Source organism: Miscanthus floridulus, chromosome 1 (assembly GCF_019320115.1).
Source record: "Miscanthus floridulus cultivar M001 chromosome 1, ASM1932011v1, whole genome shotgun sequence".
Lineage (NCBI taxonomy): Eukaryota > Viridiplantae > Streptophyta > Magnoliopsida > Poales > Poaceae > Miscanthus > Miscanthus floridulus.
Window position 1 is genome coordinate 173,237,944 of NC_089580.1, and position 72,089 is coordinate 173,310,032.

Below are 72,089 nucleotides of genomic sequence, written 5' to 3' on the forward strand. Positions count from 1 at the left end.
AATATAATAACACATAATATTTCATAAGGATAAACAATAATAAGGTATAGGCTTTGGAATCGAATAAAAAACACTTTCGATCCAAAAAACATGGAAATAAGTACATGTATATATACATATAGAATGATACAATTTTCTCGCTCTCTCTCAACACATAGAATAAGTGCATATGTATATATCTCTAGATATGCATGTGATAACAGATAGAATGTCTCTCTAGATACAATTTAATTTCTCTCTCTCTCTCAACACATGGAAATAATTAAGTACATGTATATATACACATAGAAATAATTAAGTACATATATATATGTATACATATAGAATCTCTAGATAGAATTAATTACTAAATCTAATTAAACCTAACATATATACATAGATAGAATTTTACTAAATCAAAATTAAATCTAACACATATAGAGAGAGATAGAATAATAATTACTAAATATATCAAAAACTATAATAAAAACTATCTAAATAAAGTACTAATTAAATTTTAATACATTTAAATCTAATTAACATATATCAAAAACTATCTAAAAACTAAGAATAAACTAGTAATTAAATTTTAATACATTTAAATCTAACATATATATCAAACACTACCTAAAAACTATCTAAAAAACTATCTAAAAAGTATCTAAAAACTATCTAAAATAGGCTATGGATGCATGGCCATGCATGCATGGCGGCTGAGCGTGCTGGCCGGCCACACGGGGCCGAGCAGAGCCGCGCGAGGACGACGTACGGCGGAGACTCGATGGCCGCCGGGCGGGGCTCGACGACGACGGCGGCGCAGGCGCGGCAGAGACGACGATCGAGGCCGGGCGGGGGTAGACAATGACGGCGGCGCGCGCGGGTGCGGCAGAGACGACGAGATCGATTGTAGATCGAAAAGTAGAAGATGAACCGGTCGATATATATAGGCCGGGACCCTTTAGTCCCGGCTGGTAAGCCGAACCGGGACTAAAGGTCCAACCCTTCAGTCCTGGCTCGGCTTACCAGCCGGGACTAAAGGTATTTTTGGGCGGGCAACTCCGCCCACCCTTTAGTCCTGGTTCCTGGCCTGGGCCGGGACTAAAGGCCTGAAATTTTTGCAGCCCGCCAAAGTGTTGTTTTTTCATTAAGGATTGTAGATCTTGATGGGCTGCTCAAATGAGACACTAAATGACCTCAGATGAAAAATCTCTGAATACCAAGTTTGATCATCTCAGCAAGATCTACAATTGTTACATAGCTCATTTTTCCATTTGAGAAAGTTTTATCAAACACTAGTCACAAATTCTTGAATCTCATATAGACTTTCTAAAACTATGTCACACACTTGTGAAATTTGAACTACATTTTGTTTAAACTTTCTCAAATGGAAAAATGGTCTATATAAGGATTGTATATCTTGATGAGCTGAACAAACTTGGTATTCAAAACTTTTCAATTGGAGACAATCTAGGGTTCCGAAAACTAGTTTGTAGGTGTCGAAATTTAAAAATCACAAATTTGAACCGTCCAAACTATCTCAGATGGAAAGTTGACCAAAACAATAATTGTAGATCTTGATGATTTTAACAAACTTGGTACTCAAAACTTTTCAATTTGAAGTCATTGAGAGTTTAGAATACTAGAGTCAAAGTGTTGTTTTTTCATTTGACCAAATTTGACTTGGTCAAACTTGCTCAAATGAGACACTAAATGACCTCAGATGAAAAATCTCTGAATACCAAGTTTAATCATCTCAGCAAGATCTACAATTGTTACATAGCTCATTTTTCCATTTGAGAAAGTTTTATCAAACACTAGTCACAAATTCTTGATTCTCATATAGACTTTCTAAAATTATGTCACACACTTGTGAATTTTGAACTATATTTTGTTCAAACTTTCTCAAATGAAAAAATGGCCTATATAAGGATTGTATATCTTGATGAGCTGAACAAACTTGGTATTCAAAACTTTTCAATTGGAGACAATCTAGGGTTCTGAAAACTAGTTTGTAGGCGTCAAAATTTAAAAATCATAAATTTGAACCGTCCAAACTATCTCAGATGGAAAGTTGACCAAAACAACAATTGTAGATCTTGATGATTTTAACAAACTTGGTACTCAAAACTTTTCAATTTGAAGTCATTTAGAGTTCAGAATACTAGAGTCAAAGTGTTGTTTTTTCATTTGACCAAATTTGACTTGGTCAAACTTGCTCAAATGAGACACTAAATGACCTTAGATGAAAAATCTCTGAATACCAAGTTTGATCATCTCATTAAGATCTACAATTGTTACATAGCTCATTTTCCCATTTGAGAAAGTTTTATCAAACACTAGTCACAAATTCTTGATTCTCATATAGACTTTTTAAAACTACATCACACACTTGTGAAATTTGAACTACATTTTATTCAAACTTTCTCAAATGAAAAAATGGCCTATATAAGGATTGTATATCTTGATGAGCTAAACAAACTTGGTATTCAAAACTTTTCAATTGGAGACAATCTAGGGTTCCGAAAACTAGTTTGTAGGCGTCAAAATTTAAAAATCATAAATTTGAACCATCCAAACTATCTCAGATGGAAAGTTGACCAAAACAACAATTGTAGATCTTGATGATTTTAACAAACTTGGTACTCAAAACTTTTCAATTTGAAGTCATTTAGAGTTCAGAATACTAGAGTCAAAGTGTTGTTTTTTCATTTGACCAAATTTGACTTGGTCAAACTTGCTCAAATGAGACACTAAATGACCTCAGATGAAACATCTCTGAATACCAAGTTTGATCATCTCAGCAAGATCTACAATTGTTACATAGCTCATTTTTCCATTTGAGAAAGTTTTATCAAACACTAGTCACAAATTCTTGATTCTCATATAGACTTTCTAAAACTATGTCACACACTTGTGAAATTTAAACTACATTTTGTTCAAACTTTCTCAAATGAAAAAATGGCCTATATAAGGATTGTATATCTTGATGAGCTGAACAAACTTGGTATTCAAAACTTTTCAATTGGAGACAATCTAGGGTTCTGAAAACTAGTTTGTAGGCGTCAAAATTTAAAAATCACAAATTTGAACCGTCCAAACTATCTCAGATGGAAAGTTGACCAAAACAATAATTGTAGATCTTGATGATTTTAACAAACTTGGTACTCAAAACTTTTCAATTTGAAGTCATTTAGAGTTCAGAATACTAGAGTCAAAGTGTTGTTTTTTTATTTGACCAAATTTGACTTGGTCAAACTTACTCAAATGAGACACTAAATGACCTTAGATGAAAAATCTCTGAATACCAAGTTTGATCATCTCAGTAAGATCTACAATTGTTACATAGCTCATTTTCCCATTTGAGAAAGTTTTATCAAACACTAGTCACAAATTCTTGATTCTCATATATACTTTCTAAAACTGTCACACACTTGTGAAATTTGAACTATATTTTGTTCAAACTTTCTCAAATGAAAAAATGGCCTATATAAGGATTGTATATCTTGATGAGCTGAACAAACCTGATATTCAAAACTTTTCAATTGGAGACAATCTAGGGTTCCGAAAACTAGTTTGTAGGTGTCGAAATTTAAAAATCACAAATTTGAACCGTCCAAACTATCTCAGATGGAAAGTTGACCAAAACAACAATTGTAGATCTTGATGATTTTAACAAACTTGGTACTCAAAACTTTTCAATTTGAAGTCATTTAGAGTTTAGAATACTAGAGTCAAAGTGTTGTTTTTCATTTGACCAAATTTGACTTGGTCAAACTTGCTCAAATGAGACACTAAATGACCTCAGATGAAAAATCTCTGAATACCAAGTTTGATCATCTCAGTAAGATCTACAATTGTTACATAGCTCATTTTCTCATTTGAGAAAGTTTTATCAAACACTAGTCACAAATTCTTGATTCTCATATAGACTTTCTAAAACTATGTCACACACTTGTAAAATTTGAACTACATTTTGTTCAAACTTTCTCAAATGAAAAAATGGCCTATATAAGGATTGTATATCTTGATGAGTTGAACAAACTTGGTATTCAAAACTTTTCAATTGGAGACAATCTAGGGTTCCGAAAACTAGTTTGTAGGCGTCGAAATTTAAAAATCACAAATTTGAACCGTCCAAACTATCTCAGATGGAAAGTTGACCAAAACAACAATTGTAGATCTTGATGATTTTAACAAACTTGGTACTCAAAACTTTTCAATTTGAAGTCATTTAGAGTTCAGAATACTAGAGTCAAAGTGTTGTTTTTTCATTTGACCAAATTTGACTTGGTCAAACTTGCTCAAATGAGACACTAAATGACCTCAGATGAAAAATCTCTGAATATCAAGTTTGATCATCTCAGCAAGATCTACAATTGTTACATAGCTCATTTTCCCATTTGAGAAAGTTTTATCAAACACTAGTCACAAATTCTTGATTCTCATATAGACTTTCTAAAACTGTCACACACTTGTGAAATTTGAACTACATTTTGTTCAAACTTTCTCAAATGAAAAAATGGCAATAAGGATTGTATATCTTGATGAGCTGAACAAACTTGGTATTCAAAACTTTTCAATTGGAGACAATCTAGGATTTGCATCGTTGTATCATGCGGGCACAACAGTGAATTTTTTCTTGACGTATGACCCTTGGTTATGATCTTGTCGTAACCATGGAGTGTCTTCATCATTTAACATGATGCTTGGATCTTTCTTCACTATGAAGGGTGGAATTCGGACATTTCTTTTATAATCTTCTAACATGTCTGACTTGTCTTCAATTCCCACTATATTTATTTTCCCAGAAAGAACTATGTGGCGCTTTGGCTCATTGATCATTGAGTTGATGTCTTTGTTTTTTCCTCTCTTTGATTTTGTAGACATGTCTTTCACATAGAACATCTGACTCACATCAGCAGCAAGGACGAATGGTTCATCTTTGTACCCAATATTGTTGAGGTCCATCACGAATGGCGCTCGAACTTAACTTTCTCTTTCACTTTCGCATTCTTGTTGTGCATCACGAATGGCATCGCCAAGAGCATCACCGAGATCATCTTCTGCCGCTACCTCTTCTTCATCTCTCCCCATTGTAGTATCATCAAAGGCAGCATACTGAGCAATAATGTCATCAATGTCTAAATCTTCTCCTTCACCTTCTTCCATCATGACCCCGCTTTCTCCATACTTAGTCCAACATATATAGTTTGACATGAAACCTGACTTAAGCAAATGTGAATGAAGACTCATTGAGCTTGAATATTCCTTTAAATTATTACATATGGCACATGGACAGCACATGAAACTATCCCGCTTATTTGCCTCGGCCACACTTAAGAAATAGTGCACGCCCTCAATAAAGTCTTGGGAGCGGCGATCGGCATTATACATCCAATGGCGTGACATAATCTGCATTACACGACAAATTATAAAAACCTTGAACATAATTAAGTATTTTATTACACAACATAGATGACACACACACGATTGATTAATTAACTAAGCCTGGCTACAACGTAAGCAATCCCAATTATTACTAAACAAACTAAAACTACAATGCACTTCAGTAACATAATTATTTCGTGATCGTACGCAACTAAAGCAGACAAATCATTCTTCTGTTGAATATCAATAAGCTTCTCCTGCTGGCTCACTGCCTCATCATCAGCAGCCGCTACCTCAAGCGCACCCAAATTCTACATGTATATAGCATAATCTTCCTCCCAGTACCAACCATCGCATCCATTGCCCTCCCACTGAAATTAAAGCCAAAAAATATTTAGTCAAAAATATTCAAGAAAAGCAGGTCAATTAGCCATAATTATAAAATGCGTAAGAAACTCACATAGCGATCCGGGCACTTGTAGAAAACACGACCCTTGTTGGGTTCCTGTCTCTTGACTCGGTACTCCATCACAATCTTCTACTTACACTTGCCGTAGATAATGAGAGGGAGTTCTGGCCTCAGTCGTTTCGCAACTGAACGAGAGGCCGAGGATCTGGTACCAGTTGTCATCTACTTTCTATACTTATTTTTGCAAACTAGTGTAAATTTCATATTTTCTAAAATGATATATTTAAACAAAACTAGTACGGATTTCACATGTTTCAATAAATAACCATCCGTACTAGTTGACCTTGCTTACGTGATCATCTCGGCCAGCATTTCTCCACCGGACGCACCGTACTTGGCCAAGGAAGAGCTCTGATTCTACGAGAAAGGGAACACGGTCTTCCACGACCGTTGCCGCTCTCCCTCGTAGAATCAAAGCTCCTCCTTGACGTCCGTTACCGCTCGACAGAGAACATGTTGGCCGAGCTGAACACGGTCCGCAAGTTCAACTAGTACGGATTTTCTATAATTTTCTAACTATTTACTAATGAAGGACACATGGACGCCTAAGAGGGGGGGTGAATTAGGCAACTTAAAATTCTAACTTCAAACTATGGCCTCTTTTTTTCTACCTCTAGCAAAATCTATGCAAAAGATAATCTATCTAGATGTGCAACTACGGTTTTGCTAGTGTGTTGCTATCTCTACCACAAATGATAATAAAATGATCAATGTAAATGCGGAAGCTTAAAGAGCAAGGTAGAGATATGCAAACTCCCGTCGACGACTTCGGTATTTTTACCGAGGTATCGAGAAGCGCGCAAGCTTCCCCCTAGTCCTCGTTGGAGCCCCTCGCAAGGAATCCCTCGCAAGGGCCAAGCTCCCGGTCGGGTAACTCCGTGGATAGCCTCGGGCCTTCCCCACGCGCAAGTGGGTCTCTGATGTGCCTTCCGGCAAGCCTCTCCTGGATGCTCCCCGCCGTCTTCACTATCAAGCTTTCGGCCGAAACGCCGCGGGCCTTGTTCCCTTCGGTACACGATGGCGGCCGCACCACAAACACGGTTGGTGCGATCTCGCAAGACTTCAAGCCCCTCCGATGTACAACTCTTGTGCTCACAAGCACGGGGTGGCAAGAGGTATGCAAACCTCACTAAACACTAGGCATACACCTAGAGCAAGCGCATAAGCGGTGGTCTAATCAACCTAAGCACTTCGCAAAGCACCTACGCTAATCACCTGATGAAACACTAAGCACTATGCAAGTGGAGATCACTAAAATGATGTATCAACACCCTTGGTATGTTTCCTCAGCTCCACACATCTCAAATGGCCGGTTGGGGGTTGTATTTATAAGCCCCACTAAGAAAGTAGCCGTTGGGGTCGAACTCCTGCAATTCTGCTACTGACCGGACGCTGAGATCGTCCTGACCGAACGCGTCCGGTCATCCCGACCGTTGCAGCAGCAAACTACCGATCAGACGCTGACAGCGTTCGGTCGCCTGCCACCGGACGCGTCCGGTCGTAGTTTCACGCGCCTGGAACCTCTCTGTACTCGATCGGACGCCGCGTTCCTGCGTCCAGTCGGTTGCCGCCAGCGTCTGGTCCTTGCGTCCGGTCGCCTGTCTGCCGAGCCACCGGTCCAGCGTCCGGTCGCGCTTCTAGCGTCCGGTCGCCTCTGTGAGCTCGTTTCTTCGCGATCTTGCACACGGCTTGGTTCCTATCTTCATGCTTGGACTTTGCTTGACATCTTGGGTCTTTTCTTGTGCTTCTAAGGTCTTGCTTGAGGTGTTGATCATCATATCATCACGTCACCTTCGTCCAAGTCACGTCTTGCACCCTATTGGACTACAAAACAAACAATTGCAAATTCATTAGTCTAATTTGGTTGTGTTGGTCATCAAACACTAAAATCCAAAGTAAATGGGCTAAGGGTCCATTTTCCTTACAATCTCCCCCTTTTTGGTGATTGATGCCAACACGACCAAAGCAAGTAAATAATAAAAATTTTAAGTTTAACAACTACCTACTTGCTAGGATGCAATGCAAAGGGCAAGTTTATGATGCTAAGAGATACTACATGAAAGACTATGATACCAATTGAAGACCTAGCTTGCCCTTACAAATGTCCCCATGTGGCATTATGGATTAAAGTTTTGCTTCTTATAAATTCTCCCCATTACTTAAACTAATCCATAATCCACCATCCTCCCTTTCTTGGACCATTACCATTTGTAAACATTAACTTAATGCTTGCCTTTGGTCCTCCAAATTCTCCCCCTTTGGCATCAAACACCGAAAAGGAAGACATTAGTAGCACAAGGGAGGGTCAAACTTTGTGATCCTTTGTATATAGAATTGGATAGATCACAAAATTTGACTCTCACATTATATAGACTAAGCTCCCCCTACATAAATGCATACATATGATAGAAAGCAAAGCATATGCATAATTGGCAAATTATTGCACAAAAGAGTTTAATCTATATAATGCATGGAGAAAGCATATAAATATCAAAATGAAGTCAACATGATGATACTAAATGAAGAATGATGCTTAACTTTGGGGACTCCAATTTCCTTACAATGAGACTACTACACATGTGATAGGTTTGAGAAGTTGATACCATTTAAAAAGGGTTAGTCTCAAAGCATCCAAGTTGTAGAAATACTCCCCCTAAATATGTGCACACAAATATAGAATACATTGTAGAAATCATGCACATTGATTTTGGAATAAAAAATACCACTTGAAAGATGACATCTCATGAATGTGAGAATCATTTTCAAAAAAGATATTCGGGAGAGATTATCTACAATTTGGACTTTGGCACATATTAGATGAACAATAGTAAAACAAGCTATGTGCCGTGCTCTTAAACAATTGTGAACCATGTAGGTTTGCTCCAAGGGTTAAGAATGAAACTGAGCACGCCTACCATATGATATACCTAGCGTATGCATGACAAAAGATATAAGAATTCAAATGCAAACATAGGCATGAAGAGTAACTAGATGCTAAAAGATACCAATTGTTAGAAAATTTTAAATCTAATACCAATTGAAGTAAATTGAATCTAGTTATCTGACATGGAAAGGGGAATTTGGGTCCATAGTATTCACTAACCCACTTGGCAATAACTTTGTCCAACATGATGCACCCCATGAAATGCACCCATACTTTGCCAAGTCTCCAAATTCCCCGTAATCCATTGGACTTCTCACTTCCCTCTCGGGATCCAAACCTTCTTGGTGCTTTTCATGTTGGAAATGATTTCCTTTGGCACCCAAAAGCGTTTGACCCCATTGTTGGCTTGCTTGTTCACCTTGATGGCCACCACCTTATCATTTTTCTTCTTCTTCAAGAGATAAGGTGTGGAGGCTTTCTTGTCCACCTTGTTGGTGTAGGTGTTGGAGAGCTTGCTTGTTTGCTTTTTCTCTTTCTTCTTTTCTCCTCCCCCATTCTTCACCTTGCACTCATAGGACTTGTGACCTTCCTTGTGGCACACATAGCAAACCACGGTTTGTCCTTCATCAAGCTTCTTCACTCCCTTGATGGTGTTATCTTGATGAAGTTGGGTTTGCTTTGCCTTGCCTTTCACTTGAGTCAAGTCCTTGGTGAGGCGAACTACTTCTTGCTTGAGTTTCTCATTCTCCTTTACAACCTCTTGTGTGCATGTATCTATAATCACTTTCTCAACACAAGCTTGGTTGCACAAGGGTGAGTCTAAAAATAAATCATTACAAGAAGTAGAGGCATCCTTTTTAATTATGTCATTTCTTTCAGATGCCTTGGTGGGGGTATTTTTGATGGCCTCAAGATTAGCAACTTTATTTGTTAGCTCATCACAATACTTGCACATGATTTCCATTTTAGCCAGCAAACTTTGATAATCATTTTGTGAGCTAGCTAACTTTTCGTTTAATTTTTCATTTTTCTTTTCAAGTTGCTTATCATTGATTGTGCATGCACTCGTTGTTGCACTAGCCTCAAGTTGCTCAATTTTAGTAGATAGTTCAATATTGAGATTTGCAAAGTTTTCATATTGTTCAAGTAAATTCTTGTATGCTTCTTGTGAACTATCTAGCTCTTCTTTTAAAATTTTGAGCTTCTTTTGTTGACTAGTGCAAACTTTAGCAAATTTAAGATTTTGTTGCACAATTGTATTGTAAGAAGGCAAATCATCATCACTATCACTCTCACTAGAGGATGAGCTTTCGTTACCTCGTGCCATAAGGCACACACAAGAAGAGCTTGATGATGAGTGTTTGCGCCCTCGCCTCTTGTGATGGTCTTCTTCACTTGAAGAATCATCCCATGATTTTATTGATGTGAGGGCTTTATTCTTGCACGTCTTCTTCTTTGTCTTGGGTGTGGGCTTGTTTGGACAAACTTCCACAAAGTGCCCCACCTCGCCACATCCATAGCATCCTCTCTTTCTTTGCTCGTTTCTTTGATTGGTGAAAATAAGGTCTTGGATTTGGATGGGCACACCCTTGACATTGAGCTTTTGGATCATCTTCTCCACCTTGTTGATAAGTTTGATTGATTCTTCATCAAAGTCGGAGGTGGAGGAGGAAGATTGATCATCACTTGATTCTTCTTCATCATCATCATCCTCATCTTCATCTTCACTTGAGGAACTTGAGCTTGAGCTTGTCTCAACTTTCTTGCCCTTCATCTTCTTTTTCTCGCTACATGCGAGAGCTTTGCCTTTGCTCGATGAAGAGGCTTTCTCTTGACCCATCTTGTGTGACATTTCAAATGCCACTATCTTGCCAATGACAATGCCCGGGGTCATGGTGCTCAAGTCCTCCATATTGTGAAGGATGGTGATGATGCTTGAATATTTCTTGTGGTATCACGGAGATGATCTTCCTCACGATGTCCGCATCATCTAGCTTTAATAATCCTATAGAGTGGAGCTCATTGATAATTAGATTCAATCGAGAATACATATCACGAACAAGCTCATCTTCATTCATTGTAAAGGAATCATAATTTTGCTTAGCTAGACAATGTTTTTGCTCACGGACATTACTTGTGCCGTCATGGAGCTCTTGGAGTTTTAACCAAATTTCATGTGCCGTATTTAAAGTAAATACTTGTTTAAAAACATCCATGCTAAAGGATTCAAACAAGCAATTTTTGGCTCTAGCATTAAAATGCAATTCTTTTTCATCACTCTTCGTGGGTTTTTCGGGATTCTTAATGGATTTCATCCCATCGCGAGTGACTCTCCATACACCTAAATCAACCGCCTCAAGATGGCAAGCCATTCTAGCCTTATAATAGAGGAAGTTAGTGCCATCAAATTATGGAGGCCTAGCGATATCCATCCCAACCACTCTAATTAGCGTCGGCTCAACGGCGGTTAAGCCAAAAGGTCCAAATATGAGTCAACCGGCTCTGATACCACTTGAAGGACACGTGGACGCCTAAGAGGGGGGGTGAATTAGGCAACTTAAAATTCTAACTCCAAACTATGGCCTCTTTTTTTTACCTCTAGCAAAACCTATGCAAAAGATAATCTATCTAGATGTGTAACTACGGTTTTGCTAGTGTGTTGCTATCTCTACCACAAATGATAATAAAATAATCAATGTAAATGCGGAAGCTTAAAGAGCAAGGTAGAGATATGCAAACTCCCATTGACGACTCCGGTATTTTTACTGAGGTATCGAGAAGCGCGCAAGCTTCCCCCTAGTCCTTATTGGAGCCCCTCACAAGGAATCCCTCGCAAGGGCCAAGCTCCCGGTCGGGTAACTCCGTGGATAGCCTCGGGCCTTCCCCACGCGCAAGTGAGTCTCCGATGTGCCTTCCGGCAAGCCTCTCCTGGATGCTCCCCGCCGTCTTCACTATCAAGCTTTCGGTCGAAACGCCGCGGGCCTTGTTCCCTTCGGTACACGGTGGCGGCCGCACCACAAACACGGTTGGTGCGATCTCGCAAGACTTCAAGCCCCTCCGATGTACAACTCTTATGCTCGCAAGCATGGGGTGGCAAGAGGTATGCAAACCTCACTAAACACTAGGCATATACCTAGAGCAAGCGCATAAGCGGTGGTCTAATCAACCTAAGCACTTCGCAAAGCACCTACGCTAATCACCTGATGAAACACTAAGCACTATGCAAGTGGAGATCACTAAAATGGTGTATCAACACCCTTGGTATGTTTCCTCAGCTCCACACATCTCAAATGGCCGGTTGGGGGTTGTATTTATAAGCTCCACTGAGAAAGTAGCCGTTGGGGTCGAACTCCCGCAATTCTGCTACTGACCGGACGCTGAGATCGTCCTGACCGGACGCGTCTGGTCGTCCCGACTGTTGCAGCCGCAAACTACCGATCAGACGCTGACAGCGTCCGGTCGCCTGCCACCGGACGCGTCCGGTCGCAGTTTCGCACGCCTGGAACCTCTCTGTACTCGATCGGACGCTGCGTTCCTGCGTCCAGTCGGTTGCCGCCAGCGTCCGGTCCTTGCGTCCGGTCGCCTGTCTGCCGAGCCACCGGTCCAGCGTCCGGTCGCGCTTCCAGCGTCCGATCCAGCGTCCGGTCGCCTCTGCGAGCTTGTTTCTTCGCGATCTTGTGCACGGCTTGGTTCCTATCTTCATGCTTGGACTTTGCTTGACATCTTGGGTCTTTTCTTGTGCTTCTAAGGTCTTGCTTGAGGTGTTGATCATCATATCATCACGTCACCTTCGTCCAAGTCACGTCTTGCACCCTATTGGACTACAAAACAAACACTTGCAAATTCATTAGTCCAATTTGGTTGTGTTGGTCATCAAACACCAAAATCCAAAGTAAATGGGCTAAGGGTCCATTTTCCTTACAATCTCCCCCTTTTTGGTGATTGATGCCAACACGACCAAAGCAAGTAAATAATAAAAATTTTAAGTTTAACAACTACCTACTTGCTAGGATGCAATGCAAAGGGCAAGTTTATGATGCTAAGAGATACTACATGAAAGACTATGATACCAATTGAAGACCTAGCTTGCCCTTGCAAATGTCCCCATGTGGCATTATGGATTAAAGTTTTGCTTCTTATAAATTCTCCCCATTACTTAAACTAATCCATAATCCACTATCCTCCCTTTCTTGGACCATTACCATTTGTAAACATTAACTTAATGCTTGCCTTTGGTCCTCCAAATTCTCCCCCTTTGGCATCAAACACCGAAAAGGAAGACATTAGTAGCACAAGGGAGGGTCAAACTTTGTGATCCTTTGTATGTAGAATTGGATAGATCACAAAATTTGACTCTCACATTATATAGACTAAGCTCCCCCTACATAAATGCATACATATGATAGAAAGCAAAGCATATGCATAATTGGCAAATTATTGCACAAAGGAGTTTAGTCTATATAATGCATGGAGAAAGCATATAAATATCAAAATGAAGTCAACATGATGATACTAAATGAAGAATGATGCTTAACTTTGGGGACTCCAATTTCCTTACAATGAGACTACTACACATGTGATAGGTTTGAGAAGTTGATACCATTTAAAAAGGGTTAGTCTCAAAGCATCCAAGTTGTAGAAATACTCCCCCTAAATATGTGCACACAAATATAGAATACATTGTAGAAATCATGCACATTGATTTTGGAATAAAAAATACCACTTGAAAGATGACATCTCATGAATGTGAGAATCATTTTCAAAAAAGATATTCGGGAGAGATTATCTACAATTTGGACTTTGACACATATTAGATGAACAATTGTAAAATAAGCTATGTGCCGTGCTCAGAATCGAAGAGCAACACCAATAGAGGAGAGAGAGCAAGAACAACAGCAAGCTAAAGAACAGAGGCAGTGAGTTTGAATGAAATGGCTCGGGCTCGGGGAGAAAGAAATGAGCTGAATTATAGACCGGGATAATTAGTCCCGGTTAGGGGGCCAAACCGGGACTAAAGATTAATCTTTATTCCCGGGGCATCACCCAAACCAGGACTAAAAGCTTTAGTCCCGGCTGGTATTACTAACCGGGACTAAAGATCCCTGCCCTGCGGACGACCGTTGGGCAGGGACCTTTAGTCCCGGTTGGTATTACCAACCAGGACTAAAGGGTTCTTGAGTCCCGAGAGCAAAAAAAAAAAAAATACCGAAGCTAATGCCAAATTAGAACATCATTCCAAAGTCTGTTCTCTAGCAGTGATCTTCTAGAGGAGAGAGAGAGCAAAGTTGTCAGAACAGAGAAGTCGACTCAGCCAAAAGAAAGCACAGTGGGCGTACTTTCCTCTTTTGAAACTGTTCTTTATTCAACAAGAGTCGACATAATCTTGCACTGGTTCATTTTCTCTCTCCTTCATGAGTCGCCTGCTGCAGTGGTTGAATCGATTCATGAGGGCGCCACATCAGCCAATGAGTCGGTTTGCCAAGCCCCGTGGAGAAGCCCTAAGAGCACCCGCAGTGTGGAGGACCGGGTCGATCCTATACTGGGTCTCATCAATGACGTGACTTGTTCTGGTATCCGGCTCGTAACGTATCGAACCGGGAGCGTCAACGGCACGGTAGGAGAGAGAGAGAGCCAAGACGATTTCTTTTTTCCGTAGGAGCGGGTTCGATACGACAGACCCGGAGCTCCATCAAATCGGCCTCGCAATGTATCGACCCAGGTTTGATCGGTGCATTTATTGTATCGATCCACCTTTGAACTGCACACTGCTTCGAACTGCACACTGCTGATGCTCTAACTGTGCAGCAAGTAAAAGAGAAGCAATAAATGCTCTCTCTATTCTAAATTATGTCGTTCTAGCTTTTATTATGTATCTAAATATAAAATGTATTTAGATACATAACAAAATCTATATATGAAAAAAAAGCTAGAGCTATTTATAATTTAAAATGGAAAAAGTCTACTTAACCCCCCACCTTTCATACTTGGTCTACTTCACCCCCCAACTATGAAATCGTCTGTTTTACCTCCTGAACTTTCCAAAACCGTCTATTTTACCCTTCGGGCGGTTTTTAACAGCGGTTCTGCTACAGTAACAGCGGGTTTGCTACAGTGTCGGTGTTTCGAATTTTCTTCTTTTTTATTTATTTTCGGTGAATTTTTGAAAAATTATAGAAAAATCATAAAATGGAAAATCTAATTTTATTGGACTCCACATGAGTAGATCTACACAGTGAATATATAATACGGTATGTTTTAGTACAAATTTTTTTTGTAGCTTTAGATTAATTGAAAAATCCAATTTTGTCTGTAATTAATTAAAATTTATCTATAACTAAGTTATACATAGTCCAATGAGTACGGAATTTTTACTATAGTTTAAGCATACAATAATTAGCGTACCATAAAAATTTCACCACAATTGGACCATAGAAGCTGCAGCTATGAATTATTCCAATTAATTACAGACAAAATTGGATTTTCCAATTAATCCAAAGCTACAAAAAAAATTTGTACTAAAGCATACCGTATTATATATTCACTGTGTAGATCTACTCATGTGGAGTCCAATAAAATTAGATTTTTTATTTTATGATTTTTCTATGATTTATCAAAAATTCACCGAAAATAAATCTAAAAATTAAAATTAAAACAACCGGCACTGTAGCAACCCGCTGTTACTGTAGCAAAACCGCTGTCAAAAAACCGCCCGGGGGGTAACATAGACGGTTTTGAAAAGTTCAGGGGTAAAACAGAAGGTTTCATAGTTGGGGATGAAGTAGACAAAGTATGAAAGGTGGGGGGTTAAGTAAACTTTTTCCAATTTAAAATGGAAGGAGTAATATTTTTAATTCTTAGCCCCGGTGCCAGGCATTTCTAAGGTAACTCCGCAGCTCCAATGTATTGCAGCCGTTGTAGTTCCATTCATTCTATCTCTTCGTCGCACCTCGTTAGAACTAACGTTGGAGCTGCTCTTAATCATCGTTGGCGTAGATCGGACGAAAAGATCGGCCGGTTCATCGCCTGACGGCCTGAGGCCTGCCTCGACAGCACCACGAGACATGCCCTTCTGTCTACCGGCAACGGCTGCTCCGCGCGCGCGGCTGCCGTCGTCATTCAACACCCTCCGCTACAAGATTCACTCATAGACTATTGAAAACAATGTGTTTAAAATTCCAACACTGATGGGTACTATTGCAAACTTGTTTCTCCCAATATGCACTGCCCTTTTTAATCAACACATCCAGCGAAAACTATACAGTGTGTTTAAATGCTGATGGAAAGTTACCCGTTCCCTAAACTACCAATTGCAAAGTTGCCTCTTCCAGATATATTCTCCGTGTGTGCCTGTCGAAATTCGATGGCTATGCAAATGCACAAGGGGGGGGGGGGGGGGGGGGGGGGGGGCAGTCTACTTTTGAACACCTGTGATATTTCTAAACAACATTTCTAAGCAGCCAGTTTCCAAGAATTGTTGTCCTTTACAAGCATAGCTCCCAAGTCTTGGAGGGGTGAATATTCACCAGGCAGCAAACATTGTCTGAGTTTCCAGCGGCTTTCATGTCCCTACTCAATTTAGTGTACATGAGTCACGTCAAGGAGCTATCATTTTACATCTCCAATTCCCTGGACGAACACCATAATATGATCCACAACTTCAACATTTGCACTGTTTGTTTTGTAGACATTCATAAGAAGTTGATTTGGAAGAATAGTTATATGTACCTCAAGCAACAGGGCTGCCCATGTCATGAAAACTGACATTTACATGGCAACATCATCAGGTTGTTGGGGGTTGGCTGCTGCGACTTGACGCCTTTGACGCTCTCGCAAGTAGAGGACAGTTACAAGGCAAGCAAAGAGAGTCAAAATTGTTGCATTCCCTTCATCCATGAGAACATCTTCCACCCATTCCTTAACAACAGGGTATATTTCTGGAAGTGAATCGATAAAACGAACCTGAAATTTGGAATTTTTTTAATCAAAACAATTGCCGATATTGTAACAAGAACGAATGCAAGCACTTGCCATGAATTGACTAAAACTACAAAGCACATCAACATGCAACAGGACCCAGGCTCAATATCGCCTTGTTCATGCAGTGTAGCCTAAACAAGACAACATGTGGCACACCATACTCGAAACGAAAAGCAGCTCATGAATTGGGGCTTGTTGGGTCATTTTATTTTCCAAAGAACCTTTGAAGGGGAAAAATTCTTGCATTGTACTATACAAGAATAGAGTTGACCCAAACCTTAGAGCTACAAAGTTAATTAGAGGAAAAATAATCAAAACCCTGAACAGAAAAAGTAGTCCAAGTGGCCTGCAACGCTTGAAAATTTGCCCAAAACTTTCTTGGGTTGCTTTAGAAGTACTTTCCAATCTTAGTGCTAAAACTTTCACCAAAATTCCAAATTAATATATTTGTGCTGCGTCGTATCTTTGGAATCATAGACTCACATTTTGACTGTTTCAAATCTGGGATCAAAGTTCTTCCAGTCTGCACAAGACACCTTACTATCCATAGATCTTCTCCAACTTCATTACACAAGGGGTTATTTGTTTTTTTGAAACAAAACAAGGGGTTGTTTGTTTCACTTTTATTTCCACAAATCCATCAAAGTTCATCAATTGAAGACTATTAAAGGTATCTTATCACTGCCAAGGCATCAACACTACTGCTTGTCTCGATAGAAGGTTGAAATCCCTTGGATTATGCTAAAGAGTTAACTATCCAAACCAGAACATAAGGGTTACCAAATTCTTGAATACTCCCTCCATTCCAAATTATAAGCCGCTTTGACTTTTTTAGTACATAGGTTTTGCTATATATCTAGATATAGTATATGTCTAGATACATAGCAAAATCAATGTACCAAAAAAGTCAAAGCGGCTTATAATTTGGAACAGAGGGAGTAACTTTGAACTTTGAAGTACTGGAAACTGGATAATAAAGGCTAAAGAACATAAAATCAGAATAAAGTGCCAAAATATGGGGCAACAAAACGACAATATTCAAGTATGCATGTGTCAAGGACAGGAAATTCGTTGTAACCAGCTTATTGTTTTTGCTGAGTCCAGTCCAAGGCAATACTTTGTATACCAGTGTGTTTAACATCAGTATGTGGCAAGTTAGTCCCACTCGAAGTAACTTTAGATTAACAGTTTTAAACCTTTTTATTATAATCATGACACTTGACAACTCCAAATATAGGAATAACTTAGAAGGCTTTCCCAACATATCATTTAATGGACTGGAGACTAAAGTTCATTGAATACATTTGGTATAAGTTACTGGGAACTGGTCGATAACTACAAGGTATCAGTAGCAGCAACCCACTGGGAATTGGTACAGGAAAGAGTTTTGGCACAAACTATTAATAATTATACATGTTTCAAGTGAAGCCGTAAAGCACAAAACAAGGTATCCCATGTGAAAGTCACAGTAGCATATCACTTGTACTTACTACATACAGAAAATAATGTCTTACCAGAAAACTGTCTGCATAATTCTTCCTTAGCCACAAACTTGTTAGTGCAAGCATGACAGGGAGCTTAGCAGCTGAATCCACCTCAACAGCTTGATCATAATATCTTTTTGCCAAGTGCAAATCAAGGGGAAGTCCATGACCATGCTCATGCATGTACCCAAGGTTAAAAATAGCCTGAGCATTAGACTGTGACCGAGCATGCATATATGCCTCTGCTGCACGTTCGTAGTCCCTTGCTACGCCCTGTACAGAGAAATACAGGTAGGTGATGCCATATTGCCAGTTTCTCAGCAAATGCAGATTCTCCAAGTAATACCACATGGAGATATTTCACTTTCTTATCCAAATATTTTGCTTCTGAAATTTGCCTAAGAAAACTTGACATTTTTTTTTGAGAACTACACAGTACAACGCAGACGATCACAACACGCACGCACCCTCACCCCAATGAACACACGTACGTAAACCCTACCCCTAAAAGCACCTCCGAAGGACTGGTTTGTTCAAATGCATAAGTTGCCAGAAAAAAGGTATTTATATCGATGACATCAGTCATAAGTAACTGCAACATATATTCAAATAATTTCCAAAACTCATAATTTCAAATCAATATATTATTAACCGTATTTTAAATGATTGTACAAATAGTCAAATACACAATGGTCATGCTAACAGGTACACTAATAGTGTTTTCCACAACAACAAAAAAAACTTTAGCCCAAATACTTAAAAAACATATGTGAACCCGCTGAAGATACTAAACAAAAAAGCTACAGTCCAAAAGGAGTGCATACAGATTCAAAATTCTAGCACAAGCGGCCCTAACCAACTTATGTATTTTAAAAAGTCAGATGACTGTAGTACATACCCGACCATAGTAGTAGGCATCGCCAATCAACAAAGCAGCATGCTCATTACCCTGCTCGGATGCTTGCCACCACAAAGCATGTGCACGAAGATGTCTTTCCATATCTGTGCAATAACTAGATTCTCCCATGCAAATACTTTGATCACCATACCTATCCAGAATCCAGGCAGCATTGCTCTGTGCAACCTCATATCCAAGATCTGCCATTCTGGAATACAAGAGCAATGCTTTTCCAACATCGCCTTTCAAGTAAGACTCCAGAGCCCATCTGGACAGTGAACTCCAGGGTCCCCTCTCAGCAACAGACTTGTACAGCATTGTTGCCTGAAACAAGAAAATAGTAAGATGATTATATACTTGATCGAGGCATCAGAAGTTATTGCTTTAGTTGGTTCATGTTTCCCTATTTGTATTATTAACAGATTAGTATCAAAAAGATCAATCAAATTGGCATACTAGAGGATTTCTCCAAGTCTTATTAATTGAGATATGCATTTCAGCATGTATGCCTTCTTTTTTTTACAAATCTAATTCAACTATAACTATACAAATGAAAAAAAAATACAAATGGGAAAACACATGTGCAGTCTTAAAGGTAAAGGCATGTACCACTATCAAGATACAAAAATAGGAACAGGAACAGGGGCTTATTGCTGCCTGATGAAACAATCAAGACGGCATATCTGAAGAAGGAAGTCAGTGTGCATATGACCAATGGGTGTGCATGTGACAAAATTCCTCACACCATGGTACTTCAGCGATTAGCGTAATGTCTACAGGCCTGTTTGGCATGGCTCTGGCTCCTTCAGAAACAGCTTCGGCTCCTCTAAAGAAGCAGCTTCTTTAGTGGAGCTGAAACATGTGGATAAACGTTTGGCAAAACAGCTTCTCCTGTTTTTTTTTTTAAGAAATGGGTAGAAGGGGTCAAATGTCCATTGTACCCTTACCTATTTGACACATGAGTTATATATTTGACCTTAGTTTTCAAAGTGATGTTCATACGAAATAAGCAAATGTTCATGATAAGAAAATAATGAATAACCCATGATTGAGTTTGAGAGGCAACTACAAACTGGAGACAGTATGTGAAATGATTTTTTGGCACTGTAAACTCAATGACTGCTTTTAAAAGGCGACTGGACACTTAATGACTACTATTAAAAGACTCTCATTAGGATTGTTTTGGAGGCATGTAAGATGGGTCAAATAATCACAAAAATCCCGACCCACTATAATTCCTTCCCTTAATCCCATAAAGCAGCCCATTGGCACCACATGTCCAAATAAGCGCAGGAGCGAGTGTTCTGCTTACATTGGCCAGACACCCAGACTTCAAGTTACAGTCGCTGCTGATCCTTCAAACTGCACCAAAGCTCACCTCCAATGGGGAAATAATTGTGTGTGTGTGTGTGTGTGTGTGTGTGGAGGGGGGGGGGGGGGGGGGGGGCGTCAATAGAGGCTTGATAGCTGACAGGACCCCTCCCTGCAACTCCACATGTCTGTTGCTCGGCTCCACCTCATGCCAACTTTGCTGGCTGCTGCTACTTGTTCCCCCTCCATGGGCTGAGAGAGAAAAGAGGTGCGCTGAGAGAGAGACGAGGGCTGCACCCATCTTTTACCTGTGGGGGCGGAGCTGAGCAAAGCCAGAATTTTTCGCTCCCTCGTGCTAACACAAAAACGGATTTGGCTCCAGGCTGCTCCAACAGCAAAGCACTTCGTTTGACCCTTGTTCGGTACAGCTTCATCCAAAGCCAGAGCAGAAGCTCTTTGAGAATGAGGAGCCATACCAAAGGAGGGCGTAGTGGTACTATAAGAGATAGGTCGCAGCTGGCAACAATAGCATCACCAGAAAGTCACTAGGCTGCAGTGGGCTGCTGCTCCGGCAGGAAGCAGGCAATGATGCTTGCAGGCATATGTCAAGTTTTCATAGCCGTTTAAATTCTGAAATATTTACACAAGACTCTTGAGGCATATACATAAACAGTTCTGAACAAAACAACTTATGTTATTAAGAGGAGTGAATGCACTGCAAACTTTGGATTATCCTCGCGGGGGAGGAAGGACGAAAATAGAACTTCTGTTTGTCTTCAACCATTTATGCTTTTAATGATGATATTGCTACATATGTGATTTTCTATTCTCAATAAAGTATGTACATATACGGATATACCTATGGTTACATAACAATTTCTAAATTTTTTTGGGGTGTTTTACTTTGAGATTGCTTTATTAACTTCAATATTTTCTCTAGAGTACCCACTGAATACATTCTATGTTTTATGGAAGAATCTTGTCTCTACACACCAAAACATGAAAACACTACGCACAGAATCAATGTAAGCAAACAATTCCTACCCTCAGGGGATCAATCAAGAAAACAAAAAAGACCTATCAATATCAAACGTGATTAGCCAACGTTGCACACATTCTTCGGTCTATATAACTCATGAACCAAATTTCTACCTAAAGCCTTTTTACCAGGGATCAGGATAATCTGATCACACAAAGCTCATGGGGCATCCTAGTTACCAGTCGCAATTTAATTTAACCAACAATGCAACAAAAGAAGCTTAGTCATTTACCATATGGAGATTCCTCTTAAGACCAATGCCTTTCTGGAACAGCTTCGCCACCTGATAAATAGCTTTTGGTTGCCCAGCATTAACTGCATGAAGCAAGAGATTGCATGCTCTAATTACATCCCTCTTTACGCCAATACCCTTAAGGTACAACACACCAAGGTTATAATGTCCCCCGGATTCCTTATTCTCGGCTGCAAGTTCAAAAAGTTCCCTTGCCTGCAACAACAAAAAGGATGGCAAGTTCCTAAGTTCATGAGCATTTGGACTAGATATATTACGTGAATCATTTTTTACTTGCATTTTATGCCTCTGTTGCCAAACCTAGTGTACTAGTATACGGTTTAGCCCCCCACCCACACTCTTTTGTTTCCTTTATCTTCTTAATAATGAAATGATACACAGCTCTCCTGCATTTTTTAGAAAAAAAAGTACATGGTTTCTTTCTTTCTTTCTTTTGAAAGAGTGGTTCTATGTATTTATCTCAAAAATCCATAAGACTCACCCGCTTCTCCATTCCACTTTCAAAACTCGTTTTCACATGACATGCCATGCCATAGATTCAGTATGTGGTTGACCACATGTCCCATGTAATTGGTGTTTGCTTGTCAAGTTAGCATCAAATTTGGTCGATCTCATGGCAGAATGGTATACAATTAGTGCTGGTAGGACTATAACAGATAAAGGTAACACTAATATGACCGCCTGTGCAAATATACTTGTGTATTGAATGAATTCACAAACACTAGCAATTATTCAACAGCTAAGAGTGCATAACTGAAAGGTTTCTCACAAGAACGTGTCTCCATGGAGACCTAAAACAGGGGACACCCCAAACTCTAAGACATTATAAATATGACCCCTAAATATAATCTACTAGCAAGAGAATCCGGGGACATGATATATCTGTAACAATACATGTTTTAGCCTTAAACTACTAGGATAAAATGATGGAAGCTGGACACCATACATTAAATATGAAAAATAAACAATACCACTCAAGTTTTGCTCCATAACAATTATGCTTTGTGATGTTAACATGAAAAATCATGTCGACAAGATCAATGGTACTCTTGTGGCGGGTTCCATTGCTATTAACAGGTCACTCATTTAAGTACATCTCTACAGATAAGTTACGCATAGAAGTATATTTACCAAAATAAAGTACAGATAAAGTTAAAACTGAGTATATGAGATGTGACTTCGGCACTACTACTCGGGAGGAGGAAGATGTTAGTTTGGAAGGTCAAGTAGTGCCTAGGATGGATACCTTTCGATATTTAGGATCAATGCTACAGAGGGACGGAGATATTGATGAAGATGTTAGCCATAGAATCAAAGCAGGGTGGATGAAGTGGCGGCAAGCGTCTGGTGTCCTATGTGACAAAAGGGTACCACAGAAGCTAAAAGGCAAGTTTTATAGGACGGCGATTAGACCTGCTATGTTGTATGGTGCAGAATGTTGGCCTACGAAAAGACGACATATTCAACAGCTAAGTGTCGCGGAAATGCGTATGTTGCGTTGGATTTGCGGGCATACAAGAAGGGATCGAGTTCGGAACGATGATATACGTGAGAGATTAGGGGTAGAGCCAATTGAAGAAAAGCTTGTCCAACACCGGTTGAGATGGTTTGGACATGTGCAACGGAGACCTCCAGATGCACCGGTGCGTAGTGGAATCCTAAGTCAGGATAGTAACGTGAAGAGAGGCAGAGGAAGACCGAAGTTGACTTGGGTAGAGGCAATAAAAGGAGACTTGAAAGGATGGAATATACCCAAAGACTTAGCCTTAGATAGGAATGCTTGGAAGACAGCTATTCACGTGCCTGAACCTTGATTGTTTCTGTTGGGTTTCAACTCTAGCCTACCCCAACTTGTTTGGGACTTAAAGGCTTTGTTGTTGTTGTTGTTGTTGTTGTTAAGAAAGGACAGTATAGGCTAAAGAGAAGTGTAAATGGGAAACATTTAGTTCCAACAGTGTTTTAAGTTTTCTAATGCTCAGCTATAGATATGCAATTGTATCAGAAGTTCTTATACAGCATACTTACTTTTGTCAAGTTTTTCTTCTCCACCCCATAGCCTTTAACATATAGATAACCCAATCCATTGTAAGCTGAGTAATGTTGCTGCTTTGCAGCAAGTGCCAACCACTTGTATGCTTCGGTATAGTTCCTTTCAACTCCAGCACCTCTAGCATAGATCTCACCCAGAAGCTCCAATGCTCGTGTCTCGCCTTTCTCAACAGCCTTAGAAAACCAATGAAATGCTTTTCCATAATCACGACGGAGCCCACGTAGTCCATAGTAATACAGAAGCCCTAATTTGTACATGTTAGCAGCATTGCCTCGCTGTGCCTGGTACTCTGTGATTTGGAAATCTTCATCGTCCTCACCCCGGGACTTCCTCAAGGCCTCTTTATTTTCTTCAGTCCCACTGTGAAGACGGATTGGTTCAATCACTGGTGGCTCCTTTGATATCAAGGAGCTTGTTAGGGCAGCTTCTGCAAGCTCAGCGTATAGTATAACAGCTTCTTCATACATCTGAAAATTAAAATGATAGGATTTGACAGGTTGAGCCCAATTTAAACACCAATAGAGTGGACTGGAGTAGAACAAGCTACATGACAATAATTGGGTTAAAAATAACTAGTATAGCATATATATGACAATTAACAAGGGTAGAAACCGTCCCAAAATGATAAATCCAGAGGACTGCAAAGAAATTATACTGAATCAGATTGAGCAACCCCTATTTTTTTATATGAAGTAAAGCTTATTGCGATAACCACTGATTGTGCAATACATGCAAGCAACCAAAAAAAATTAAAAGCTAGAGCAAGAAGCTAAACTCAATATTTTTAAGGTAAAATACTATCCCTCATTCTGTTTCATCAAAAGAAACACAACAATTTACAAGAGAACACTGCATCCGACATCCAATGTCTGGATGCAAGATAAAAAGACTAAACGTGGTTAAAGCAGGCTGCTCACTGGTACTCATCAAGAAAAAAATCATCATGGTTAGTAGTCATAAATTTCGTCAGCTCGATTATTGCTTCTTAAATTACCTCCAACTTGTAAGATGACTTTGTGTCACGGAAAGCATTAGTTCTAGAGAAGAATTTGTAGACCTACCATTACATACAACCCTACAATGATGAAGAGGGAATTTGATTCTCTAAGGTGTAATGTTTGTGCACAAATTAAAAAAAATGATGTAGTAAAAATAAGAACCACGCTACAAATTGGCAAAGACACTGGCCTTGCAATTTCTACCAGCAAATAATATCGAAGTCTACACCCAATTTCAGCAAGTGTGACTACCAATTGATTAACTGAAACAACTTGCAATTCTGATGCCTGTTCACCCCAGGGAACTTGCACTGTTCGCTTGGCTAATAAGCCATGGTTGAAAGTACCGTTGGTTGATTCGTTGTAAGAGAAAAATACTGCTCATTGGCACGAAAGCTAACAGGGCGACCTTTAACAATTTTATCTACCCCAAGCACGAAAGCTAACATCTGACCCTAAAACCTCCTTAATTTGCAAGTTCGCCAACAAACTCAAACATTCAACCCCCAATTAGAGTACGCAGATTGTGCGAGTGATTAAAAGCAAACGGTCTTGACCACCTCACCTCCTGGCGGAAGTAGGAGTACGCGAGGGCCATCTTTGACTGGAGATCTCCCGCGTCGGCGGCAAACTTGTGCAGCAGGAACGCGAGCGATCGGGATGCTGGGCGCGTCATCCCGGCGCCGGTGAGGAACGCCAGCGCGGACTGCGCGCCCGGGTGCCCCGCCTCTGCCGCGGCCTCGATCTGCGCGGCGGCCGTGGCGAACGCCGCGTCGTCCCCGTCGGACGCTGCGGAGAGCATCGCGCGGGCGCCCGCGACGAAGAGCGCGTCGGCCGGCGAGTCCGTCTCATCGCCAGAGGGGGGAGGGCTGGTTAGGTCGAGGAGGGGGACCCAGGATGACGGGGAGAGGAGCGGGTCGGCGGCCGGCGAATCGTCGGCGAAGTCGTCCCACCCGTCGTCGTCGGCGGAGTCGGTAGAGGGGAGGGACGGGTGCGCGGCCGAATCCTTGAGGAAATCCTCACCGGAGAGAACCAAAACGAAGGGGCGCACTGCGGCAGCTGGGCGAAGGAGAGAAGCGGCCACGGCGAAGGTGACGGCGGCGACGAGGAGGAGACGGCGGTGGAGGCCGCGAGCCATCGGGGAAGGCGTGTGTTTACGAGAACACGAGATCCCACCCCCGTTGTACAGTGGGTTGGGACTTGGGAATTAGGAGCAGGGAACCGCGTCGCTGGCAGGTGGGGCAGTCGAGCGAGCAGCTTCAACCTTCAAGGATTGTGACGTGGAGATAGGACACGCAGTGGAGACGTGTCCGTGCTCCGTGATTGGCTGGACGTTTGGGCCTGGGGTGGATCCGAACTGGAGGGATTTTGCTTGGGCTGTGCGCTAGTGTCTTCGATATGGCCCATCGGCCGATGATTACTTCCATAGTTTTGCTTGGGGCTGGGCTGCGTATTTCGCAATGTATATATATTTTTGTCCTTTTATTTTTATCAATATATACAAAAAAAAGGTATCTGGGTCCTTTTTCATTTTTCATGATTTTTACGGTAATGCTCAGGGGCAAGGCGTCCGTGTGACCGGACACCGCCTTTCTAGGTCTGCGCGCTACTGTCTCCCGACTCGTTCGCCTATCACGTGCTTTTCTGCGTCGTGTGGCCATCTGCCCACCCCAATCTACATCGCCGCCGCAGCTATCTCCCCCACGCACACCCCATCCTGCGCCGCGCTGCTCCACTCCGCCTCGTCGCCGCGGCCATCCCTCGCCGCGTCGTCCCACTCCGGCTTGCCGTTGCGGCCATCCCTCGCCGTGCCCCACTCCACGCTCGCCCGTCGCGACCACGGCATGCACCACGCCACCAGGAGAAGGTCATCGCCGGCTGGGACAACGTCTCCCACGATCGGCCAAAGACACCACGACAAGAAGAAGCATATGTTGCAATCGTATATTTCAAGTGTTTCAGATGTATGTTGCAAGTGTTTCACATTGATGTTGCAAAAGTAGATCGGGATGTTGCACATGTTGTAATGGCTATACCGTATGTTGCAAATGTTTGTTCGAAATGTTTCATCTGTTTTAAACGTATGTTGCAAGTGTTTTCATGTTTCAAGTGTTGGATGGGACGGCCGGAGTCACGCGGCACACAACCGCTTGTGGGGGTGCGAGCGCAATACAGAGCAGGTGCGGGAAGCAGATGTAGACGCAGGCGGTCCCTGCCTGCGTGATATGAAGCAGGGCCCTGGTGGTCCCCGGTTGCACGCGGGAAACGGAGTGGAAGCGGGCGGCCCTGTGTGCGACTGGTGGCGCGGCGGGGCGAGGCGTCCGGGTGATGCAAGCACGAGAAATGGAGGAGGCGTGGGAAACAAAGAGGCACGTAACATAGGGGATAGGAGCGTTGTCTGGACGCTAGCATCCCCATTTTTCTCCTTTTTATTTCTTTTTTTGCGCATTCCAGCTTCAGCATTCAGCGAAGATTATAACACAAAACCAGTATCCCACTGTTCCATTCCATGCAAAGATGCCATTTAACAAACAACCTGTTCGCTTGCTGGCTTCAACTAGAGTTTATCAGCTATGGTATAGTGTTTTTCTTTTACAACAAACCAGCATCAGCCGAGCTTATCAACCCAGAAACCATCCAGCGAATGGGCTGAAACAGAAGAGGCACACTGCTTCGATCGAACAAACAACAAAGCTGTAGTACGCTTTACTAACATGCCCATTACCCACACGTACATCATGCCTGACCTACCAGTTGCATACATACAGAGCACATGAACCGTATATCCATCGAACACGCTGCGTGCGCTGCCACACGATTGAGTTCTTGCACGATCTATCGGACCACCGATGATACAGCACTTATTCATGCGTGGCCGGCCGGGCATGCACTTCTTCAGTGCTCAACTAGCGTTGACGGTCATCTTCATCCCCATCCCGCAGTGCCCGTTGAGGCTGCAGATGAAGTAGTTGGTGCCGGGGCCAAGCGTGACGCGGTCGCTCCCCGAGCTGTACGGCGTGCCGGAGGACCGGCAGCCGGAGTAGCCGCCGGCGTCCACGGCCACCACGTTGTGCACGGAGGGGTCGTAGTTGAACTCTGCATGCAGGAAGAAAAAAAAACCATAATAAGTGTTTGTTTGGACTTTGGAGTGGAGACCACCAAAGCTGCTGCCTGTGATGAAATGGTATTGGCTTGCTTGGCCACTGCTCACCGAGGACGTCCCCGGCGCGGAAGCTCTTGCCCTTGGACCAGTTGTCCGCGTTGAAGGACCAGTCGACCCTGTGGGTGGCCGCGTCGGCGACGCCGAGGAGGAGGCAAGCGGCGAGCAGGCCGCCGAGGGCAAGCCCCCGCGTCGCACTGCCGCTTCCCTGAGCCATAGCGATCGCTCCTGCGCTGTTTCTTCGGGCGCTTCTGTGCTTAGAGGCAGAGCAGAGGAGTGTGCTGCTGCTTTGTGTTTGAGCTGCTGTGATGGCTGGCCAGAAGGTGGGGGTGCTTCTATAGAGGCCAGAAAGGGGCCAACCGGGAACCTGGATCCATCACGACAGCCTCCAGTTATTATATACCAGAAATGCGATGGTGGTTGTACCGAATGCTACACGGCGCGCATGAAATGTCCTTCCACAAAAGCTGAGTGAGGACTGAGTTGAGCCTAAGCTCTCAGTCTCTCGCTAAAGAAGAGTCATTGCTACATGCAGCAGTCAAAATTTAGAACGCATTCCCTAGCCTGTTCTCATCGTTTACTTTGGCCTTTGGCCAAAACCAACAGCAACCTTTTCACGGGTTTTCTGCTAGGGTACCTCAGATTACCCGGCAATCTTTGTACTGCTCAAATTATACTGGATCTTTCACGTCACATCTAGCTAGACTGGTGAATCGGTGAGTCACAAGCGCCAAAAAAACTGCATGGGGAACCGGCGAACATGTGCATTGTATTGACGAGTGTTTCTGTGGTTGGTGAACAGATAACTGGTTTTCGGGAGACTGCACGGCAAGGGCCAAACACAAGTCTTTGTCACTCTCTTATGAAAATGCTTCGGTTTTCCACTTTCCAGTCGCTGTTGCGAAGAAATTGTCATACTTGCATTTCGCAAGGAAGATGTCATCGTTGTCGAGGTAACTCAGCTAGCATGATTATGTCATCGTAGCAACTAGCAAGTTGTGTTAAAAATAATAGCAATTTAGCGACACATAAATTGATTCCGAAATTGAGAAAAAGAACAACATGTTCATAGATGTGTGAAGTAACACTAGCACTGTGATCTGATATAAACTCAGACTCACTGGTGCTAGTAGCATAAGAAATATTAGAACGAACAAAAAAAAAAGTATAGACATTCTGTCGGCGCTAAAGATAGCGCAAATGTAGATGAAGCAGACCGTCGATGGAGATCCGCAAAACATCGGCATAGAGGGAAGAAGACGTTCAGCAAGCAGTCGCGGCGGCACTTCCCAAAAACCTGATACGCCCCTACCCGGTGTAGGGACACGGGGAGACTTAGGCTTCAGAGACCTACTCTCCCGGCGCCGATAACATGTCGCCGACGGGATGGGGAAGACGGCGGCGGCCCAGCACAGTGGTAAAAGATGGAGATGAATTGTTTATATCGAGGACGACGTCTCGTCCCAATATATACACGCGTCGCAACTAAGGAAAGTTAGTTGACTAGAACAGTTAAAGCAATCACCATTAATACGAGAATAATTGCTTGCCAAAATAGGTCAGCGTAATTTTAATTTCTCCATACATGCAAAAAAATCGAGTAGCAAAAGAAAGCTGCGCACCTGCAAGATCGAAGCGAGAACATTGCCCCGCCCCGCGAGACGTGTCAAGGCAAGCGTGTGTGTTTCTTCATTTTTCCCTCCCCAATGGTTTCAACTAATTGGAGACAATTCAACTATTTAAGTTAGCCTCACTCCTAGAGTAACAATGTGGACTAAAGTCCCCCACCATAGTACCATACCATGCATGTGTGAGTGGACATTTGAAATTTATTTAGAATTATTATTTGAGCCAGCCCAAGTCTTCTAACAACTTCAGTTCGTTGTGTCGAAGTACACAAGCATGTTTCAGCAAATGTCCTTCGATCAACAGTATATGTCGTGAGAAATGCACGTGGCTCTTTGTCCAATCTGCTTGTTGTTTTAGCTCACGGAAACTGGCTCACTCGAACAAAGTAGCTAATGCAATGACGGCTCAAGGCTACTTCACTCATTGGCTACCTTTTAAAAAAGGTTTTTTAAAATGGGATAAAAATTAGACGCTAACGCAGCTGGTTTCTCAGACTCAAGTCGCTTCAAGTTTTCCTCTTTTTTTTGCGACCCTTTTTTTTACCAAGCACTCTGTGCGTGATTGAGTGTCCAGGCGATAAAACACACTCAGTTTTCTGAAAATATAAATAACACCAAGTGGCTCAGTGTTACTTAGCTTGTTCAGATAGTCAGGTCCCAAGTTGACAAGTTCTCAAATTGGACTACCATTCTACCAAGCTATGGTTGATTCGTTGGAATGGATTTGATCAAGGGAGGTTGCCCCTGATGTAACCAAAATTGTCGTTTCGACGGCCGCGAGATCACAAGCGTCTGGACCAACGGGTACCATCGATCACAGGAGAGCATACACCAAAATCTCGCATCCTCGCGTACTAATCAGGATTTGGCCCAGTGCTAAGGTCGAGATTCGAGAAGGACCCTCCATAATTGTGTCGAAACAGGACGAGAAACCCGTGACATGCCTCGACGCCACAGGTGACACAGGGCAGAGCCGATCGGTGAATGTGAGTCCCCATCCTGTAGCTTCGTATTGCTGCCATTTCTGCCCTTGCACAGCTGCTTTTGCAGCCTTTGACATTGCTGTTCTTGTCCTGTGCGAAGGAAAACAAAGAGCTGAAGATTCTTCGGAATCGATCAAGTTCCTGCGATCATCGTGACGATGTTAGGACGACAGTACAGTGAAGTTTTTCAGGGAACCAGAGGCTGAGAAGCTGCCATGGTGGCTAGCTGGTGATCACTGTTCAGTTCAGAGAATTTGGCGCTGGCGAGGAACAGGAGCATCAGGTTAGGTGCGCCGCCCTGACGGCCGCTCCATGAGCTTTTAAGCTGTTCACGTGTCTGTGCTATTTCGGGGTGTACATGTGCCATCTTTTGGTAGGCTCGTAAGGCACTTTTTGGTGGTTATTAATCTTGTTTGTTCTCCCGTACAAACACTGTAGGATGTGTTTGGCGCGGCCTCTAGCTCCAGATTCCTTGGTTAGCTTGTGGCCTTGCGGGGCTGTGACAAGGTGGACCTGCTCCAGATTCCAGGTTTTCTAATTCTGGTGTTCTGATTTCTGAATCAACATGGAGAACCTTTTTGTTTTTGGGAAATGTTATCCCCAAAACGACTTGCAACATGTTGCTAAACTAAAATTTAGCCCTTGTTTAGTTCCACCCCAACTTCCAAAAAGTTGCTACAGTACCTGTCATATCGAATATTTGCGGCTCGTGCATGGAGCATTAAATGTAGACGAAAAGAAAAACTAATTGCACAGTTTGGTGGGAAATTGCGAGACGAACGTTTGAGCCTAATTAGTCCATGTTTGAACATTATTTACTAAATAAAAACGAACGTGCTACAGTAGCCCCAAAATCCAAATTCCTACAACTAAACAAGGGCTTAAGAGTTTAAATTAAAAACACAGATCGAGAATGACACCTACTCAGGCCACCAAAAGTAGAAGGCCCCAATTTCTCCTCTCAGGTTCTTATTCCTGGAGATTCTATATTCACATAGGAGGCCTCTACTTTTTAGTTTCGGACATTTATCTCTCGACGCCTGTCCAGGACCCATGCTTGCCCGAGCGCTCAAGCCACCGCCCTACACTCCACCCGCCCGACACCCCTCCCCACCCACCCGACGCTCCGCGCGGCTCCCATCATAGTGCGCCTCCACCGGGCTTGCCTGCTTCGAGCTGGCCTACCAGCCGTGCGCACGAGCACGTGGTCGCTCGCCGGTCCCGCGCCCTGGCTACGCTCGCCTGCTCCGCGCCCCTGCCGCGCTAGCTGACCTGCTGGCTCGGATGCCAGCGCGCCGAGCACACGCAGACACGCTCACGCTGCATGGAGGCAATGGCGCTGGTCACGCCCACACTCTGATTGACGAAATGCATTGGCAGAGCTGCTTCAAAGTTTCTAGTCATCACGCCACATCAGTATGAGAAGACAACGTGAAGAGATATAAACCTAAATGATACAACATAAAAAGTTTATAAACCTAAAAATCTACCTTCAAAATTGATGAATCTAGCTGAAACTTGCTCGTAAGTTAATAGGCCTCCAGCCCAGCCAGAATGTGAGCGCGCTACAAGTTAATGAAACTTTATAGAGGCCATCTATCCACACTTTTTTAACGAAGGATTTTTTGTGGACCTAACCTAACTGGAATCACGTCAATCAAAGATCTATAACTAGCTAGAGATATAAAATAAACTCGAGATATAAAATAAACGAGGGAAGGGAGGAGGCGCGTTGCGCCCGCCACCGTGGAGTTTTCGGTAGGCAAGCGGAGGCAGCAATTTGCTGGATGCAGAGCTGCTGACGTGTGGGGCCTCTACCGTAGAGCAGGAGGTGGGAGTGGGAGCAGGCCCGAAGCGCAGGATGCGGATGGATGTGCAGGGTAACAGTAGCAACGGTGCCGTACATCTACGCGTGTATATATCTTTATTTAATTTATAGACAAGCTCTCTTATACAGAAAGACAAGAATTGATTTAGCCCTAACTTTGTGACCAGGAGCGGACCCAGTACACAAGGAGCGGAGGCACCTGCCCCTACTTAATTCTAGGTTTCTAAAGAAAATATGTCTTCTTTTGTGTAGTTGTAGAGGTCCATGAGTAAAAGGTCGCCGCTCAAATTTTATGCTAATTTCGTCCCGGTTTGTAATTAAACAAAATTTATAAAAGATTAATCAATGAAACTTCTTAGATCACTAACTTAATGCCTTAGCACATTTTTTAGATAGATAAAAACAAGTTTGCGCTTGAGAATATAAAACCAATCTGTAAAACCAAAAGCTAGGCATGCAAATCAAAGAACAAACAAAGAAGCAAATGAACAAGATGACCAACCCCATCACAAAAAAAAACCATCAATTAGCAGATATTGATCTTTATATTGCATAGGTTTACAAAATTCATCTTACAAGCATTCTTTCTGTTTGGATCCTAAGACTAAAAGCTAGCCCACCTTGTGAAACTTAACATGAACTAATTATAGATTAATAAGAGTTAATGGACTCTAACCATCAATTATTCTTCACTTTTATTTTCCGTGACCGAACCAGGCCATATGGGCCTTCTCCTAATCGAATACCACTACCGGCACCTTGACCAAAGTCCAACTCGTAGACACTCCGCCTTGCTCGGCCTATGCAACCAGCCAGCAGGTCCCAAACTGCCAATGCAACCAGCACGTGTCCACTGTAACGCTAGACCGACGGCCACCATGCAGCTAGCACGGTCAACACATGCATTCCTAGACTGCAGTCTGCCGAGTCCCTTACAGAGCGTTGTAAAACATACGGACTCTATTCTAAAAGGAAAGAAGAGAAATATGGACTCTATTCTAAAAGGAAAGAAGAGAAAGAAATCCTAATCATAATCCATTTGTATGCGGTCTTTTACTAAACTCTTAGGCCTTGGCAGCACTATATATATATACGTGGGACCTCTATGTTGAAATTACCAATATTCAGATGAATAAAGAATAGTCCCTCTATCTCTTATGTCTATATGTTATACTTTCATTTACTATGTTGGTCATGAGATATGGAGAGGAAAGGTCCTAACCGCTGGCAACATGTTTTATAACACGTTATCAGCACGACAAGCTCTACGTCGGCATCGCCGTTGAAGCTGTTGTCGACCTCGACACGGATGCTCGTGTCAACGTCTACACCGCGACTTCTTCGACGACGTCGACATCCTCGACGTTGTTAGCGAAACGGATCTACTACCTCTACTTGCAACTAATATGCACTGCGCCGACATGTACCGTCATCGTCAAGTGGGTAGATCTACGACAATACCGAAACGCCCTACGCGGTATGTATCTGCCCTACGGTGGTAAGTGGAGTAGATCAATTCGGTATCCTCTATGAGGTATGAAACACAGCTCGTACATTGTTTTGTGCCGGCCATCAAGCTGGATTAATCTACTCGATGTTTGCACGGGTAGCTAGAAACCCTGTTTTCCCAATCGAGCTAGAGTACATGAATTGGATGGGAGATCACGACATCACCGTGAAACTGCATGTACGAGTGGTATTACATGGACATGCAAGTAGCACTTGAACTACAGACTAGAAGTCAATTATTCGTTGCATTAATTAGCAAGTAAAGAAAGCTAAATAGCATGCATCATTGATCACCTGTACAATTACATCGGACCGGTCATGTGTTTGACATGCAGTCAATACCGTCCGGATTCGGTGACCTTGCATTGGCGCCGGCTCGCCTTTCAGGTTTTAGCTACGTATATGAACACATAAGGCAAGATTTTTGCATAGAATCCGAGTCGCACTCGCATGTGCCATATCTGGAGTTCTGGACACCTTTGCTTGCTGGTACATGACATGTAGTCATCGAGGCGAGTACAGAAGATTGTATTCTCGCCGGCCTGAAGTCAGGGCGCCGCCGAGGTTTGCATGCGTACTAGGACTCGTACACCTTATTTCCATTACCAAATTGGTCGTCGCTGGCACGAAAGCTAACGACAGTGCGATCACACGACATGAACATCGTCGACGCTGTCATCCACGATTTATTTGGTGTGTGAAGTTGTCGGGGCCAAGACCAGTAGTTCTTGTCTAATTCCGACCTCTACACAGGCTCTTTAGAACGGCCGATGGCTTATTCGCATGCTTGCTATGCCTCGCCAGCAGACGAGCATTGAATCTAGAACAGACATCAGATTGAATCTGTGCTGCATCAGCTTGAAGTTGATGGGGATCCAACGAGATCTGTAATTCCATTTATAAACTCGAACTCCTTACGAGCTCCACTATTTTTCGAATTGTTGCATCTTTTGGACATACCTGTAGCTCCCTGCAACCTCCAACCACTATATGCTAGAAGCACTGGGACAGACTAAAAAATTTAAGAATCTGAGAAAGATAGGGCCCGTAGTCCCTCCCATCTTAAAAAGGTGCATCGGTCTTGGAATTTCTAGAAGAAAAATATGTTTATGTCTTACAGTAAATTATATACGTTTACAATATTTGTCTTTTGTTTATGTATAACGTATGTGTGCTGATATTTTTATGCTATCTTGAATGCATTTATTTATCACACATTATGAATTATATACCATGCAGTTGTAAGAATAAAATCTTGAATTATTACACTAGAAATATGGGATAATGTATATGTGCTCTCTAAATCTTGCGGACCTTGGACTTATCATCTTTGAGAGGCTAATATTTATTTTTCCTAGCATAATGAATTTTTGGGATGAACGAATACTTGGTATTAATTATGAAAATTTACATATACCATAATCCTAAAAAAATGCTAGGATGCTTCTAAAAATATTTTGAATAATCATCCACTACTTTTTTTGCACCTTGCTACTTGTTTATATGTAGTAAACATATATGCACATGGTCCAATTTATGTTGATATGCATGCCTTAAAAAAGGAAGAAATATCCTAGAATTATTCTGAACAATAGAATCATTTGTTATGGTTATTACTAAATCCATGTAGGATATTTTGCTACCATTGAAGTATAGTGAACTCAGGATTTCCTGCTTACTCTCTAAAATGAGTATATGGCCGAGATAAATAACAAATGCATTGTGGGACTCACTGCATGAGAAAAATCCAAACTTATGATTATTACAGAATATAATATTGCATTGAAAGTTGAATTTTCAAGCTTGTATGCCTATGGATTGAGGTATAGTGCTGCACTTTAAACAATAGCTTGAAGCTTTATATTAAATGTCTAGAATACAAGATGGTAAATAAGATTTTATCAATGAATGCTCTCGAAGAAATGTCTCTTGTGTATAGAATATTAAAGAGCAATGCAATACATGAAGTATTTGAATTTATCATCAGAAATTACTCAAATAAAAATTTGAGTTGAAATTTTTAGATAGCTTTATAAACCAGGATATTGTTAGCTTGCATATATTACACCCCTTGAAGGCTTGTGACCGTATATCATAACTATTGAATAAAGCATGAAGCTACCGTCTCTCATGTATAGAAGTAAAGACATGAGAGAATGGATATTATTTAGAATATTTAAGGGTTTTTCTTGACGAAGAACTTGAATCACGTGCTTACATATTTGTTTTGTCTTTAAAATTACTATCATGAAGTATGAATAGTAGTGGTAGTGCATTAAGTTTTAATTCCCGTTGAATTAAGTGGTTCTCATATACTCATAGAAGAGTTAATGGTTAATCTATTGGCTTGGAGACTAATGTGAAGCATTTAATATTCTTAGTTACAATTTTTACTTGCAGTAATATATGTTAATCTTGCATGGAATGAATTATAGATTTATATGTTTTGCATATAAACAATTGCCTAGTTTGCCTAAACAATTGGAGTATACTATCATATTAACTGATCTTAGAAGGATCAATTTAGCCAAGAAATTGTATAATCCTAAAACTAAGTATTTAATACTTTAGCCCAAGAACTAGAAGTTTATGTCCTACCTTGAATGTGTTGTTGTACACTAAATAGTACCTGGATATGTGGATTTCATGCCAATACCAATGAATACTAGAAGTATGATTGAATTCTATGGAACATTAGAAATGATTATTCATAGATGATGCATGTAGCATATTATTACTTGAAGTAATTATGGCATGAAAAATGGGAGGAATTTTGGGTGAAGGCATGAGAAAATATGGGTAATATATATTTAATAGACACAACCTTCCTAAATCTATCTTAAGTGCATGTATCAGGACTTGAAGTCCTAGCCACGTCCCTTCTGGCCGAGTTAACTTTCACTACATTGCACTAATTGCAAGTAAGCTTGTAGCTTTGCATTTTGTTGTTTTCTATTACGTTGGATTGAATATCAACATTCCACATTACACTCGAATGTGTATTATTATATTGTGCTCTCATCGAGCTGCAACTATCTCCACTTCTGCATGAATATTAGCATAGCAGCTATGTTTATAGCTAGTAGCTATCTTGCACTTCCCTCAGAATTAGATTGGCTAGCTAGTACACTATGTCTATAGTTCCCATTGAACTAAGAAATATCTTGCTTTCAATAGATCGCATGTATAAGCAATGAATTGGTCTAGGGCCAAGTAGCCTAAGATCAGGGGGAGTTGGTTAATCTGAAATTAGCTAAATAGAGAAGTAATCAAGTGATGGGATGAATAATTATGGAATTAAGATGGTAGATAACACACTTAGATGATTTGGGATTTTTGAAGAAAAGACATTTGGAGAATTATGTATTAACGGCAATTAGAAATTTCTAGAAGAAATTCCATGTGAATTTGAATGTTGTGTATTTTATACATTTGAAGTGTATGATCTATTTTTTTAAAGTATAAGTACTTGGATGAATTTTTTAGGCTAAAGAATAAAGAAGCTAGATAATGAAATAGTTTTATAAACTATGATATGTGCAAATCAGGGAAGAACATCCCTAAGTTTGTAGGAATGCTGAACATTATTAAGTGCACTTTATGTATTCTAGCTCACTGCATATAATGTATAATAACCTCCATATTTAAATATATACGTGAAGATTTCTCATAAAATTTCATCATAGCATACATGAATGGGCATCCGCTCGTAGTCGGAAATACATAAATTTGAATTATTTTAAGCTCATGATAGGGGATATCTTTTAAAGTATGCTATTAAAGATTTAATGTTGGCATTAGGGGGGAGAGAAAGCCTATTTTGAATGCCAAATATTATTTTCATAGAAGAAAAATGATCTTAAGAGAAAAATATTCCTTAAAGCTTGAAGCAGAAATAGTATCACACACTAAATCAAACAATAGTTTGACAAATGCTCTTGTCAAGCATGAAGCGGAGCATATGCCAGATATTTTTGAAAATGAGAGGAGTAACTTAAAGTTATAAAAAATTAGAAGTTGCGTTTACTAGTAGTAACTAAATGTTATATACTATCAAGCTAAAATCTATGGGACGCATGTGGGTTCTAGTTCAGTGTATACTTGTTAAATAACATAAGAACAAACTCCATTCTCATGAAAAGAACACCTCATGAAGAAGGTTAAGCACCTCATAGAAGATGATTATCATGAAGATGAAATCCAACACACTAAGTGCGCGCATCATAGTGTTGGGTACGCAGAACAATAAATTATCTCTTATTTGAAAAATAATAAAGAGATAGAATAATCTCATATTGTGAGAATATTGGAAGAAAATAATAATTATCGACAACGCTACCTCTATAATTGCAAATGTTTCTCTTATGAGAACCTAGATCCGGAAAACAAAGTCCATGGCAAAGTCACTTGTAGCGATTATATCGGGCCAATGAAGAAAGCAATTGAGGTTGAATCTCCTACTAAGAAGAAATAAATATTATGCTATATATCTGGCAAATAAAATGATTAAATTTAAAATATGTAGTTAATAAGTGGATTCTAAAAATCATAATTCTTGAAGAATAGAAATCGCAGCATATAGAAATTAAATATCATACTAAGTATTAAGAAGTCTAAGGTAGAATATATTCCTGTATAAATATTTAAGTCTCAAAAAGAGCATGTTCTAGAAGGAAGAGTCATCAAATGACTTTATAGTGAATAATACTATCTCATTGTGTATATCACATAACAATCTCTCATGAAGTAAAGAATATATCTCATAGATGAGAAATGTTATTCACTGAAAATGAGAACATCATTGAAGGAGTTAATCCATGAAGGATTTATCAGTCGATTTTAGAATAAACACTATTAATTCCTGAAGTGAATATAGACTCGAGAGAAAGAAAATGAGGAATCCTAAATACCATGAAGGTGTCATGCAAACACTCAGAAAGTGTATATTGGAAGCTAGCAACGAAGTGTTGATATCCTCTAAATACCATAGAAGGTACAAAAATAATAGTGACTTTGGCAATTGAATTATCCCCTAAATGCCAAATGCAAGACTGAATTTATTATTTAGTGGTACAATCAAAATCCCAAAAATTTTTAGAACACATATTTTGAAAATCCATTAAGGAAGAATTATAAATATTCAAACTCTATTATAAGTTTGATACACTATCTAGAAGATATTAAATATTACTTATTTACCCTCATAATCCTCAAAAAGGATTTATTATCCAGAAGAATAAATTTTATTTGTTTTGCACAACTAATAAGTGATCATTATACATGAAGCATATTGCTCTTGTTTATACTCATATAATTCATAGAAGAATATGAGCCAACTTTTAAAACATATAGTATTGTGGTACTGCATACCATTAATTAAGCACAAGTTTATGAAAAGTGTGGTTTGAACAATGAAGTTCAAAATTTGGCTTTACGAGGGGGAGCATATTTTATTGAATCTACCTTGAAGGTAAACCAATAGAATTACAAAGATCAAATATATTATATTTGCTAAAACATTGGAGTTTATGCCTAGATCATGAAGATCAATATCTATTTATGAAGAATACATGACCAAAAAGGTTAAATGTTGTACTCTTTTTTCTTATGTGAGTTTTTACTTGAAAGTTTCTTACACAAGATTTTTAATGAGACACATGTGCAATGCAATTAACGAATGTGATGTACTCTTTTCTTCGAGAACCATTTTTTTCGCTGGGTTTTCGGATGGAGTTTTTAACGAAGCATGTGCATATCATGGTAATCGTCCAAAGGGGAGTGTTGTAAAACATACAGACTCTCTCCTAGAAGGAAATGAGAGGGAAAAATCATAATCCTAGTCTGTTTGTATGTTGGCTCTTACTAAACTCTTAGGTCTTGGCAGGACTATATATACGTGGAAGCTATATGTTGTAATTATCAATATTCAGAGAAGTAAAGAATAGTCTCCCTATCTTTTATGTCTATATGTTATATTTTTATCTACTATGTTGATCATGAGAGACGAAGAGGAAAGACTCTAACCGTTGCCAACATATTTTATAACCCAAACAAGCCACGCTCACACATGCATAGCACAATACCGTTCTAGCTGCATGAAAGTCCTAGAAGCTTTATGACATGGCATGCAAGTGCGTAGTGATTGGGTTAGCAAAAACGCTCACGTCATTGGCATAAAGGGAGCAACACAAATGGGCCGCTTTGGCAATACAGCTCAAGAATGTTGAATTGCGCCGTCATCTCAAAAAATAAAACGAACGTGTCCTTATGATACGTGTTTCATTAGGCACAAGTAGAGTCACAGTTGGTTACAACAATCCAAAGTAAATTACCACGGAATGGAGCAGCTAACAAACACCCAAACACAGATAAAAGCTCGTCCCTGGCTAATTTACAAGAACGATTTGTGACGAGTTTGCTAGAACTAGCGGCTGCAAGGTTTGCAGGTGACGGAATCCTGCCGAAATTAGCCAGGTGACGGCTGCCGAAATTACAAGAGGCACAATGCGAGGTCTGCAATGAGGCCGATGAAACTGCGGACCACATCTTCTCAGGCTGCTCGTTTGTCAAAAGCTTCTGGGAGAGGATCGGCTGGCAACTGGAAGGGATCGCCAAAGTCACCGAGCTCTGGAAGACACAAGAAGGTAGCTCACCCCCTAATCCTACTCTGTTGCTGGGAGATATGGCAGCACAGGAACGATGTCGTGTTCAGAGGGCTAGAGCCAAGTGTTGATCGCCTGGTCGCCACTTGCAAGGAAGCCGTGGAGACTTGGAGCTGTCAGATCCCGCGGAAGGAGCTCGCAATTGCGAACAATTGGAGAAATCCGCTCACTATGTAATATTTCCCCTTGTAAATTACTGATCTTGTTGTAAACTTGACGGGCCATGCCCCTCCCCCCCCCCCCCCCCCCCCCCCCCGGATTACCGGCATCAGTGGAAATTAAATCACGTGGGGATTACTCTTGATCCCCCGAAGTTGACCTCAAAAAGGAATCCTGCCGAAATCCAAAGGCTGGCCTCTTCAACTACTGGTCGTAGTAATTCCGGTGGCGTTTTCGCAACAAGATACAACTTCAATTATTTTTCACATAGGGTCTATTTGCTGAGATGAATAAGGGGGTGTTTGGTTTCTGCAGGGGCGTCTAAAATTCCTATCACATCGAATATTTGGATACATGCATGGAGTATTAAATATAGATTAATTATAAAACTAATTACATAACTTGTGTCTAATTTACGAGACGAATCTTTTAAACCAAATTAGTCCATGATTTGACAACGTGGTGCTACAGTAAACATGTGCTAATGACATATTAATTAGACTTAAAAAATCGTCTCGCAAATTAGCCTCCATCTATGTAATTGGTTTTGTAATTAATCTATATTTAATGCTCTTTATTAGTATCTAAACATTCGATGTGACATAAATTTTAGGAGTGACTAAAGAACCAAACACCATCTAACATTGGTGACTATGGGTCTCCTTGTCTTAAACCACCAACACGATTAATGGTTCTACAGATATTTCCATTTACACAATCACATTGGAAGATGAGGTCTGTCAGGATTGCAGTCATCCAGTTTCTCCATTTTGCCAAAATCCAAAAGCTCCTAGGACTTCAGATAGGACCAATTTATGGAGTCAAAGGCCTTAGAATGTCTAGTTTTATGAATAGGGTTGATCGTTTTTTTGTTGTGTAGGCTTCGAATCATGTTCACATAAAGAAAATTATGGTGTATAAATCTTCCTTTTATGAATGCGTTTTGTGAACATGAGACTAGCTCGTTAAACCTAAACGACAATCACTACTGAAAAACTATACTTTGCCGAGTGCCTGAGACTTTGCCGAGTGCTTTTTATCGGGGCACTCGGCAAAATAAAGCACTCGGCAAAGGTGGCTTTGCCGAGTGCCAGCCTGGCTCTCGGCAAATCTAGGCTTTGCCGAGTGCCGCGGCACTCGGCAAAAGTCCCACTCGGCAAAAGGTGGCCGGCACGTGACGGCGGCCACCTGCCGTCAGATTTTGCCGAGTGCCTAACGGATGGCACTCGGCAAAAATTTTTTTTATTATTTTTAAAAACTTATTTTGCCGAGTGTAAGCGTTGGGCACTCGGCAAATTTTTTTTTAATTTTTTAAAACTTATTTTGCCGAGTGCCAGCGTCAGGCACTCAGCAATTTTTTTTTATTTTTGAAAATCAACTTTGCCGAGTGCCCCCTGGGCCGGCACTCGGCAAAGCCCACTTTGCCGAGTGCCCCCCATGGCACTCGGCAATTTTTTTTTTGATTTTGGGCCTAAATTTTTTTCTGTGGCCTTATGACAGTATTTCAAACTCTATTTTAAAATTTGGGGCAATTTTGACTTTTTTGATATATTTCATTAGTTTATTTCGTTTCGTCTATTTTTTTTTGGGATATTTCAAATTTGAACTGCAGGTACATGGAATAATGGACTTTGGTCATCCAAAAATTGATACTCATGATATTTAGGGTATGTTTAGGCCGTATCCAGGAAGTCACATGAAATCTCGAGCATCTCGTTGACGTAACATGTCGAGGTACTTCCCGGAAATGTGATTTGAAATTATATAAAATGCAAACGAAGTTCGAAAATCACAAAACTTGTCGAGGCGTCATGTTATCACATGTGGAGGCTGTGGTAAAAAATTATAAAGGTTTCGAGCAAGTTGTGACGTCGGATACCAAAAAAACAAACATCTCCACATGTGATCACGTTTGCATTTTATATAATTTAAAATCACATTTCCGGCAAGTACCTCGACATGTTACGTCAACGAGATGCTCGAGATTTCATGTGACTTCATGGATACGGCCTAAATATACCCTAAATATCATGAGTATCAATTTTTGGATGACCAAAGTCCATTATTCCATGTACCTGCAGTTCAAATTTGAAATATCCCAAAAAATTAGACGAAACAAAATAAACTAATGAAATATATCAAAAAAAGTCAAAATTGTCCCAAATTTTAAAATAGAGTTTGAAATACTGTCACAAGGCCACAGAAAAAAATTTGGGCCCAAAATCAAAAAAAAAATTACCGAGTGCCATGGGGGGCACTCAGCAAAGTCCTAGGGGGCACTCGGCAAAGTTGATTTTCAAAATAAATTTTTTTTGCCGAGTGCCTGGCGCTGGCACTCGGCAAAATAAGTTTTAAAAAATTAAAAAAATTTGCCGAGTGCTCAAGGCTTACACTCGGCAAAATATGTTTTTTTTAAAACCGCCGGCCCAAAATCCCCCCACCCCCAGAACCCTATCCGCCCGCTCTGCTCTCTCCCGACGCCCGCCGCGCATCCCCGGCCGGCCAGCGCCGCCACCGCCGCGCCGGCGCGCCCACGCCGGCGAGCCCCCGCCACCGCGCGCCCCCGCCCCCGAGCACCCCCCCTGCCCGGCCGCGTGGCTCCCCGGCGCGCCCACGCCGGTGAGACCCCGCCACCGCGCACCCCCGCCCCCGAGCACCCCTAGACCCGCCGCGCTGCCCGGACGCGCGGCTCCCCGGCGCGCCCACGCTGGCGAGCCCCTGCCACCGCGCGCCCCCGCCCCCGAGCACCCCCCAGCCCGGCCGCGCGGCTCCCCAGCGCGCCCACGCCGGCGAGACCCCCACCACCGCGCGCACCCGCCCCCGAGCACCCCCAGCCCCGCCGCACCGCCCGACCGCGCGGCTCCCCGACGCGCCCACGCCGATGAGCCCCCGCCACCGCGCGCCCCCACCCCCGAGCACCCCCAGCCCGGCCGCGCCGCCCAGCCACGCGCGCGCCGCCGCCGTCAGCACTGCCCGCCGCCGTCCGCACGTGCTACCCACCCATCGGCGCGCGCGGCCGTCCTCCCCTGCACGCGCCGGCCCCGTGCGCCCCTGTGCTCCCCTGCTCTTGCCGCCGGCTTGGAAGAAGGAGGAGGAAGCAACAGTAAGAAGAAGAAGAAGGGAGGAGAAGAAGGAAGAAAGAAAGAGGAGAAAGAAAGAGAAGGAAAAGGAAGAAGAAGGAGAAGGAAAAAAGAGAAGAAAAAGGAAGGAGGAGGAGGAGAGGAAGGAGAAGGAGAAGGGGAGAGGGGGAGGAAGCTGAGGTGGAGGGGAGGAGGAGGTGCCTCGGCCGTCTTCTCTGTGTGCCCGTCCCACCGATGCCCCTACCGTCACCAAACCGCCTACGAGCGTGGGCAAGGTATATCCACCCTTTCTCCGTTTGTCGGCCTTCATGCCATTGTGATGTTGGCCTTCGTGCCGCTGTTCTTATCGACCTTCATGCCGTTTGTGATTGTCGGCCTTCGTGCCGTTGTTTTTTGCAGGTTTTGGAAACCTCCCCGTGCAGGGGAGGTGCTGCCGAAATTTTGAACTTATAGTGTCGGCTTTCTTCTTTTGTAGAGCAGGACCTGTCGGAGGTGACCCAGAGGTCCCCGATCGTCTTCGTTGGCGTCGCGGGTCTACCTGCACTGTGTCGCCTCGCCATCGTGTTGACTCGCCACTGCCTCGCTAGCCTGACTTCACCGACACCCTAGGTATAAATCATCTCTTTTTCCGCTTGTCTGTCGTCATAGATCGGTGTAGCCTAGTTAGGCGTCTTCCGTCCAAAAGAGATATCTTTGGAGGTATGCAGATCTTTGCATATCTGCGAGCATTTCTGTTTCGGATTGTCCACGTTTTTTGGACAACCCACGGATGCGTAGATGGGTTAGTTTCCATGGTCCGCTCCGGTCCGAGATGGTGTTTCAGCATCACCCCCTGTTGTTCTCCGGATACACACTCTCCCTTGTAGGACGTGTATCGGGAGAACAGTAGGGAGGTGCTGCCGAAATTCCGTCTCGGATAGGAGCGGAGCATGGAAACTAACCTCATCTACGGATCCACGGGTGGGATTAGGACCTATCCTCACCTATTAGAGAGTAGGGACACCGCGTAGATGCAATTGATGGTGACTCATATGTGCTGATACGTATGTTAAAGGATGGAGGACCATGAGTGGATGTACACGCTTCGGAGAGACGAGCACGATTACAACTTGCTATTTATAGTCAAGGTCGAAGAATTCTTACGGCATGCATTTGGTGAGAGTGCTGGAGGCCATTCTCTAGTGGTTTGTCCGTGCAGCGGTTGTGACAACAGAAGAAGGAAAGATAGGTTAACCATGGGTAAACATATTGTGAAGTTTGGATTTACTCCGGGCTACCACCGGTGGATCCACTATGGTGAAGCCGATCGTATCAGGGAGGAGGTGGTGAGACCATGGCTCGAGGCTTTCGATGATGATGCCGGGGTAGCAGACATGCTGGATGACACGCACCAAGCTCAGTTCGCTGAAGGACATGACAAGGAGGAGATGGAGGCTGCCACAGATGCCTTCTACCTGATGTTGGACTCGGCACAGAGACCCCTTCATGATCATACTAATGTTTCTCAGCTAGATGCCATTGGTCGCGTAATGGGGTTGAAGGCCGAGTTAAACCTAAGTCGAGAAGGCTTCGACAAGATGGTGGCCGTGTGGAGCGATATGCTACCGAAGACACACATTATGCCAAAGAACTTGTACGAGTCAGAGAAGCTCCTTCTTGCACTTAAGATGCCGTATGACAAGATACATGTGTGTCCGAAGGGGTGCGTCCTATTTAGGAAAGAAGACTTGGATGCAAAGTACTGCCCGAAGTGTAAATCCTCTAGGTACGTGGAGGTAGACTCAGGCGATGGCCAGAAGAGGCAGCTTAAGATCCCCATGAGAGTCCTACAACATCTTCCGTTCCTACCGAGGCTCCAACGGCTATTCATGACCGAGGAATCCGCGAAATAGATGACATGGCACAAAAACGGCACACGATACAATCCTAAGAAGATGGTACATCCATCCGATGCTGATGCATGGAAGTACTTCAATTCGCGGCATCCTCTCAAAGCAGAGGAGGCTCGTAATGTACGTGTCACGCTGGCAATAGATGGGTTCAATCCATATGGCATGATGGCTGCACCATACACATGTTGGCCCGTGTTCGTCATCCCCCTGAATCTCCCCCCTGGCGTCTCCTTTCAACGGCATACCGTGTTCCTATCGTTGATAATCCCTAGACATCCGGGGAGTAATATGGGTGTCTTCATGGAGCCTGTGATAGATGAGTTGATCGATGCTTGGGTCAAAGGGGTGTGGACATACGCCCAAGCTATGAAGACTAGCTTCAAAATGCACGTCTAGTACCACTACTCCCTGCACGACTTCCTGGCGTACGGGTTAATGTGCGCCTGGTGTGTTTAGGGGAAGTTCCCATGCCCAATATGCAAGGAAGCTGTGAGGTTCATATGGTTGAAGAAGGGTGGCAAGTATTTGTCGTTCGACAAACATCATCAATTCCTCCCTCTTGACCATCCATTCAGAGAAGAGGTCAAGAGCTTTACGAAAGGTGTCAAAGCGATGGACCCTAGACCACACTTGAGGACTGGGGTGGAGGTTCGTGCTTAGATAGATGCTCTCATGCCCAACGAAGATGGTGGTTTCGTGGGATATGGTGAGCAACATATGTGGACTCATAAGTCTGGCTTGACGAGGCTCCCCTATTTCGATGACCTCCTACTGCCCCATAACATTGATGTCATGCACACTGAAAAGAATATCGCCGAGACACTTTGGGCAACGCTCATGGACACTGACAAGTCTAAGGACAACCCTAAGGCTAGAGTGGACCTGGCGACGTTGTGCGATAGGCCAAACCTAGAGATGTGGCCTCCTGCAACAGGAAAGCAGTGGAGAAGGCCTAGGGCCCCCTATGTCTTGAAAATCGATCAAAGGAGGGAAGTACTTCGATGGATCAAGAATTTAATGTACCCTGATGGGTATGCAGCGAATCTAAGCAGGGGAGTGAACTTAGAGACTCTGCGAGTCAACGAGATGAAGAGTCATGACTACCACATATGGATTGAGCGCATACTTCCGTCGATGGTTCGAGGCTATATCTCTGAGCATGTCTGGCTAGTGCTGGCAAAGTTGAGCTACTTCTTTCGCCAGCTTTGTGCCAAGGAGCTATCTTCGACCGTCATTACAGAATTGGAAACTATGGCACCTGAGTTGGTCTGTGAGCTTGACAAGATCTTTCCACCCGGCTTCTTCTTGCCGATGCAGCATCTGATTGTGCACCTCCCGACTGAGGCACGGTTGGGGGGCCCATGCAGGCCCGTTGGTGCTATCCAATCGAGCGATGTCTAAAGACTCTTCGCAAGAAATGTACAAATAAAGCCAGAATTGAGGCTTCCATTGTAGAGGCAAGCATTCGGGAGGAGGTTGCAAACTTCACGACATCCTACTACAAGTCGAACCTTCCTAGCAAGCATAATCCACCCCCTCGTTACAATGCTGGCGAAGTTGAATCGACCCTCAGCCTTTTCAAATGCCAACTAGGCAGCGCAAGTGGATCGACCCCCAAGAGATTGGATCTAGAAGAGTGGCATAGAATCACGCTATATGTGTTCACCAACCTTGTCGAGGTTGCGCCATTCATTAAGTAAGTTCTCAACGAACTTGTTTCAATACGACGTCACTATTCTGTATCGAACCCCATTGATTCTCTTTGGTACAGGGAATTTGTTCGTCAAGAGTGGCATCAATCAAGGGATCCTACCCCGCACGAACATGATACCCTTCTTTCAGAGGGTGCAGGAGCTGGGAGGCCTGATTTCATTTCTTGGTTCAAACAAAAGGTCGTACGTTCATCGATATTCCTTAGTAGCTTGTACATTCCAATAGTATAACGATGTATCATGCTTGAGCTTGCAGGCGCAAACCAATGCGTCCATGAGTGACGAGTTGAGACAGGTTGCAAACGGCTTCAAGTTAAGGGTGAAGTCATATACCGGTTATGACGTGAACGGATATCACTTCCACACGTCAAGACACGAGCAGACTCGGCCCGGTCGGAAAACCACAAACAACCAAGTTTTTACGTCGGGCACTAATGGCGTCGAATACTACAGAATAATTGAGGAGATCTATGAACTTGAATATGAGGGCCAGGTACCTCTTACTCCTGTCATATTCAAGTGCCACTGGTTTGATCCTGCACGAACGAGACGGACCCCTCATCTTGGGCTAGTCGAGATTAGGCATGATTCCGTCTATAAAGGAAAAGATGTCTATATTGTGGCTCAACAGGCCGTGCAGGTGTATCATATGCCATACGCGTGCCAAGACAAAGACCATCTTAAGGGTTGGTCTATTGTGCACCAGGTATCTTCGCACGGTAAACTACCTATTTCAAACGATGAAGATTACACCTTCGACACAAACACATATGATGGAGAGTTCTATCAAGCAGATGGGCTACAAGGGAGCTTTGAGATAGTCTTACCCGGTGTGACGACCGCCATGGAAGTAGACAATGAAACGGTTGATGACGAGGACCCTGGAGATGTAGTGCTAAATCCGAAGGACATTCAAATGCTTGAGCGATTCCATTTAGGCAAAGACAATGAAGAAGACACATAACCCTCGAATAGTGTTGCCCATTTGGACAATTTTGACAGTGATGATGAGACCTATGACCCCAATCATGAAGATTATTCCTAAACCATGTAATACTATGTTTTTTATTAAATTTTGTTATGTTTATTCATTTTGAACTATTTGACATGTATGTACTAACGCTTGTTGTTCATTCTTTGTACATTGCAGGTGACAGAACAAAGATGGTGGGCAACCGTTCACTGAGGCAGGTGCTCTCGGTGTACCAGAGGCTACGCCCTCCTGATGGAGGTGAGGGGACGTCTTCGCCCCCAGTGGCGAGAGCAGGCCCGGGTCACCCCAGCACGGGGAGGGGGAGGGGGAGGGGCTAGGGTCACCCTAGGAGGGACCCGCCTCCTCCCCCGGCTCTCGACCAGCCGGAGGACCCGTCTCCTACCCCGGAGGACCATGTGGCGGCCACGGGCACGACCACAGACACTCCGTCGGGGGACGAGGGGACTCAGCAGACGGAGGACAGTTCTGCTTTCTCGGCTCCCTACCTGCAAGGTCCCACAAGCCTTCCTCCGGTTCCGCTTCCTGACCGACGCCCACTGGTTTGTCCTGTGGGAAGAAGGTAAGTAACTATAGATGTTATCACTAGTACTTCATATGATACGTTGAAAATCAAAAGAGAAACTGATAATTTTTCGTAATCACTTATGCAGGGGCTGGCTAGTTCTGTCGGGTGCTCTTGACCCCCCACGCACCCCCGCTACCGTCCTGGGATGTCTATGCAGGAAACACTTCCCCAGCCTTGTGGACTTGAAAGAGGGGAGGTGGGAGCTGGCCTGGTCGTGGGACAGGTACAAGCTCGGCTTGGATGACGAGCAGGACAACAAGTAGGAGCGGGTTTTGGCGGACTTTTGGGTAAGTGTCTCACAACATAGCTCAATACATCTCCTCTGTTGCTTAAGTCTTTTATTAAAATAATGAACGGATACATCGTATTTGTATGCAGAGGTACTTCAAGGCCAAAGAAGGTACAGAGACCCTGGCGGATCAAACGGCACACAGAGCCTATAAGAAGTATGTCGGCGACATGATTCACGAGGCGCGACTCCAGGCCCACGTCGACTACTACAGGTCCATCAAGAAAGAGCCCCTCAACAAAACCGGTGCAAGAAATGTGGCGCTGACCAAGGAGCAGTACCTTCAGGTAGGTGAATAATATTAATTTGTTTTAAGATTTAGTAGGTTCAGAATTGATCTTCTTATATGTCAAACACTTGATGATGTGTAGGTGCTGGCCTCGTGGTGCATGTCGCATAGATCGGCATGGTCGAGGATCGTGGACAGGTACCTTGACTTGGCGTACATCGCAAAGCACGAGCAAGGCAAGCGGAAGCGGGCACTGAGGACCGCTCCAACTCACCACCAAGGCAGCCGCAACCTCCCCGCATTCAAGCGGGCACTTGTACGAGATGTCATTTATCTATTCTAACGCTCAATTTTGCCTGATTTCTAATCATCTTGCCATCTTTCTCGCATGAGGTGGCACACCCGGACGTGTCGGTGTCGGAGTTTGGGGCATGGGCTGTGTCCCACATGGGCCCGGTGAAATCCGGTGTCGTCTTCAACCCGGATGCCCCTGCCTAGGCTTACTCTGACCCGAGCGTCCACGCTAAGGTCAGAGACTACACGGAGGCGGTTAGGGCGCTCCGTGGCTCAGATCACAATCTGAGCACTGAGCCCCTTGAGACAGAGGTGATCGTGAGGCTGGGGCAAGGTAGGAAGCATGGACGGTTGTGGATTGCAGACGGCGCCGACTCCTCAAGCTCTGCACCCTCTCTCTCCGACGTGAGGGCACGGAGCACGGCCAGAAGCCTTCCCATACGTGCACGGCCTACTCCAACACTGTCGCGGGTTGACGAACTTCAGGTAATTTCGGTTTCACTCGTCGTACATTGAACGTTACACACATTGATCAGATTTGCAATACTGAAACATATGATTGAAAAACTGTAGGCCGAGCTGGCAGAGACAAGGGAGGCGCAAGCGCACCTGACCGCAAAGCTGGAGGCCACGAAGAAGCAGATGGCGGACATGTATCAGATCATGCAAACCATCGGGCAAGCATCGGGTGTCCAAGTGCAGTTGCCAGCTCCAGCTCCGGTTCGACACTTCACTCCTGTGAGTATGAAAGTTTAATGCGTTCGTGCCGTTGGGATTGTCGGCCTTCGTGCCGTTGTGATTTTCGGCCTTCGTGCCATTGGGATTGTCGGCCTTCGTGCCGTTGTGATTGTTGGCCTTCGTGCCGTTGTTTCTTGCAGGTTAGAAACCTCCCCGTGCAGGGGAGGTGCTGCTGAAATTTTCAATTTTGAGTCTAACACATGCAATCTCTTCTCTTTTGTGCAGCCTCCGTCGGCGGGTTCAAACAATCCCGCTAGCGTGTCACCGGCGGCTGATCATGTCAACCCTTCGTCGCAGTCCAGTCCTTCACCGCTGTCCAGGGGGTCACACCTGCAGTTTCCGTCGCCGCAGTAGAGATGTTGAACTTTGTGATATTGAACTTGTAATAATAAACTTGTGATGTTAAACTTTGGTGCATTTGTGATGGATTTTCGATGAATTTATTAAATATGCGCGTGCTTGTGATATATAATGCATGTTGGTGATATATATATATATATATATATATATATATTGTCTGTTACAATGGAATGTAAAAAAAATACAAATCTCGGGGTCTTTGCCGAGTGCCATGGGCAAGGCACTCGGCAAAGTTTTTCCAAAAAAAAAATCCAGAAATTCTTTGCCGAGTGCCTGGGCCCCACTCGGCAAAGTATTTAAAAAAAATAAAAAAACCTTTGCCGAGTGCCTGGGCAGGGGCACTCGGCAAAGTATTTTTTTAAAAAAATCCAGAAATTCTTTGCCCAGTGCCTAAACAGGGACACTCGCCAAAGAAATTATTTAAAAAAAATAAAAATTTTTTTGCCAAGTGTCTGGGCTGGAGCACTCGGCAAAGAATTTTTTTTAAAAAAATAAAAAAACTTTGCCGAGTGCCTGGGCAGGGGCACTTGGCAAAGTATTTTTTTTAAAAAAAAATCCAGAAATTCTTTGCCGAGTGCCTAAACAGGGACACTCGGCAAAGAAATTATTTAAAAAAAATAAAAAAAAATCTTTGCCGAGTGCCTGGACAGGGGCACTCGGCAAAGTAAATTTTTAAAAAAAATTAAAAAAAACTTTGCCGAGTGCCTGGACTTGGGCACTCGGCAAAGTAATTTTTAAAAAAAATAATTTTTTTTTTGCCGAGTGCTGGGTCAGGCCCTCGGCAAAATAACCGTTAACGGCCGACGCGCAACGGCCGAAAATATTTTGCCGAGTGCCGCCCCAAGCACTCGGCAAAATTATTTTTTATTTTGCCGAGTGCCCCGATAAAAAGCACTCGGCAAAGACCCTTTGCCGAGAAAAATTTTGCCGAGCGGACTTTGCCGAGTGCTACACTCGGCAAAGCCTTTGCCGAGTGCAAAGGGCTCTTTGCCGAGTGTAAAAACACTCGGCAAAGCCGCGGCCTCCAGTAGTGAATCTTTTGGCAAGAACCTTCATAATCATTTTCATGAAGCTGTTCATTAGGTTGATTAGCCCATAATCGCCCAGTGTCATTGCATTCACCTTCTTCAGTAGCATAACAATGTTAGCCTCATTAACCAGGTGCAACCTTGCGGTTCTAGATTGAAGAAGGCAAAAAGGGCATGCACTAAATCCTTTTCTATTATGTTCCAACATTCCTCTAAAAAAACAGATGAAACCATCCGGCTAACTGAAGGAGATCTCAAGGTCACGAAGATCTCTTCGATGATCAATCGAGTATGTACATCCCGTCCATTGTTGCCCCGTTCAACAATCTTGTTAATGTTTTGCCAAAAGATGAACGAGAACGATGAAACCATCCAGCTAAGTGAAGCATAGCTTACGTCCCATCCCGCCCGATGCATCGTGGCCGCGCCCATCCTGCTCCACATCCCGGCCGACACGGCATCCCATCCCCACCGCTCTCTTGTCCGCGACATCCATCTTCGCCACATCAGGGAGCCGCAACAGGTGGACCACCGAGGGCTTAGACTTTCTCCACACCTACATCCAGATCTACTTTTGCAACACTCGGAACAGATGAAACATTCGGAACATACACTTGCAACATATGCAACATCCAGATAAACACTTGCAACATATGTTTGAAAACAGATGAAACACTTGAAATATGCTCTTGAAACATGCGTGTATAGCCATAGCAACATATGCAACATCTAGATGAAACACTTGCAACATAAGTCTGACAACATCTGAAACATTTGAAACATACGCTTGAAACTACGTGTATAGCCATAGCAACATATGCAACATCTAGATGAAACACTTGAAACATACGTCTGAAACAACTAAAACATTTGAAACATAGGCTTGCAACATGTCCGAAAACACCTGAAACACTTGAAACACAGCGTCGTCGTTGGTCACGGCCTACCGATGAAGTTTTTCTTTTGACGGACGTTTGCATGTAATTGGAAGAAGCGAGAGTTCGTGTCCCCTTCCGGATCCAAGTTAATCTCTAGCATTGACGAGCACATGCCCTCTGGATGGAGGCAAGATCTAGGGCTCTTGACTAGATATATCTTTGGAATTGCAATTCTTCCTCTTCCGTCGTCAAAATCCGGGTTTCTTGTGCTCTTTGTAGCAGCAAAAAACAGGACTTGCACTAAGGCCAACTGTAAAGCAATATTCCCAATGTTTTGCCTTCTCCATATATTGATTGCCTTAGCCGTACAATGCATTTTGACGTGCATGCACAGAATTGCGTCTTGTTGAATATGTTAACTGGTTGTTGCCAGGTGTCTTGTACAGTATCCATGGAGCAAGACATGGCGGTCCAGAAGGCTTCAAAACGAAATTGATGATAGAAGTCATGCATATTCGGTTTTGCCTTGCATAAATAAGCTAGGGGGCGTTATCAGAGCTAGAGATGCAAACTCGTAAGCCATTGTTGGGGAAAAGCTTGTGCCACTCTGACTCTAGTGAACACCGGTTGGTACATCTACTCCTGCAAACACACACAAAGAACACTAGCGCATACAGTTAGCTGCAAAGAAACGTAGAATGGTAAGTAGCTCGACTAGGACGTCCGCTCCGCCAGGCGGCAGAGAGCACTAAACAATCACAGAAAGCATGTGCAAGCAAAAACAACGAACTGTATGAAATTAGCAACTGAATGATCATGCACGGGAAGTGTTTTCTGCCAAGTGCCAACGATCAGAATGGCCGTTTTAAATGTTTTGTACTTGACATTTGGACTTGGGTCGCCATTTTTTTTTTTTTTTTTTTTTTTTTTTTTTTTGCGACGACTTGGGCCGCCAATTGGATCGGTCATCGGTAGCAGGACTAGACAGTACACGGCATCTTTCAAGAAGATAGTGTATATACCGATCGATAGTTGAGAAAACAGCCGGTGGCGCAAATTGGTGTTCTGCAGTTAAACTCTCATTGTGCCGGATTCTTTAAAATCCAAATGGGAAAGATCTTCAAATAGATCGACATGCATGCGGAAAAAAAACGGACAGTCTGGTGGAGAGAAAGGGATCGAGTTGGCTTGATTTTCGTTGGAATGTACTAATAACCGCGTGAGAAAATCAGAAAATGAGTTGGCTTATTTTCGTTGGAATGGAACCACGTGAGAAAAACAGAAAATGATCGAGCTTCTGATATCTTGTTGGGTGGGTGCGGGCCGTGCGTACCTTGCTTCTGGTGCTGTCCAACTGAATCCGCAACCCAGCCCAGAGACCCATATCCGCCACAGCCATCCTCCGTGACGACCACCGTCCTCCCAAAGTCCCACGTCTCGTCAGCCGCGAGCACACGAGTTGCGCCCGCGCCCACCGGCTGGCCAGCGCTCACACGAACGGCGCACGTACTCGGTTCAGAATTCGGAATGAACTAGCCGCGCCACCCTTTTTTTTTTTTGGCTCGTGTCGACACTGAAACCTGTATTTTTTTCACTGTTTATGTTAGAAAATATTGTTCGTGCTGAAATATTGTGAGAGAAAAACACTGCTCCAGCTGAAAAAAAGCCGAACAAGCCGACTTGTTGCTCTGCCGAACAAGCTACATGTTCTTATGCTCTTAGTTAATCTACCTTTCAAGTGTCTAATTTAAATTCTAATTGTAATTAATTAGTATTGTTATGTTGGCAATAGATTGATAAAGGAGAAATAGTCCTCTCGGTTACTTCTTTTGCTGGAGTTGCCTGCTTGTAAATTTTCTGGAGGCTCAACATATCAAACCTGGGTTCTTCATCTTCACATACTTCCTGATACATATTGTATACCTGTTGATCCTGAGATGTTCCAGGCCTTATATCATGCTAGATTACACGCATGCAAGTTCAAAATTTCAGATTATGGCATGGCAAAGTTAAAACGAAGCCTTAGAGTTATAGAGTATTGCAGCTTATGAATTTCCAAAGCAAGTGCATTGCTCTTCTTCGCGGTGGTGGCTGCGACGGTCGGGGACGGGCTCGCGTCCTGGGGCTCGGCGTGGTCGTTGGGGCAGGGGGTGGCGCCGGCGTCTCCAGTAGCCAGCCTCCTCGCTTTGGCGTCCGGATCCGGCGGTCCGTCGGCCGGATTCGCGCGGATCTCCGGCGGGCCGCGCCTGGGCGCGCACTGGGCGGCGGTGGCGGCGGCTCCTCCAAGACGCCGCGGTTCCGCGGGTTCGGCGCCCGTGGTGGCGGCTGCGTTGCCCAGGGCCAGGTATCTTCCTCTTCCTCGCGCTTGGTGGCGGCGTGCGCAGTGGCGGGGCGGCGGGGCGTGCCCTCGCGCGAGCCGCGTGGGGCTCGGCGGGGCCGCCTGCTGCGGCTGCGGCGCTGGCCAGTGCCCGTGCAGGCGCGGGGCGGTGGCGGGGGCCCTTTCTTCCTCCTCCGGTTCCCCCTTTCCTCCTCGGCCTCGGCGTGGAGGTGGCGGCGCCAGCCGGGGTCACTGGGTCTGCCGCCCTGATGGCCAGAATCGGTGCCCCCAGGGCAGGGGGCGGCGCCCAAGGTGGGGCATGCGCCTGTCGGTGGCTGGCGGAGGTCGGCAGCGTCGACGGCGGGTGCTTGTGCCGGCGACGACAGCTGGCGACGGCTTCGGCGTGCGGCAGGGTGACGTGCGTGGCAGGGTAAGTCCACCTCTGCATGTTGCCCGGTCGGACGGGGTGGCGGCCGACGCAGTTGTGCGGCTGCTGTGAGCAGCCGGCGCGTCGATGCCCCTCTGGAGGGGCTTCTGCGGGATGACGGTGACGACAGGCTACGGTACGACATCTTGGCTCAACGTTTGTGCTAGGGGCACCTCAGGCGAAAGCCTTGGCGACAGCGACGCCTGTGGGCGCCATTTTCCTTGTTGGGGGCGTCGTGTTCTTGTGCCCCCAGCCATGTCTTCCACGGGTGGAAACCCGGTCCATTTCTAGACAAGCGACGGCGGCGCTATCTGCGTCGTACCCTTCCTGAAGGCGTCGCTGTGGAAATTCGTCTCGGCCATGATGTCTCCTTCGGCGGTTGTCCTCTGCCTCTTCGGCGCTCGGTTGACGCGAGACGGCGAGTTCTGCATCGGGAAGTCGGAGCTGCTGCATCAGGGGATGTAGCTCGGCAACGATGACGCGGGTCGAACCCTCCTTCTCCGACGGCTGGGTTTCAGCTTTAGCGGCTCGGCAATCGCCGCGGGACAGGCGTGGGATCAGGGCAGGAAGTCAGAGCTGCTCTTCGCGGAGCCATTGAGCTCGGCAACGATGACCTGTTGCAGCCTCCTGCTTCGGGCCCGTTGGTCTGTCATCTTAGGATGGGTCATCGGTGTTTTGCCATGAGAAGTCGGAGCTGCTGGCTGCTTTGCAGCCACGCTCGGCAACGATGACCCATGGTAGTGTGTACTCTACCGCGTTGCGTGGGTGGGCTAATCTTTCGCGGTATTTGGCACCACGCTTGGTTACCTTTGCTTGTATATAAACTTCATTCGTCTTAATTGAAAGGCAGAGCTCCTGCCAAAAAAAAATGTGCATTACAGTCGGAACTGACAACTCTTCAATGTATATAGTTAAATCAACTGCAGATAGAACAGTTCAGAGGTTTAGATGAAACAAATGTTTGACAACAGAAGTGCATACCAGATAACCGAGGATCCCAACAAAGCTACATTACCAAAATCAAATTTAGTTGGAATCTAAGGAATGGGAAAGTAGCATTGCTACTTACTGGAGAATGGAGAGATAAATTAGAGTACCTTGGGATCAATATCTAATCAGATCTATCTGATAGGGAGTGGGGTTAAAATCAACAATGATATAAGAATTGATAAATAATCATATGAAATTTAGAAATGACCGTCTGAACTTACCAAATCGCCAATTCTAAAAGGATATATCCACTTAAATAATAATAATGTCATCACACATCACAAGAACAAGAGCCACACTTAAATAATCTCGTTTCCAACTGATTTAACCTTCCAATTTCTGGTGGTATGGGCCCAACTGATCTTGATATGCAAGAATCCTGAATGAAGGTATAGTCGGATATTTTTCTGCTAATTTGATAGAAGATACTGAAGTGTCATGCTCTAACAATATTTGAGAAATGCTATTCTATACTTAAAAAAACTGAATTACTCATACAAAAACTGTGGATGGCTATAAAATATTAAGCAATTCACAAATAATTAAGATAACTTGAAAGTAAAGAGTGGTTCCCTTATTATTACAGATTAATCACTCTCTTGCTACGACTATCACATCTTACACCCTTCCCACTGCAGGGGTCTACATCTTGCTCACACAAATTTAGAATGAACCCATCTCAATTTGCAACTTTCTTCTCGAAGGCAACAAGTGCCGCGACCTCCTCAAGGTGCGGATACGATGAGGTGTTGTTTCAGATAAAGGAAAATAATGCGGACTCTATATTCATTCATGGATGTATATAGCCCAAACACCAGTAAGGATGTGTAGCAAGGTTACCATATATACAATATTCTCTCCTTTTGGCACAGAGATCCAAGTGATGCTTTTTGGCTGGTATATAATGAAAAGAGTTGTTAAGCACATGGTCTGCAAGCACTGTGAATGAGAAACAGGTGGCGAGCAGCGCATTAGAATTTTTTTTTTTTTTAAAGCAACCACCATCTATTTTTTAAGGAATTTGTGTATTGATAAGTATGAAACGGCTTCATCTGCACTCCTGCTTACCTGCTGAGGTATATAGTTGAAGTGTCAAACAAATGTGTAGCCTTGAAATTTTGAATTTGCTGAGGCTTGAAATTTATATACTCCAGTAAGGCATTTCTTGAGCACTTAGTGTGTATCCAGCATTCGCAAGTATTCTCAGATCTCAATCACACCAGTTATCATGGTATTAGCAAAACTAAGACATGGAGGTTTAGCAAGCGGAAGTTTTATGTTTTTATGAGGTGTCATCTTTTTTTTTTTTTTGAGGAAACTGGAGGAGCCGTAGCCCCTACAGAGAATTTTAATTAAAGTAAAAGAACAGGTTCACAGGTATGCAAGTCTGCAAGTTACAACTGGGGTTCAAGAAACAAAGAAAGAAATAAAGAAAATAAGGAAGAGAACTGCAATTACAATACACTTGGGCACCATGATTCAAAAGAGTGAAGAGAGCTTTGCTTTGCCCTGAAGAGGAGCAAACCAATTTCTTTTCGGAAAGTACTCCCACTAGACTGAAAACTTGGTTGCAGCCCTTTAAAGATGAGGTCATTTCTAGCAGTCCAAATTATCCATATCCCATAAGAATTATTGAGTTCATGAAGAAGGGAGAGATCATCTGTAATTTAAAACTTTCCAAAATGTCTGCTAGACTCCCCTGAGCCACTGTCAGGTTCAATAAGCTCCAACAGTCTCTTGCAAAAAGGCATCCAAAGAACAAGTGAACCAATGTCTCTTCAACTACAACACAGTTATAAGAATCCAAAACCATGTGTCTTCTTCTCACTGTCAAGTTCAATAAGCGCCAGCAGTCTTCTTCTCAAGATGAGGTGTCATCTTCAGCCAAGTCACTGTGGAAATTCAATTCATGGTTGCTTTTATGACATGAATTCCATAGAAAAGGAAACTAGGCAATTACTATCTACCTTCTTGGCTCCTGAGCTTTGCCTCCCGTCAGTTCTCAAGAGTGCCGTATACAAACTACAAAGAAGAAACAGGAGTCGTACCAGATAGAGGAGGTGAGCAGTGCCTTTGCAGGCTTCGACGTTGTAGCCCGCGACGGCGTCGGAGTCCATCCCGCCATCGCGCCGTCGCGCCGGGGGAGCAGCTTCTCGCGCTGGTGGAGCAGCCCCCGTCCAAAATCAGAAGTAGGCACGCATGACCTAGCACAGTTTCGTCGAAGACGTCGACATGTGACGGCGATTGTTCAACAGATAAGAGAGAGGAAGAAACAGGCACCTAGGGTTTCATGGAGCACAGGAGGATGGGCCGCGAGCGTCTGGCACCCGCCGCCGCATCAGGAGGGAAGGGGGGAGAGAGAGAGGAAGGGGAGGGCGAGATGGAGGTGAGAGGCAGGCGAGGGAGAGCAGCACTAGAGGAGGAGGAGGAGGCGCAGGAGGAGGAGGGCGGCCGACGCCGCCGCACCCCGGTCGCGCCCGTCGCCGTGGTCGCGTCGGGATAGAGAGGGTCTGGCGATATACAGGCCTAATTTTGGTAAAGTTCGAGGGCTTTTTTGAAAAAAAAATATGAGAGGAGACTTGGACTACGGGTTGAGTCGACTAAAGTTCGAGATTTTTTTTGCAAAAAGACCGTGGCTCGCCCAATCCGGACCGTCTGCGCGCCCGATCGAACGGCCAGAAAAAACACGTGACGTGACACGCTGGCTGGCCCTCTTTTGATGCAGGATTCCTATGGTAAGATGCTTGCGACCGAACGCATCGCCTGCTCGCGTAGCCTATGTGCGCTATCTCCTCCGTGGCTAATTAGCCAGATGCAGTCATGAATCAACACAGCACAGTCGCTGATTTGGTTGCCCAGACGCCGCTACAGCCTACAGATCGACGTTGAAAGCATGGCGCTTGGCGCGTAGTACGCTAGAGCCAGCTTGTTCGGCTGGTACGAAGAAAATACTGTTCATACATGAAAAATACTGTTCATAATGCGCGTTGATAGAAAAATACTGTTTTTTAGTTGAAAAAACAGGCTGAACAAGCCGCTTCTTGCTCAGCGAACAGCGGCTGACATGCGTCACGTGTGCCCGGTTCACGTGAAGCTCTCCGACACCAGCTTTTACAGACAGACATTCTCCTCTCTTTCTTTCCAATCTCATCTCATCAGCTTTTACAGACAGACATTCTCCTCTCTTTCTTTCCAATCTCATCTCATGTCAACGACAGCAACACAGTGTCCAGTAACGCCACCATGCATTTACCCGGCCCTTTTACCAGGGTCGTTGTCTTTTACGTACACCTTTGGAGTAGTAGTAAGAACTAACTAGAGTATACGAATGGCAGAACGAAACAAACACCACTACACAATGGACTTGTTGTCCCGGGCGGTAACAGTTTTTAGTTTCGGTTACTGCGCCGGGACAACGATCTCGGGACTAAAGGTAGAACCTTCAGTTCCGGGTCATCGAGCCGGGATTAAAGAGGGACCTTTAGTTCCGGTTGGTAACACCAACCGGGACTAAAGGCCCTCCAGTCGAGCGAACCTGGCGCACCTTTTAGTCCCGGTTGGGGTTACCAACCGGGACTAATGGTTCACCCTTTAGTCCCGGTTGGTAACCCCAACCGGGACTAAAGGTTCCTTTTCTTTTTCTTTTTTTTTGTTTACTTTGTTTTCAGTTCAGTTACACGTATTTGTTTAATATATAATATGTTTTTATGTACGTATTCTACGTTGCTAATATAAATACACGCATGCATATAATTACATCTAATTCTCATCTTGAGCATTATTATATTCGAATAAAGTATGAAACTATATATTATATATATATATATATATATATATGTATATATACAACACTTTCATAATCTTGTTCTCGAAAATAACGATATCAATAAACATTTAATTTACATCATTTATTCCTTAAGATCAAAGTAGAACTCGCCGTTGGGATTTAGCACTTTTTCTAGAAGATATCCTGCTATTGACTCTTGAACTGCTTTCAGATGGTCTTTTTGCATGACCCTTCGTTTCAACCATTCAGTCTTGCATTTGAAATAAAAGGAAAAGTATTAATACACATATATGTATATATATTCATTTAAAAATAAATAAAAATTGATATATACGTACTCTGAGGACATCTTCAGGAGTTCTTCTTATGTGCGCAGTGATAAATTCACAAACGTAGTATCCACACAAGTTATTACCTGGTTCCTGCCGCAAACACCACTGTACGAGAAGAAGATTATTCTCATCATCTCACACGTAAATTGAAGTACGATATAGTAATTAAACACGTGGGGAAGTGTATATAGTACAACTTACTGGTATTTCAACTACATTAAGTGGTGCCTTGCAATCCTTGCGATGTTGCCGAATAAACTCTTTCCAGACCCTGTGCGACCAATAATGTACGATCGTTAATAAATTATGGCAAAGTCTATTCAATAATAGTTGTGCGCGAGAGATCGAAATTACCCCTGGATAATGTCTATCATATCTTGGTATAGTGCCCGTTCTTTTCTCAACGAGTCAAAGATTAGTAACCGACTTGAGTTTAACTCAATGACAATGAGTATCCAGTGAAAACTGCATTGGTTTATACACACACGTACATGCATATAAGTTGTATTGATATTACATAAAATGTGTAGACTACATTATTATTAACACTTACTCAAAGTTGTACGGGAAAAGTATTGTTGTCTTGTCGTGCTGCTTCATGAAGAACATCATGATATTCTCCTGTGCTCCAGATACCCATCGCTCCTTGATAATAATACCGGTTTTGAATACGATATAAGGATCAATGAAGCCAACACTGGTGTCTTGTATTCTTTGGAGCTCTGACATCTGGAATCTGTATATAAATATAAGTTACATGTGAGGATAATTATATACACGTACGCATGGAAGTGAGTTTATTAAATAAAAGTAAGAATCACTTACAAACAAAAGGAGCTAATGATTGATTTGTCCAGAGCGTCCAAGTGGAATAGTTGATGCAATTCTTCGAAACTAATATGTAAGATGTCATCGCCACGGAAGTAATGATGGTCTCTAAATCTGACAAAGATCCACTGCTCACCCCTGCCACACGCCTGCATGTACCACTTGCGCGACAATTTGTTGATCTTCAACCACCGGCATATTCAGGATATCCTCATAATCAGCAAAGTACTGACTCGTGTCATCTACATCCACATTGGTGCCGGCGTTGATAATATCCGCCATTATGTCATCACTCAAGTTATCATCCGGAGCAGCCATTTGTATCTTCAAGATAACACATAGATAGAATTATTATGGTAGATAACATAAGTACATGTGATAACACATATAGAATTACTAAATCCAATTAAATATAATAACACATAATATTTCATAAGGATAAACATAAGAATTACATAAGGTATAGGCTTTGGAATCGAATCAAAAACACTTTCGATCCAAAAACATGAAAATAAGTACATGTATATATACACACATAGAATGATACAATATATTTTCTCTCTCTCTCAACACATAGAAATAAGTGCATATGTCTATATCTCTAGATATGCATGTGATAACACATAGAATGTCTCTCTAGATGCAATTTTCTCTCTCTCTCAACTTATGAAAATAAGTACATGTATATATACATATAGAAATAATTAAGTACATATGTATACACATATAGAATCTCTCTCTAGATATATATATATAGAGAGAGAGATAGAATATATAATTACTAAATCCAATTAAATAAATCTAATATGAAATTAGATAAACTAGTAATAGATAATACATTTTAAAAATTCTAACTAACTAAAAAATTATCTAAAAAACTAACATATATCAACTAACAATCTAACTAACATATATCAATTATCTAATAAATCTAACTAACTAAAAAATCTAAGTAACATATATCAATTATCTAATAAATCTAACTAACTAAAAATCTAACTAACATATATCAAAAACTATCTAAAAAACTAACTAAACTACTAAATATTATTTATTAGTATTATCTAAAAACAATTAAAAATCCAACATTATAATCGACGACGGCAGCGAGGCTGGGCGGGCGGGCGAGTTCGACGACGAGGCCGGGCGGGCGGGGCTCGACGACGGCAGACGAGGCCGGGCGGGCGGGGCTCGACGACGGCAGCTGAGATCACGAGGCCGGGCGGGCGGGCGAGAGCTCGACGGAGGCGGGGCGGGCGGGGCTCGACGACACGGTAGACGAGGCCGGGCGTGCGGGCGAGCTCGACGGCCGCCGGGCGGGGCTCGACGACGGCAGACGAGGCCGGGATCGACGACGAGGCGGGGCTCGGCGACGACGAGGACGAGCTCGGGTGCGGCGGCAGAGACGGGATCGGAGAGACGACGCGCGAGATCGAAGATGAACAGAACAAGTCGATATATATAGGCCGGTACCCTTTAGTCCCGGCTGGTAACACCAGCCGGGACTAAAGGTCATTTAGTACCGGCTGGTAATCTCAACCGGGACTAAAGGCCCAACCCTTTAGTCCCGGCTCGCCTTACAAGCCGGGACTAAAGAGTTTTTAGTCCCGGTTGGTGTTACTAGCCGGGACTAAAAGTATTTTGGGCGGGCACCGAAATTGCCACCCACCCTTTAGTCCCGGTTCTTGGTCTGGGCCGGGACTGAAGGCCTGAAAATTTTGCCAACCCGCCAGCATACTTGGAAAGACCTGGGATTTTGATTTTGTTTAATACTAGGTTAATCAATTAATTCCATAGCAACTTCAATACTTTGCAATATTTATTTTAAAAAATTCTATTGATTAACTAATTATTTATTGTAAATAGGAAAATTTTGTAACCTAAAGTTTTTAATTTCTTTTATGAATATAGAATATAAATGTGACTAATACTAAGTATTTTGTTAATGCAAAAATATATTTGTAACTTAAAATTAATAAAACTAATATTATTCGATAGGAAATTTATTATCACATTATTGTAACGTCAATGTTTCAATTTTTTCTCGGTTTTTGACCAAAATTGACAGGAAATTTTTGTTGAACCTATAAAAATAAAGAAAATGTAGTATTTTTTGTTCTACAACTTTTTCAAATGAAAAAATGGTCTATATAAGGATTGTAGATATTGATGATATGAACAAACTTGGTATTCAAAACTTTTAAATTTTAGATAATCTAGGGTTCCGAAAACTAGTTTGTAGGCGTCGAAATTTAAAAATCACAAATTTGAACCGTCCAAACTTTCTCAAATGAAAAGTTGACCAAAACAACAATTGTAGATCTTTTTGAGTTTAACAAACTTGGTATTCAAAACTTTTCAATTCGAAGTCATTTAGAGTCCATAATACTAGAGTCAAAGTGTTGTTTTTTCATTTGACCAAATTTGACTTGGTCAAACTTGCTCAAATGAGACACTAAATGACCTCAGATGAAAAAACTCTGAATACCAAATTTGATCATCTCAGCAAGATCTACAATTGTTACATAGCTCATTTTCCCATTTGAGAAATTTTTATCAAACACTAGTCACAACTTCTTGAATCTCATATAGACTTTCTAAAACTATGTCACACACTTGTGAAAATTGAACTACATTTTGTTCAAGCTTTCTCAAATGAAAAAATGGCCTATATAAGGATTGTAGATATTGATGATATGAACAAACTTGGTATTCAAAACTTTTCAATTTTAGACAATCTAGGGTTCCGAAAACTAGTTTGTAGGCGTCGAAATTTAAAAATCACAAATTTGAACCGTCCAAACTTTATCAAATGGAAAGTTGACCAAAACAACAATTGTAGATCTTTTTGAGTTTAACAAACTTGGTATTCAAAACTTTTCAATTCAAAGTCATTTAGAGTCCATAATACTAGAGTCAAAGTGTTGTTTTTTTATTTGACCAAATTTGACTTGGTCAAACTTGCTCAAATGAGACACTAAATGACCTCAGATGAAAAAACTCTGAATACCAAGTTTGATCATTTCAGCAAGATCTACAATTGTTACATAGCTCGTTTTCCCATTTGAGAAATTTTTATCAAACACTAGTCACAACTTCTTGAATCTCATATAGACTTTCTAAAACTGTCACACACTTGTGAAAATTGAACTACATTTTGTTCAAGCTTTCTCAAATGAAAAAATAGCCTATATAAGGATTGTAGATATTGATGATATGAACAAACTTGGTATTCAAAACTTTTCAATTTTAGACAATCTAGGGTTCCGAAAACTAGTTTGTAGGCGTCGAAATTTAAAAATCACAAATTTGAACCGTCCAAACTTTATCAAATGGAAAGTTGACCAAAACAACAATTGTATATCTTTTTGAGTTTAACAAACTTGGTATTCAAAACTTTTCAATTCAAAGTCATTTAGAGTCCATAATACTAGAGTCAAAGTGTTGTTTTTTTATTTGACCAAATTTGACTTGGTCAAACTTGCTCAAATGAGACACTAAATGACCTCAGATGAAAAAACTCTGAATACCAAGTTTGATCATTTCAGCAAGATCTACAATTGTTACATAGCTCGTTTTCCCATTTGAGAAATTTTTATCAAACACTAGTCACAACTTCTTGAATCTCATATAGACTTTCTAAAACTGTCACACACTTGTGAAAATTGAACTACATTTTGTTCAAGCTTTCTCAAATGAAAAAATGGCCTATATAAGGATTGTAGATATTGATGATATGAACAAACTTGGTATTCAAAACTTTTCAATTTTAGACAATCTAGGGTTCCGAAAACTAGTTTGTAGGCGTCGAAATTTAAAAATCACAAATTTGAACCGTCCAAACTTTATCAAATGGAAAGTTGACCAAAACAACAATTGTAGATCTCAAATGAAAAAATGGCCTATATAAGGATTGTGAAGTCATAACATATTACATAATATCCGTCTCTAAAACATAATATATTAAACATGCATCGTTGTATCATGCAGGCACAACAGTGAATTTTTTCTTGACGTATGACCCTTGGTTATGATCTTGTCGTAACCATGGAGTGTCTTCATCATTTAACATGATGCTTGGATCTTTCTTCACTATGAAGGGTGGAATTTGGACATTTCTTTCGTAATCTTCTGACATGTCTGACTTGTCTTCAATTCCTACTATATTTATTTTCCCAGAAAGAATTATGTGGCGCTTTGACTCATTGATCATTGAGTTGATGTCTTCGTTTTTTCCTCTCTTTGATTTTGTAGACATGTCTTTCACATAGAACACCTGACTCACATCGGCAGCAAAGACGAATGGTTCCTCTTTGTATCCAATATTGTTGAGGTCCACTGTTGTCATTCCATACTCTTTGTCGACTGTTACCCCTCCTCCGGTCAGCTTCACCCATTGGCACCGGAACAAAGGGACTTTAAAATTAGGTGCGTAGTCTAGTTCCCATATCTCTTCTATGCGGCCATAATATGTTTGTATATTCCCATTTGGATCTGTGCCATCTATGCGAACACCACTATTTTGATTGGTGCTCCTTTTATCTTGGGCAACTGTGTAAAATGTATTCCCATTTATCTCGTACCCTTGGTACATGAGGATATGTCACGATGGCTGCCTAGCCAACAAATACAGTTGCTCATCAATATTGTCATCGCCTTGACATTCTTTTCGCAACCAACCACTGAAACTTTCCATGTGCTGACGCCTAATCCAAGCTTCAGTCTTCCCTGGAAACTTGGATCGTAAGAACTCCTTATGTATCTCGATGTACGGATGCACCAATGACGAGTTCTGAAGAACTGTGTAGTGTGCTTTATTGAAATAATCGTCTTCCATGCCGATATATGTTTTCTTCCCTAAAGTTCCTTTACCACTGAGTCTCCCCTCATGTCGTGATTCGGGAACGCTAATCGGGGCAATGTCAGGAATAAAGTCAACACAGAACTCAATGACCTCCTCTGTTCCATAGCCCTGGGCGATGCTTTCTTCAGGCTTAGAACGGACTTTCACATATTTCTTCAAGACTCCCATAAACCTCTCGAAGGGGAACATGTTATGTAAGAACACAGGTCCAAGAATACTAATCTCCTTCACCAAATGAACTAGGATGTGTGTCATGATATTAAAGAAGGATGGAGGGAACACCAACTCAAAGCTGACAAGATATTGAACCACATCATTCTGTAGAGTAGCTAGTTCCACTGGATTGATTGCCTTCTGAGAAATTGCATTGAGAAATGCACATAGCTTCACGGTGGCTAGACGTACATGTGGAGGTAGAATTCCTCTTAAAGCAACTGGAAGCAATTGCGTCATAAGCACATGGCAGTTGTGGGACTTTAAGTTTAGGAATTTTTTATCTGGCACATTTATTATACCCTTTATATTGGAGGAGAATCCCGATGGGACCTTGATGCTGCTTAGACATTCGAACATGCTGTCCCTCTCTTCTTTGCTAAGCGTGTAGCTAGCAGGACTTAAGTAATGACGTCCATCACCTGTCTTCTCTGGATGAAGGTTGTCTCATTCTTTCATGCACTGCAAGTCCTGGCGTGCTTCAAGTAAATCCTTTGGCTTCCCGTACACACCCCTGAATCCTAACAGGTTCACACAAAGATTCTTTGTCAGGTGCATCACGTCAATTGCGTTGCGGACCTCTAGGACTTGCCAATAGGGTAGCTCCCAAAAGATGGACTTCTTCTTCCACATGGGTGCATGTCCATTAGCATCTTTGGGAACAGATTCACTGCCTTGTCCCTTTCCAAATACTACTTTCACATCCTTGACCATTGCGAGTACATCTTCCCCGGTTCGGTTATGAGGCTTCTTCCGGTGGTCTGGCTTACCTTTAAAATGCTTCCCTTTTTTTCTTACTTGGTGATTCAAAGGAAGGAATCGACGATGGCCAAGGTACACGACCTTTCGACATCTTTTCAAATATATACTGTCAAGGTCATCAAAACAATGTGTGCATGCATTATATCCTTTGTTTGTCTGACCTGAAAGATTACTTAAAGCAGGCCAATCATTGATGGTTACGAACAATATTGCTCGTAGGTCAAAGTGTTCTTGTTTGTACTCATCTCAGACACGTACACCTGGTTTGTTCCATAAAACTAGAAGTTCTTCAACTAATGGCTTCAGATATACATCAATATCGTTGCCAGGTTGCCTCGGACCTTGGATGAGGATCGGCATCATAATGAACTTCCACTTCATGCATAACCATGGAGGAAGGTTGTAGATACATAGAGTAACTGGCCAAGTGCTATGACTAGTGCTCTGCTGTCCAAAAGGATTCATACCATCTGTACTTAAGGCGAACCTTAAGTTTCTAGCCTCATTTGCAAACTCTGAAAATTCTCTGTCTATCGCTCTCCACTGGGACCCATCAGCTGGGTGTCTCAGCATATTGTCTACCTTACGGTCTTCTTTATACCACCGCAACAACTTTGCGTGGTCTTTATTTCTGAACAAACGTTTTAAGCGTGGTATTATAGGAGCATACCACATAACCTTGGCAGGGATTTTCTTTCTAGGACGTTGTTCACCCTCGACGTCACCGGGATCATCGCGCCTGATCTTATACCGCGATGCTTTACATACCGGGCATTCATCCAAATTCTCGTATTCATTGCCATGGTAGAGGATACAGTCATTAGGACATGCATGTATCTTCTGGATTTTTAATCCCAAAGGGCAGACAACCTTTTTTGCTTCGTACGTAGTGGTGGGCAATTCATTTGGCTTCGGAAGCATCTTCTTTATAAGGTTTAATAAATTCCCAAATGCCTTATCGGATACACTATTCTTTGCCTTCCACTGTAGCAATTCCAGTGTTGTACCCAGCTTTTTTTGCCCCTCTTCGGCCGTCGGGTATAGCAACTTCCTATGATCCTCAAGCATGCGCTCCAACTTAACTTTCTCTTTTTCACTTTCCCATTCTTGTTGTGCATCACGAATGGCATCGCCAAGAGCATCACCGAGATCATCTTCTACCGATACCTCTTCTTCATCTCCCCCCATTGTAGTATCATCAAAGGCACCATACTGAGCAATAATGTCATCAATGTCTAAATCTTCTCCTTCACCTTCTTCCATCATGACCCCGCTTTCTCCATGCTTAGTCCAACATATATAGTTTGATATGAAACCTGACTTAAGCAAATGTGAATGAAGACTCATTGAGCTTGAATATTCCTTTAAATTCTTACATAGGGCATATGGACAGCATATGAAACCATCCCGCTTATTTGCCTCGGCCACACCTAAGAAATAGTGCAAGCCCTCTATAAAGTCTTGGGAGCGGCGATCGGCATTGTACATCCAATGGCGTGACATAATCTGTATTACACGACAAATTATGAAAACCTTGAACATAATTAAGTATTTTATTACACAACATAAATGACACACACACGGTTGATTAATTAACTAAGCCTGGCTACAACGTAAGCAATCCCAACTATCACTAAACAAACTAAAACTACAATGCACTTCAGTAACATAATTATTTTGTGATCGTACGCAACTAAAACAGACAAATCATTCTTCTGTTGAATATCAATAAGCTTCTCCTGCTAGCTCACTGCCTCATCAGCAGCAGCCGCTACCTCAAGCGCACCCAAATTCTGCACGTATGTAGCATAATCTTCCTCCCAGTACCAACCATCGCATCCATTGCCCTCCCACTGAAATTAAAGCCAAAAAATATTTAGTCAAAAATATTCAAGAAAAGCAGGTCAATTAGCCATAATTATAAAATGCGTAAGAAACTCACATCGCGATCCGGGCACTTGTAGAAAACACGACCCTTGTTGGGTCCCTGTCTCTTGACTCGGTACTCCATCACAATCTTCTGCTTACACTTGCCGCAGATAATGAGAGGGAGTTCTGGCCTCAGTCGTTTCGCAACCGAACGAGAGGCCGAGGATCCAGTAACAGTTGTCATCTACTTTCTTTACTTATTTTTGCAAACTAGTGTAAATTTCATATTTTCAAATATCCATCAAATTATAGCTCAAAAACATGTTTCAATAAATAACCATCCGTACTAGTTGACCTTGCTTACGTAATCATCTCGGCGAGCATTTCTCCACCGGACGGCACCGTACTTGGCCAAGGAAGAGCTCCGATTCTACGAGAAAGGGAACACGGTCTTCCACGACCGTTGCCGCTCTCCCTCGTAGAATCAAAGCTCCTCCTTGACGTCCGTTACCGCTTGGCAGAGAACATGCTTGCCGAGCTGAACACGGTCCGCAAGTTCAACTAGTACGGATTTTCTACAATTTTCTAACAATTTTCTAAGTTTTTCATTTCATGGAAAAATTAATTCTAAGATCACGTAAGCCACCGGGGACAAGAATGGCGCGTGCTCCAGCGAGGATGAGCGAGGCGTGATTTTGATGAACTAATTTAACTTTTATTTATCCAAACATATATGCAAATCATCATGTGATTTTGAGCTAAAAATGACATATAAAATCATAATAAAGTCCAACATATAAAGTTACACATGCATCTACATCGCAAAATGAGATAAGCTACTGATAAAACATAAGAGGATTAAGTTTGTTACCTCCAAAATCGAAGAGCAACACCAATGGAGGGGGAGAGTGTAAGAACAACAGCAAGCTGAAGAACAGAGGCAGTGAGTTTGAATAATGGAATGGCTCGGGCTCGGGGAGGAAGAATTGAGCAGAATTATAAGCCGGGATAATTAGTCCCGGTTAGGGGTCCAAACCGGGACTAAAGATTAATCTTTATTCCCGGGGCATAACCCAAACCGGGACTAAAAGCTTTAGTCCCGGCTGGTATTACCAACCGGGACTAAAGGTAAACCTTTAGTCCCGGTTGGTAATACCAGCCGGGACTAAAGATCCCTGCCCCACGGACGACCGTTGGGCAGGGACCTTTAGTCCCGGTTGGTATTACCAACCGGGACTAAAGGGACCTTTAGTCTCGGGGGCAAAAAATACCGAGGCTAATGCTAAATTGGGACATCGTTCTAAAGTCTGTTCTCTAGTAGTGAAAATGAATGAAATCTATAACCGTTCCCCGTCGCACGCTGTCACTGCTGTGTCTGTATTTAGACCCAGATCCCCTCGCTGGGGATGTGCCCGTTCACCACGAACAGCATGTAGTACCCCGGTGGCGCCAGCACCGCCGTCGCCGGCATCGTCACCGACGCATTGAACGTGCCGGCTCGGCCCCGCACCGCCACATTCTTGGTCACGTCAAGGAACAGCAGCCGCTGGTTCATCGCGAACGAGTGCGTCGTGAAGGACGGCGCCACCATCGTCACCGAGGCCCGCGGCGCCGCCACGCCTTCTCCGCGCCGATGCCGGGATCGAGAACTAGAGCGCCACCGTCGCGCCATATGCCACGCTCGTCGCCGCACCGGTGGGGGATGGCTCGAGGATCCTCGGCCGAGCATGTCGTTGGACGCGTCGAGGTACTCCGGCGAGAAGGCCTCCAGGCTGAGGTCGGGGGGGAACTGCACGTTGCTGAAGTTGTAGTAGGTGTGCGGGTTGCTGCCGCCCACCAGCAGGCCGCCGTCGCGGAGGAGCACCGCTGAGGAGTGGTACAGCCGCACGACGCCCGTCGCGGTCTGCTCCTCGAACCGGTACCCCGGCGAGTGGTCGGGACGGTAGACGACGGGCGCGTACGCCGGGGTCTTGGCGGACTCCCACCCGGCGGTGCCGTCCGCGGCGCCGTTGATGATCGCCACCTCCGCGCCGTTGGGCAGCAGGATCATGTCGCCCATCACCCGCGGCGACGGCATTGTATCGATGACCCACGCCGGCGCGGCGTCGGTGATCTTGATCCGCCCGCACGTCGTCAGCGCCGGGACAAAGGTGCCAGCGCCGCCGTTGGTGGCGTTGTAGGAGCCCGCTGGCGCGCCACCGCAGACCAGCACCTCGGCCTCGGTGGGGTTGGGTTTCAGCGGGAGCAGCACCGAGGAGCCCGAGCTGGGTAGTTCCGCGGGTCGCCGTCGCCCAGCACGGGGTACGTCCACACGATCTTGTTACTCTTGTAGTCCAGGAGGACGACGCGGTTGTTGGAGAAGATGAAAAGGTTGCCATCTATGGCTCCATTCGCGTATCCTTAAACCTGTCTTGATCCATTTTTTTTTCATCCAGAACAATATTTTTCTCTCATAAATTTCTCTAAATTTATCTAGATTCCTCCAGATTTTTTCAGAATTCCTCCAAAGGTATACGAACGGATAAAGATGGTTCTCCTCGGGATCCTTGGCCTGCACCAAAAATGGCATTTGGACGATCAATGGTTTATAGGGGCGAGTGATGAGGCTTCATAAAAACGGCTTAGTTAGCCGTCTCTACAAATTATATATTTATAGGGGTGGTTCCTAGACCGCTTTTACAAATCGATTCGTAGAGGCGGTTTGTGTTATTAGTCGTCCCTATAAATCAATTTGTAGGAGCGGTTGGTTGTACCAGCCGTCCCTATAATACATGTTTATAGGGACAGTTGAGTCTAGAACCACACCTACAGTATATTTTTTGTAAAAAAAATATTTAAATTTACAATTCAAATTTGACCAGAACACACACACACACACATATATATATATATATATATATATATATATATATTAAAATCTGACCAGAACATATATAAATTAAATCTGACCACAAGCACAAGAGCATTATATAAACTACCATT

At 43.1% G+C, this 72,089-nt stretch overlaps 3 protein-coding genes and 1 pseudogene across 3 annotated transcripts; all 4 read right to left on the reverse strand.

Annotated features, from left to right (window-relative positions):
- Nucleotides 1-16,115: 16,115 nt before the first annotated feature.
- Nucleotides 16,116-25,916, reverse strand: LOC136502615 (ERAD-associated E3 ubiquitin-protein ligase component HRD3-like). The gene is made up of 7 exons (XM_066497875.1): nucleotides 25,296-25,916; nucleotides 23,708-24,199; nucleotides 21,662-21,877; nucleotides 19,080-19,403; nucleotides 18,212-18,454; nucleotides 16,446-16,679; nucleotides 16,116-16,346 (listed from the first exon to the last, which is right to left on the reverse strand). Exons 1-6 carry the CDS (start codon nucleotides 25,866-25,868, stop codon nucleotides 16,485-16,487), a joined length of 2,043 nt encoding a protein of 680 aa, XP_066353972.1. The 5' UTR covers nucleotides 25,869-25,916; the 3' UTR covers nucleotides 16,116-16,346; nucleotides 16,446-16,484.
- A 1,307-nt stretch (nucleotides 25,917-27,223) lies between these two features.
- LOC136502624 (basic blue protein-like) lies at nucleotides 27,224-28,245 on the reverse strand. The gene is made up of 2 exons (XM_066497880.1): nucleotides 27,942-28,245; nucleotides 27,224-27,826 (listed from the first exon to the last, which is right to left on the reverse strand). Exons 1-2 carry the CDS (start codon nucleotides 28,105-28,107, stop codon nucleotides 27,633-27,635), a joined length of 360 nt encoding a protein of 119 aa, XP_066353977.1. The 5' UTR covers nucleotides 28,108-28,245; the 3' UTR covers nucleotides 27,224-27,632.
- Nucleotides 28,246-43,110: 14,865 nt separating this feature from the next.
- LOC136467265 (uncharacterized) lies at nucleotides 43,111-44,299 on the reverse strand. The gene is made up of 2 exons (XM_066465897.1): nucleotides 44,278-44,299; nucleotides 43,111-43,736 (listed from the first exon to the last, which is right to left on the reverse strand). The coding sequence occupies exons 1-2, from the start codon at nucleotides 44,297-44,299 to the stop codon at nucleotides 43,111-43,113; spliced, it is 648 nt and encodes a 215-aa protein (XP_066321994.1).
- Nucleotides 44,300-70,488: 26,189 nt separating this feature from the next.
- LOC136502633 (aldehyde oxidase GLOX-like) overlaps nucleotides 70,489-72,089 on the reverse strand; it is a 4,035-nt pseudogene continuing 2,434 nt past the window's right edge.

Bases quoted from the DNA above. Each gene is read 5' to 3' on its own strand.
- LOC136502624 (XM_066497880.1), bottom strand. From the start codon at position 28,107: ATGGCTCAGGGAAGCGGCAGTGCGACGCGGGGGCTTGCCCTCGGCGGC. The intron at 27,827-27,941 runs GTGAGCAGTGGC...TCCTGCATGCAG, and splicing joins CCGCGCCGGGGACGTCCTCG to AGTTCAACTACGACCCCTCC.
- LOC136467265 (XM_066465897.1), bottom strand. From the start codon at position 44,299: ATGGCGAGGCGACACAGTGCAG. The intron at 43,737-44,277 runs GTAGACCCGCGA...CCTTCTTCCAAG, and splicing joins GGCGAGGCGACACAGTGCAG to CCGGCGGCAAGAGCAGGGGA.
- LOC136502615 (XM_066497875.1), bottom strand. From the start codon at position 25,868: ATGGCTCGCGGCCTCCACCGCCGTCTCCTCCTCGTCGCCGCCGTCACC. The intron at 18,455-19,079 runs GTATGTACTACA...TTCTCTGTACAG, and splicing joins ATGCCTACTACTATGGTCGG to GGCGTAGCAAGGGACTACGA. The intron at 16,680-18,211 runs GTAAGACATTAT...TCCAAATTTCAG, and splicing joins ATTATGCAGACAGTTTTCTG to GTTCGTTTTATCGATTCACT.